We start from the raw sequence: 72,089 nt of genomic DNA on the forward strand, positions 1-72,089 counted from the left end.
TATAAAGCTTGCAGGACAACTTGGCATTGCCTTTACAGCGTGAGAAATACACGGTGTGGCGTGTGAGCATGTGAACTGGTTGAATTGCGTGTGTCTCACGGCCAATGCGTGAGACTTGAGAACCCTGCAATAGTAACTGGGCTGCACATTTACATTGTGAAACCATAGACAGTGTATAAACTGGACACAGCGACCCCATTGGATTCAACGGAGGCAAGTGAAGTCAATTAGAAGCACTAACTTCCTGATGGTCGAGCGTACTGCGCAGACTCAAACTGAGCTTGACGACGTAGATGTGACGTGAGCAACCCGTCTGTCTTCTAGTAGCTGTGCCAAGCGAAATCTGAATCATTCCCTTCCGAAACTTGCAGAGACGGAGAGTGTGAGTAGGAGGTGTCCATGAGCTAGGAGCAGGAGAAACTTTTGCTAGGTATTCTGATTAATTACTTTGCCATTTTGCCTCCACGTCCCCCCGATTGCGCGTGAGCTTCTCCTCCTGTCCATATGTTAATCTCTCTACTGTGCGACAGAGAGTCTCGTTGGTATGACGCAATCGTTAGCCTATTTTTACAAAAACTGCTTCTACGGAGCCATAACCTAAGATACAAGGTAATGGAGCCTTTTATACATTTTCGTGTTTCTTTAGAAATAAATAATGGACAAATGGAGTCTTTAAACACCTCAGATGTAAAGTTATTCACTGTCAAAGTGACGCCAAAATGAATGGGAGTCAATGGGATGCTAACAGCAGGTTGTAGCGACAATGGGTAGAAACCAACCACCAACTAATCTTCCAGAAAATTTTTTCAAACTCTCTACTTCCTGCCGAACAAAAGAGAAGATTTGTTCAGAACATCTCATGATCATCACCGGTCTGACTAATTACAAGAGCCCCCAGCACTAACACATAACTAGTCAATGCTAGCTTTGTTGCCAAATTACTGATTGGTTAAGAGAAAGACAGAGACCAAGGTCTGACACAAGAGTCCTCACATTCCAGATTCAAATCACCAATCCAGGGCCATAAAATCAGGCTCCAGCTAGTCTACGCTAACCAACGAAAACCCCCAACTAAGAACTTTTATGAGCCCAGCTAAAGGAAGAACTTGTCAATGTGAGATAGCTTGGAAAAGAATGATTGGTTCAGAGATGACACAACTCGAGCCCACAACATTCCAGACCCCCTCCTCCTTAAGGACCTCTGAACGAACAAACCAATTCTCTTCTTTTCAAACCAGAGAACTGAGATTTTACCTAACTATACATAAAATCATTCAAGAACAATTTTCAACGGACTTATAAATCAAACATCATGCAACTACAATGATTCGATTTTGTGTCTACAATAAATGTGTGTCTAATATGCTTAGATCCCATATAATTCATGTAATTGTTATAACTGTTAGATGTTTGAATGAAAGTGTGTTGTGTTTCATATCAATATGATCGTATGCTCATGATTCAGAAGATGGCTTGATTGAAATCTGTGCAAAATGTTTCGTATTCTTATAATACTGGCAATGTCTAAACTGTGGCCTCTGTTCTCTCTGTTAGTAAGGAGAGCACAGATAAGCATGATTTACGATCAGAACTGAAAAGAACGCCACCTCCTAAATTTAGCCAGTGTCTAATTGGCCAGAACTCATCCTGGAGGTTGGACAAACTTTGAGTTTAAAGTCTTAAGACCCAAACAAAGTTTTAGAAGAATAACTCTCTCAACAAAGGCAGAACAAAGATGGGCAGAAAAAGATGAAGATCTAAACCAGACTAGCAAACATGTAACAGACAGAGCAGAAATAACCCAAATCAAGATCTGAAGAACATGGGTTAAACAGCTTCATTCAAGCCATCATCTACTCCTCTCAATTTCCTTTCTTTTCTGAGTCATCATTTCTTTTCCGATTGAAAGTCTCGGTTTTAAGTAAAGTTTTGCGGCAAAGTTTCGGTCAACGATTCACGGCTGCAACGCACGCTTTCAACTTCAAAGACTTTTCATTCAGCAGCTCCAGCACACCACGTGACTGGCCGCCGCAGACATCAGGCACGAGGAGACCAGCCAATGAACGGACCGGGAAACCCCCTGTTACGCAACAAAAGGAATTCCCAAAAGGAAAAGCAAAGACGCAAGTACCTCCAGGCTAAAATCTTAACTGGTGCATTGATACATTTAATAGCCTGTCTTAAAACGATAGAAGGGTTAAATTAATGTTTGATGGTTCATTCAGGTTGTGTCTTATTAGTGCATAGAAACTTGGGATTTAATCATCTCATCTCTTAAAACTCTCTCTCTCTCTCTCTCTTTCTTTCTGCAACTCGTATGAATGTGTATGCGTGTGTTTGTGTTAGATATTAGCTTTATGTGTTAGTAGCCTATATAATCAATAAAGTATTGTTTGTATTTAAAAGAGATTACTCGTGTGTGCTTATCAGATTTATTGTCTTGAACTTCGATTTAAGTTACCTATGCTGTTACCCTTAATTTACTTCGTAATTTATTGTTAGCTGGGGATTAATTCTTTCTTGGCCAGGAAGATATTATATTTCCTAGAGTTAATACTTGTTTATGCTTTCTGTTCATTGGATGAACTGATAAAATGATCATACTATTGATTCTGCTACAGTAAATTCTGAAAATAATTAAAAATAATTAAAATATTAATTATTGATCATATTCCGTTATGAATAATAATAATATTTATACGTGGGCGTATAAACGCTACAATATCTAATTAATAAAAATGAGGCAACAGATTACAAGCAATATTATTAATTAAATTTAACAAATTAGAATTGAGTAATAATTAATCAAATGAATTCCTTAAAAGTTAACCATTTAAAATGAGTAAAATGTACAAAATATCTTTTATTGCCAACATTGAAGACACCTGGTGTTAACAAGCAGAATCACTGAAGGAGAAAACCATAATTAAAGTCACCATTGTGGAGATCAGTGTGTGTTTTAGTTAGGGATGTCCCGATCCGATCCACGGCATCGGTATCGTGCCGATACTGTCCCAAAATGCTAGATCGGATATCGGAGGGGAGAAAAAAATGTATCCGATACCTATGATCCGATACCCATTAGGGGTGGAACGGTACGTATTCGTACTGAACGTACGTTCGGTGCATGGATTTTAAAATAAATAAATCTCACGTGCACATTAATTAATGTAATACGGAACTAACGTTACTGTTAGATACGCGGATTACGCGCATATGCGGGTTCTTTAGGGACACCTAATCTGTAGCCCGCCTTAGCTCTGAACGCGCGTCTATATCGCTTCAAACGCTCACTTTATCATTATACGCACGCGGCGCGTCCTATTCGCTTTGGACGCGCGAATGGATTCAAACTGTTTAAGCATCGAACTAGACGCGATAGACGCAAATTTGACGCTCTATTCGCGTTTGGTGTGAACGCAGCAAAATGAACAGGCTGCGATGTCAAGATTGCAATGCTGGAGTGTGTGTGTGTGTGTGTGTGTGTGTGTGTCAGAGAGAGAGAGGCACGGGCGCGATCGAACAGTGGAAACGAAACATAAAAACATACTCCGTCATTTTCATACAGGACATCATTAAAACTGCAAAAAGTGTTTAGCCTACTTATATTTGTGTAAAACACAACATTGTGCTTTTGTCAAACTGTAAACTCTTGTCATACTGTAACTGTCACCCAACCAAAATCACACACACACACACACACACACACACACACACACACACACACACACACACACACACACGCTGTTTAAAAGCAAAAATGATCTCATCTTTTGGACATTCATCATTGCATTGGTTTTCATTTCTTGTCCTAAAACAGAGCACTAATCTGTTTATTTTTAAGTTACACATTCTACATTGAATAAAAAAGAAAATCAAATGTGTTTTTTAAAAAGTAGGCTAGTATTATTTTATACAGAAATAAATTATTTATAATTCAGATGAGAATAAAGTTAAAGTTACTTAAAATTTTAAGGAAACAAATATATTGATCTGAAATATAGCAAATTAATTTTAAATTCACTCAGGTTACCAAACATATCTCAAGGTCTTGAATAAAGGCTGGCAGTCTTTCATTATCAACTGTTGTTGTGGACTATATACTGGAGAAGTATTTGTTCTCCATTTGAGTGAGATGTTTTTATGTGGCTAATTGAGCAAAGTGCTTCCATTATATTTTATTATTATTAGTATTAGTTCAAGAATAAAATAAAAATATCGGATTGATATCGGTATCGGCAAATAGCCAAAGCTGCGGCATCGGTATCGGTATCGGAAGTGAAAAAGTGGTATCGGGACATCCCTAGTTTTAGTTGGGCTCTTGACCCTTAAATCATTTACTTTAAGTTTTGTTTGGCTGCTGTACATGAGTTATAACAGCCAGATGAACAAATAGAAAAGGTGATCTGATGGTGTTGGTTGTGATTTAACATAATCATTATTTCACAATCATTAGACCTGAATCACTGAACCTCATATAGAGTCCAATTTATGAGTTAAGTTAACTTTATTAATTACAGCAGTATAATATTTTTAGCCTTTTCAATGAAATCCAAATGATCAAATCAACAATAAAAAATAAATAAATATATGGTTTTTTTAGTTTTTTTTTAGGCACAAACACACATCAAGATTTTGCATATGAATCTCAGCAATGGTGATGAACAGATCACCTCTGAACATAAGCTTATTATTTATTCATGCAGCAATGCATGATGGGAGCCATGAATGAGTTTTGATTGGTGGAACCCAGAATGCACTGCAACATGCTTTATAAATGTCACCATTGTTGAGATTCACAGGCTGATTATTGATGTCTGTGTGTCTCCTTTTTATGTAAGAGAAACTTTTTAGAAATGATTTGCCTTACATTGTAAAAGTTAAAAAATATTATGCCGTACAAGGCCAGTGCTGCTATAATTAATATAGTTCACCTAACTCATAAATTGGACTCTATGAGTTCAGTGATTCAGGTCAAATGATTGTGAAATAATGATTATGTTAAAACACAACCAACGCCATTACATCACATTTTCTCTTTGTTCATCTGGCTGTTATAACTCATGTACAGCAGCCAAACAAAACTTAAAGTTAATAATTTAAGGTCAAGAGCCCAACTAAAACACACACTGATCTCCACAATGGTGACTTTAATTATGGTTTTCTCCTTCAGTGATTCTGCTTGTTAACACCAGGTGTCTTCAATGTTGGCAATAAAAGATATTTTGTACATTTTACTCATTTTAAATGGTTACCTTTAAAGGAATTAATTTGATTAATTATTACTCAATTCTAATTTGTTAAATTTAATTAATAATATTGCTTGTAATCTGTTGCCTCATTTTTATTAATTAGATATCAATAAAATCAATGTATTCTTTTTTACAGTGTAGAGTTGGTATTCCCCTGCAGGACATTAATGTGTAAACAGAAGAGTCTGACGGACAGCAGTTTAACATTCCATGTTCCATTAATTCATTAAATAATTTTTTTTTTAAAGTATGGTTAAGGGATTTAGCGGATGCTTTTGTACAAAGCGACATACAATATACAGTACATACATGCATGCATACAATGACATTATATATTTAAGAAAAACAATGTAAAAGCCAATGTAATTCTAAAAGTTGTGAACATTAAAAACATCAGAGTTATTTTCTTTTATGAGCAAGTAGGAATAGGTTACTGGGTTTTTTACACAGTATTTGTCATAATTTAAAAGATATGAAAACTTTAAAAAATTTTCCCTCTCTCTCTGTTTCAGAGCTTTTTGTGGAATCAACTCACAGACGGGCAGCAAAGCAGAGAAGAGGCACGGGCTTAACGCACCTGTTTGCACCTTGCTTAGAAAACTCCTGGACTTTGAGTTGATGGGCTAGTACCATGAACAACTTTCCCAGTTCAAGTCTGGCTGGACACCTTTGTTCCATATCACCATGTTCCCCCTGATGATAGGCTGTCTGGACATCTAGAAGTGAGCTTCAGTGAAACTTTATTTTTGTTTGTGTTTGAAAAAACAAATTGGATAGTTTTGTAATATGTGCTGATGCACAGTTTGTTAATAAAAACAGAAAAGATACCATTGTTGTGTTTTTTTTTATTTGCTAATACGGAAAATTACTGCATTTTTTTAAATATATATAAATATTCACAAATAACAGGATATATACAGTATATTGAATTGCAATATTAAATTGTAATTCTGTCCTGTGAAATTACAGGAAATTCCTGGCAACTGAGTTGCAGTAAATATACAGTAAATTGTAATAAATTACAGCATTTTACTGTAATAATGCTACTATAGCACAGTACAACTGCTGTATAAATACAGTACTTTATTGTAAAAGTAAACAGTAAAAATCCTGTATATTACTTGCTGTAAATTTACTGCAATTAGTTGCCAGGAATTTCCTGTAAAATTACAATAAATTTTTAACAGTGTTGTTAAAAATAGTAATATGTTGTTCACAGGGGAAAGACTAGTTGACACTTCAGGACTGCGTTGTTGTTGCTTCCAGGCACAGGTCCTCCAAATCTACAACAAAGGTACCTGTATTGTATTTTATTTTATAAACTAAGGGGTATTTAAAGTATTATTTGTCGGCTTATGAGGTTATTCTATTTGTTTGAAAACTTTTCTTTGTTTGATTTTATTGATTGTTGATTCAGATGTGAATGTTATTTGAAAGAGAAAAGGACACACTTTGTATCTTGACAGAAGCTTTATTGAAAAGAATAACACGGTATCAAAGATATTTTTGTATCGTTTTGTTTGCCCAGTATTGACAGAGAATTTATTGTAATTAATAAAATTTAAGTTGGAGTAAATTCTTTGTATTTTTTTTTTTATATCGCTAACATGTACATTTCAAAGGGATGTTTTCCATTGCTCCTATGGGACAGTAGGCTCGCCGGGATGGGGCAAAAAGGGGCTTGGGGGAGATAACGACAGCATGGGAAATCATCTGCCATTCTCATCGCCAATTGTATATCTGTAAATATAACTCATACTTAAGCTTATTTTACTTCTTTATTGTTCTCATCACCTCGTTTGCTGTGTGTCAAATATTCAAGATTTCCTGCCACTTCCTGTTCCCAACCCTTAAAGTAACCAGCATTCATTCTATCTTTAGTACATACGTGTGTGTTATTGCTAGCTACCGACAAAAAGCAAAGATTTAAGTTTAAGTCATGTTGTTGATTATTTCATTATTATACATAAAATGTTTCCATGTTTATTTTAGGTAATATTCCTTTTCAGTGGAATTAAATGAAAAAAGTTCACAGTACTAACACAAATACTTATTTTTAAACTCAAACTAAGCAATCAGTTTTCCAAATGAAATGAGTTTTTTTTCCCCATGGTAGTATTACAGTAAAGTACTGTAAAAAGGAGAGCAGTAAATTTACGGTAGAGGGCTGTAAATTAACAGTATTACAGGAAACCACAGCTGCCAGATAACCGTTATTTTATAACCCCTTTATTTTTACAGTGGTCTTTTTTTTATCTTCAGTTGATTTTATTTAAGCATATGGCTGGAAGTCAGTTGTATGTTTGGAGAACGTTCTTATAACAAACATCTGTTAGCTGGGTGTGCACTCATAATGTGAGCTCACCATGTGACAGTAGCGAGAGCGATTCGAGAGCAGCCGGAGAACTCAGCCGGAGCAGTTTCTCCAGAGTGGCTGCACGAGCTCTGATGACGACACAGCTGTTCCACGATTGGCCGGATTCACTGCATGACAGAGTTCACGTGTGTTTCGTGTTTATTCTCACGCCTTCAGTTCCATTCATACTAACAAATCTGTTTGTTTGTTTTATAACAGTAAAATGTATTTTAATGTAGTCGCAATGTTATATTGTGCCATGTTTCTCAAAATAAAACTGATGAAAAAACGTAGACCCCACTTCATTGATAGTATAGATTTATGTTAAGCTTTATTCTTAAACAGACGCTGTGTTAAGCAGTACTGTACATAAAGTATTGTATGAAAATGTTTCCTAAACGTCTATGTATTTGATAAATATTACATTTATTTCACTTCAGCTGTGGTAAAGTATGCAAACACCATGTGAGCAGTCACTGCGGGAAGCAGAAAGTGTCCGACTTCACGTTTCCATTTCCAGCTCCTCCCGCCTTCACGCGGCAACTCTCGCCGATCGGTTACATCCAGACACAGCCGATGTCCAACACACCTACAATCTTCTTTTATCCCTTCCTTGATCACTATCAGTACATCTGTGTCTTCGGGAATGCCAAATGCCACTTAAGGCCCGGTTTACACCAGGTATTAACCCTTGTGCATCAATTAAAAAAAGTTACACATAGGTCCAAAGAGGACAAAAATGTCCATGTCAAAAAACTGTCATAAAAAGTTGAAGCTTGGGAGCACAGACTTAACTTTGGTATAATTTTAAAGAATACCCTTGGCAGATTATTGCTGAAGTTAAATTTTTTTTATAAGTAAATCCAAAAAAAAGTTATATAGGTTTAAGTTTATGAAAATTATTTATGAATATTATTTTATATCAAATATATATTTTATGAAACAAGTTGAACTCTAAAACGGCTAGAAAATCAAAGCCATAAATCTAAATAAGTTGTGTTCCAAATTTGAGGTTGATGTCTCAAAAAATGAGCTTTCAGTAAGATTTTGTTTGGGCGCAGTACCAGACTTTCCCCATTGGATGCCAGCAAAACTCCACTGGTGAACACAGTGATTGGATTTTCGATTTGCAGTTGAGTTTTTCTCTCTCAAATATTACAAGCACACAAACAGCCTTTTTATTTTATTACACACATACAAACCACACTTAGACATCCATACCAACAAACCCACACAATTATCGTTGCATAATTTATCCAATTGGCTCTATAATATGCCAAAGCAGAAAACAGGAATAAAGCGAGTATTTGCTTTATAGGCCTAACCTGAAAAAATGGCACCATCTGATAATTTTTTAAAAAAATGTCAATTTTGAAGCCTTGCCAACAGAATGAAAGCCTATTAAAAAAGATTGCATAATTTTATAGTTAAACGGCACAGGGATTAAAAAAATGCCGTTTTAATGGGTTTCAATGGGGCCATTTTTGTCCAAAAGGTCCTGAGAGGAAGTATTTTGTGTAACTAGTGCAAAATAGATTTTTTAAAGGAAATGGTGATGAAATAGTAAAATTCCAATAAAAATACACACCCGTGCCAAATTTTATGCAGTTAGCATTAACACAGGCAAAGTGATCAAAAAAACAAAACTGAAAAGGACAAAAATGTCCTTAAGGATGCACAAGGGTTAAGATGCTTTTTGATCGATCGGATCGCTGGTGGACGACCCTAAATACAGGTGTAAATGGGGTCTAAAATGTTTGGAGCTTGTTCACTTCCGACCATTTCCAAAGTTAGTCAAAAAACGCATTTGCTTTCATAGTGTAAATGCTCATGTGGTCGAATGTGTTCAAACAGCCACAAAATACTGCCTACTCTCTGCTTACTGAAACAATAAACATTATGTAAAGCACGACAACCAGATGGGATTTAAACTGCTGGCTGAAGCATAAAATTGATTTGAAGACGAAAAACATACCAAGGACAATGTTCTCTAAACATTTTTGATTTCTAACACACACTCACCACGTCCGGCTGGTCTTGCGGCTGTCAGAGTAGAAACAAAAGCTGATAATCTCTGTGTGCTTTCCAGTCTTCTCCGATCATGTTCATGTGTAAATTGCATGCGCTCATTTCACCTATTAGATCAAAAGATCTAAAAAAAGCCACTACACTCGCTCATAGACCGACCCCTTGAAGAAATCAGGACAGAAGTGGATGAAAGTGTACAAAAGAGACAGATTTAAACACCAGGTATAAACGGGAATGTGTCTCCCTCGTCTACTCCCTCCCGGTCGACCAAAACACATTTTAATACCAGGAGTAAACAGGGCCTTAGTTACTGAAGATAGGTTTGAGACATGAAAACACAAGTCTTTGTTGATGTTCAATCCTACAAGTTTTTCTGTTCTCTATTTGGCCAGGTAAATCTAGAATTATGTCAGAAAAGGGACATCAATCTTTTTATTTTCTATTTAAGTAATAATAATACATTTCCTAGAGTTTTGCTAACAATCCGTTGTCTGTCTTTGTATTAACAACTTATATTTTTGAGTACAACTTGTTTGTTAAAAAAAAAAAACACCTAACCCTAAAAAAATTCTAACAAAAGGTTTCTCAGCTGTTTTTTTGTAGTATTAGGTGTCCTTAATAACATACTAAAAGTTTACCAAAGTTTGACCACTAGAAAGGTGTAATTTTCAAGATGGCGTCCAATATGGGCAGGAAGCCCATAAAATGTCCTAACTCCTTCATTATTTGCCTAACTCCATATTTTCTGGGTCTATGGATCCATTGGACTTGTCTAAAATGCACTGACATGATTACATACTTATGGAATGCATGATTTTGTGAGATTACTATAAGGTTTTATCTTTGTTTGGGGTTTAATTGAATGAATAAGGTAATACATATGTAATGCATCCTGCAGGATAAATTTGTGGCTGGAGCAGCTGCTACCACATTGAGAGATTATGTTGCGGCTATTGCTGTGGCGCATGGCGTCTCAGTTGATCGTATGCTTTGCAGGCTGGCTGTAGAGAGCTCGCCGCCTCTTAAGCACAGGATCTCTCTCTGGGTGAGAGATGCAATTTCCCTGGCTTATGAGGTGTAGAAGCTTCTTTGACCTCTGGGCGTTAAAACTCGCTCTACAAGGAGTATCGCATCCCAGGCTCTCCTTTAGAGGATATTTGTGTGGCGGCAAGTTGGTCCTCTCCGCACATTTTTATTAGGTTTTACAACTTGGATTTAGATGCGGCCCCTGGTTCCCGGGTTCTTTCTGTATGAACTAGTCACCTAGGTCCTAGTTGAGTCTGGTCTGGCAAAATAAAAAAAATAATTATAGGAAAGTTCCTTGTTGGGCCAGATCCGGCAGCGCTTAGCTTGGCGTGTGTCGTTCACATTGCGTCATCGCTACGCAGAGTCGATTGAACCTATGAAAGAGAACGTCTCAAGTTACTCGCGTAACCCATGTTCTCTGAAAAGGGAACGAGACGCTGCGTTCACTGCCAAGCTCCTCTTGCTGCCGAAGGAGCTTCTTCTTCATCGGTGAAAAATCTGAGGAGCAGATGGGGCATTCACTGTATAAGAGTGAGTGATGTAGCCCCGCTGAGGAGGCGCCCGCACCATCAGCCAATGAATTGGCGTGATTCTATACGGGTTCAGTATAGAATCCTTGTTTTGACTAATTTTACAGTACCACACATGTTCTAATGTATTTATTCTTTATTGGAATCAAAATAATGGTTATGAACCACAGAAACCACCAACAATAGGCAAAACGATATGAGAAAGATGATAGATGTAATTACTTAAGGGAAATTGTACTTATTATTTCCGCATAAATATGCTTGTAACCAATTGCTTTAATATATAATTGTACTTGTAATCACTTATCCATCATGCAAATATGCTAATTAGAATATCACATGGACAAAACATGTATCAGGCACCAGTATTCCTGGTCTAAGAGGAATACAAAGGATTAATGGTCATTTTAAGGAACTGACGGCCGCCATTTTGAAAATGGAGTCAAACTTTGGTAAACTTTTAGTAGGTTTTTAAGTACATCTGATACTGCTGTAAACCACTGAGAGACCTTTTCTGAGAAATGTTTTGGGGTCAAGCCATATTTGCAGCTGACTAACATGTTTTTCTAGTAATATGAATCAGCAGATTTGTAAGTAAACTGTTTTGTTGGCAGAACTTGTCAAATAGAGTTACCGATACTCAAATCGTATGGTAATCCTATAGAAATCCACAAGTTGCAGTAAGCTTTAACAACTTAATCAAAAATTGATGAACTGTGGCAATCAGTTTTCGTGTGTTTTTTACATAAGGTCAACCTATAACTTTTTAACTTTATCTACAATAACCTTTGCAGTTGTTCCTCCTGTTAGAGCTGCTCCTCCTGCTATTAAAGCTACAGGCAGTGCCACTCCACCAGTGGCAGCGACCAGTAATGCACCTCCAGCTACTGCTGCTCCTACACCCGCTACACTCGCTCCTACTAAAGCTGCGTCTTTAGCCTTCTTCATCATGATCTTTTTCTGGGCTTCCTTGTACATCTCATTTGTGTAATGCTCTCCTCCGTTCTCCTTCACCACTCTCTCTATCTTCTCCAGCAGTTTAGTGACCTGTGATCGACTGCCTTTATCTGTATTATTGAAAACATGATAACCGCCTTTACACTTTTTGACTAGCTCATTAGTCTGGTGGTTTTTTGTCAGATACTCTTCTATAGATGTTTTTAACTGATCTCCTCTAGTGAACAGAATGATGGTGTAACGTGCAGCTTCTTCTCCAAAGTTCTCCTGAATCCAGTTCATTGTGATTTTCTCCTCCTCTGTGAATCTCACGTCCAGTCTGATGACCAGCAGAAACGCATGTGGACCAGGAGCAGACATCTCTACGCACTTCACTAGTTCCACCTTCAGCTGTTCTTCACTAATTGATGTATCAAACAGTCCTGGAGTGTCGGTTACTGAGATGATTCGACCTTCCACCATCTGCTGATGTTCTTGGCATATTTTAGTCACAGAATGATCACACTGTTCTTCTTCAAACGCCTTCCGTCCCAGGATGGTGTTTCCTGTTGCACTTTTTCCAGCTCCAGTTTTGCCAACCATCACAATCCTGAGATCTGACATGATTGAAGATAAAACAAGAAGAGATGGAAAGTAATGCAAACATGCTAAATAAAGCTGTATACATTATAGTCTCCAGCTATAGCAGGCTTTCCATCCCTGCTCCTGGAAAGCTGCCGTCCTGCAGAGATCAGCTCCACGACCAATCACACACATAACACCACATCACTACCATTGTGCTTCTCTTTTTTCTGTTGTTTCTCTTTTCTTCAGTGAGTCTGCTTGTTAACAGCAGGTGTTCATCACTAATGATCAATCATCACTTAATTAATTATGTAATTGTTTCATCAACTTCAACATTACTTCAGTGTTACTTTAACACGGTGCTGGTGCTTTATAAAATATTGTAGACCCAAAATGATGTTTGCTCAAATATATATTTTCCTCAAGTGTGTTCTTCAACACTTCCACACATCTACAACACACACACACACACACACACACACACACACACACACACACACACACACACACAGACACACACATAAAATCACCCAAAGAAATCAATGGAAGACAATAAAAATGCTTTCTGCTACATAATTTGTCAAAAATGTCAATTACAAAGCAGAATCACTCAGAGAAGTCAGATGACACAAGTTGCTCTCTCTTACATTATTTATCACAAAAAAACAAACAAAAAAACAACAAAAAACAAAACATCTACACTGCAGAACACATACAGAAATGATGGGAGTGACAACACAACACATCCACGATGGACACCAAATGCAAACACACATATACAGTATAAAACCATGTAAAGGCTTGACAAGCACAAAAATGCTAAACTTTATCAGTCATTTTTATTGTTATAATAATGATTTTATAATGTCAATATCTAAATTTATTTAAAAAAAAACTTTTGAAAAGATCTTTACCTACACTACTGGTTAAAAGTTTTAGATCGGTAAGATTTTCTATGTTTTTAAAATAAGTCTCTTCTGCTTACCAAGGTTGTATTTATTTGATAAAAAAAAAAAAACAATACAAAAAAACAGTAATATTGTGAAATATTATGACAATTTAAAATGACTGTTTTCTATTTTAATATATATTTTAAAATGTAATTTATTCCTGTGATCAAAGCTGAATGTTCAGCATCATTACTCCAGTCTTCAGTGTCACATGATCCTTCAGAAATCACTCTAATATGCTGATTTTATGGTCAAAAAACATTATTATTATTTTCAATGTTGAAAACAGTTGTGTACAGTTTTTATTAAAAATTCTTTGATGAATAGGAAGTTCAAAAGAACAGCATTTGTTTAAAATAGAATATTTTCTAACATTATAAATGTCTTTACTGTAACTTTTGATCAGTTTAACTCATACTTGATGAATAAAAGTATTGATTTATTTTATTTCTTTCCCCCAAAAATAAAATTAAAATTCTTACTGACCCCAAACTTTTGAAGGGTAGTGTTTAATGTTACAAAAGCTTTAGATTTCAGATAAATGCTGTTCTTTTGAACTTTCTATTCATCACAGCATCAAGAAATATAAATGTAAATAACTGTTTTCAACATTGATAATAATCATAAATGTTTCTTGAGCATCAAATCATCATATTAGAGTGATTTCTGAAGGATCATGTGACACTGAAGACTGGAGTAATGATGCTGAAAATTCAGCTTTGATCACAGGAATAAATTACACTTAACTAGATATTCACATAGAAAACAGCTGTTTTAAATTGTAATAATATTTCACAATATGACTGTTTTTGTTTGTATTTTTAATCACATAAATGCAGCCTTGGTGAGCAGAAGATACTACTTTTAAAAACATTAAAAATCTTACCGATCTAAAACTTTTGACCGGTAGTGTAAGGCAAGGCAAGGCAAGGCAAGTTTATTTATATAGCACATTTCATACACAATGGCAATTCAAAGTGCTTTACATAGAAGAAATAAAAATAATAAAAATAATAGTAATTAAAACAGTTAAAAAAAATAAAATAAAATACAGTACAGTACAAATGTGGAAATAATGCTCTCTGCAGTCCTCTAGTGGCTAATTTTGCGTTATTTTAAATTTAAAAGTAAATGTCACTAAAGGAAATAATTCAGGAATTGTATTGAACTCAGACAAATTAGCTGCATGGTCAGAGGCTGAGCAGTTGCAATAGGTGAAATGTGTATATTTCACCTACAATTTGGCATACTGTTTTTTTTATATACTAGAATGCATATTTGCACACAGGGTACACTCACCAAGTTTCATGCATCTGATAAAATGTATTTTTCACTATATTTCATCTTGTAGAAGTAATTTATTAATTTATAAAACAATATGCTTGCTATGTATTGACGGTATATGATGTTGCAGATTTAAATTGTTGTGAATTCAATAGAGGTTGTTTTGAAAACCCTGTAGAAAAATAGTTTATTGAATTCATCACTGAATGTGTGAGACGCTCTTTATTTTGTGTTTAGAGGTTCTTTTTTTATGGAATGTGTTACTGTTTCAAGAAAATGTCATGACATTTGGGAAGTTTAATGAAATAGTTTTAGTATATTCTCACCTGCTTTGGTCAAATGTTGTTCCGTTGCTGTCTGTTGTTTCTTCCGGCCCCATACTCTGCTTGTTCTTCCAGCTTTTGGTATCTGGACTGTATTTTTTGTCTCCATTGTTTCAAAAAAGACTGCCAGTGATCTTACTGACGATGTACGAACCAAGTTCTCTTCAGACATTCTCAATTCTAATTCTCTGACATGAGAAATATAACTTTCCATTTTGATTCTCTCTGTCTTTACACTGTCCATTTCAAATGTTTCCTGCACTGTTTTTATTTGCTCTCGCCTCATCTCATTCTTTTGCTCTTTTCTTTTGACCTTTTCTTCCTCTTGTTTTCTTTTTTCTTTTCTGCTCTTTGTTCGAGAAACATTATTGTAATGTTGGACATCATTCTGTTTGACGATTTCATCAATCTTCTCCACAAGCTTTGTGATGTGAGTTGGAATAATTTCACTTTTACTGTTGATGGAATGATATTTACTTCTGCAGTGACTGACTATGTCTCGAAATTTACTACTATCAATAAAGGACATCCATTCTCTGGTTGACATTTTTTCTCTTCCAGTAAACAGAACCAGAGTGAACTTAAACACTTGAGCTCCAAAGTTCTCCTGAATTTGCTCCACAATGTTCCTCTGCTCCTCTTTAAAGTTCTCCAGGTTGATGACGAGCAGGAAGACGTGAGGACCAGGATCAGAGAGATCCAGACTCTTCATCATCTGCTTCTTCATCTCTTCATCAGTCAGTTGATTGTTGAAGAATCCTGGAGTGTCGATGATGGAGATGTTTCTGTCTTCTACTCTTCCTCTCTGTATCTCACTCTCTCTGGTTCTGCTCTCTTTAAATGCCTCTCGACCCAGTATTGCATTTCCTATTGAACTCTTTCCAGCTCCAGAGACTCCCAGTAACACAATCCTCAGGTCATGTGCATCACCTGTCAAACAGTTTAGAGCTCTTGATGATTTATAAATGTCTACCAATCTGTCTAAACAATCTTACAATTTTAAATTAACTCGTAACCTGTTCATTTGTTTGTTGAGATGTTGCTTTTGTATTTGTGTCTAACACACTCTGACAATGTGTAGTGCTCTATCACAAGCAAATTGTTCCTTAATCCAGAGCTCTGTAAACTGTTCTGGTGTTTAATGCCTCAAATAACACATATAAGAATATTGGAGACACAAATGTTTAAAGCTAATCAAACTATTCACATTTTAAAAAGCTATACACATAAAAGGGTAAAAAATAATTTGTTTTAGGCTAGCAAAGGTTATAGCCTACATTTGTGTTTGCTCTGCTGTATACAGATATATCCTTACATTACTTAAGCAAAAAGCATTCAGGTAAAAGCTCAGACGATTTGTTGTTTTGAAAATGTAAACAGTTTATGCATACTATTGAAACTCTATTACCTTTTTAAAATTATTAATTAAACAAGTACCAATTTGAGAGATACGCCCATAATAGCGGGAAATATTATAAATATTCCAATATTATGAATATGTAAGTGCCACCCAGTGGAACCAAATAGGCTATTTCAGGAACTGAATATTGTAACAGAGTGGGCGACAACAAATAGCTTTCAGCTAGTGATGTCTGTAATGAGCGTTTCTGCTTCATTATTTAGTGCTTAAATATTTTTTACACATTGGACTATATGGCTATGAATGTTAAATATTGCAGAGGTGATCATACTGGCTGGGTTTACAAAAGTTTACTAAGTTTACACTGTATCTTTACACTGTAAAACTCAATAAGATCAGAATACTCAACTTTTGTGGACATCAATTACCTCAAAACATTTAAGTAAACAACTTAAATTGTTTAAGTTAGCTAACACAAAGATTATTTACTTTGGGCACTCAGAAACAAAGCAAAGAAAATGCATTTTCCAACTGCATTCGTGTGCATTTATGATGATTCATTTCATCAATTCGATAAAACACACTAGCGACACACCCCAAAGCGGAGAAGTGGTAGCATGCAATATATATTTATGTATATATATATATATTACATAATACATTTCCATATGGGAAACTATAGTGCTTATATTTTTCAATATACTGCAATATTTGTATTGACCACATATGGCATATTGATGTAGCCTAGAAATCTAGACGCACCCTAGCGGCAGCAAAATGTATTTTGCAGCCAGGGTAATCTAGCAACTCTACATAGACCTTTTTGCTGCAAAAACCTAAATTGGGTCAGGCCAATCACGTCATGTATAGAGTCGGTGGGGCGGGCTTAACAAAATGACAACAGAGTTGCGACGGTTAGGGAACCTTGAAAACAAAGAATGGCGGCTGCTGCTGGAGAACAGCGGTCTTTTGAATCGGCTTTGGCCGCGACACTGGAGGACTTGCAGTTAAGTTTTTCTTTGAGAAAAGAGCAAAGAACGGCCCTTCAGTCATTTTTAAAAAAGGAAGATGTGTTCGGAGTTTTGCCGACTGGATACGGAAAAAGTTTAATGGTGCTTTTCCACTGCATGGTACGGCTCGGTTCGGCTCGGTACGGTTCGACTCGGTGCGGAACGGTTCGGCTCGCTTCGCTTTTCCACTGCATGGTACGACTCGACTCGGTACGGCACGGTTCGGCTCGCTTTAGCTCGTTTGCTTTTCCACTGCAGTTAGTCCCGCTTCAAAGTGGGTGGGACTGATCGTTATAGTTGCCGTCTCTACTACCATGACATCATCATATTAAATGCGAATTTTTCATTCCGTGTTTCCCCATCCACTCCTCGGCAACCAACGAGAGGAACGTCTGCACCTCGTCCACTGACCGCACGATTCAGTCATTTCTTTTTATGAAATTTATACTCTTTTTTTTTTGTTTGTTTTGAAGCAAATACTTTTAAAACAGGTGCTACAGCGTTGGCTGTTGTCTACTGGCTATTTAAATCTAGCGGGTTTAGTGTCTCGTGTTGTAAATACAATGACGCTGGTAGAGATGATTCTGTCTGACCAATCAGTGATCTGCAGTGTTTTCACATCACATTTTAGTATCGGTACGGTACGCTTGGAACCTCAACAGAGGTGGTACCATTTAAAGTGAGCCGAAGCGAGCCGTACCGTACCGTACCATGCAGTGGAAATGCGCCATAAGTGAGCCGTACTGAACCGAGCCGTACCATACCATGCAGTGGAAAAGCGCCATAATATACCGATCAGAGCCACAGAGAGATCCTCTATTCATTCTCTCTATGGCTCCGATACCGATTAGCTCCGCTTGTTGCTCTGATTGGTTGTAGTGCTGTCCTATTGCGACCAGAGGGATTTTGAGAGACAACCGTTTATCCCGCCCCCCAGATTGAGCCGTGTCTATAGAGAGTTGCCAGACCTAACATCTTGATGTAGGTTTGGCTTGCCAGGCTAATATTGATACATAAATACATGTAATATTCATAAAGGTTTATCCTTTACATATATTACGCATACATGTTCCCATTTAAATGAGAATTTATGTTCACATATACACACACATTCACATAATGAGTTACAGCAGATAAATATGTAAAATATAGATAAATTTAACCTGTTAACCCAACAGCTGGGTTTGTACATATTTTACCCAAATTTGGGTTAAAAAAAAAACAAAAAAAAACAGCATATTATTTTAACAGCATATATTTTGAGTGTATTTTAACATTAATCATATTCTGATTATTACTCTGTTTTGTTTTGTTTTTTTATTAGGATTTTTGGTCTGGTTTTTATACAATTAAAAAAGAACTTGTTAAAAAAAACAATGTCTTTACAAAAACTAATTATTAAAATAAAACACGATAAATAAAAATGCATTTGACAAATATTTTTAACGTTTTTAACTTTCCAAACGTTTTTTTTTTTTTTTTTTTTTTTGTGCTTGGAAATAAGTAACTATCCTTAATTAGGCTTATTATTTTGCATTTTAGGCTCATTTTAAAGGGTCATTAAACCCTAAACCAAATTTTCTGAGATTTTAACACAGGTATGTGTGTTGAACACCATTGAAGACAATGTTAGCATCTGTTAGATTTAATAGTAGGAGGAAAATGGTTAAATTTTAGGTTTTTTCCCTTATTTTCGTCTTCCGGGTTTCAAATCTTCATCGTGTTCACAGAGCACTATAGTACTTTGATGACTCATCGGTGTCTCATAATTATTCATGACTGAGTTTTCTTATCCAATGAGAAGACACTTTCTCTTAATTATTCATGACACCACGTGAACCTTTTCCAATGACAGACATGTCAAACTGTGATATCGCGTAGTAGATGAGAGAGCAATGATGGGACGCGCGTATGTTTTCGTGGTGCAAAAGTTCCAGCCCAGCAAACACAGAACGTTGGCACAACGTAGCCAACCTTCTAACAACGTTTTAACAACATGGCCAAAAAGTTGCTATAACTACGTTGTGTGGTGAAGTTGTTACAGCGTTGTCACAATGTTGACATTAAACCATCGGTCAGGGCCATTGCTTAAGGTTGTGCCAAGGGTGTCTTGACAACCACTGGACTACATAATGTACTCGTCACTGCCCTGAAGCGGGAAAATCAGCCTTTTAAATTCCAACCACCTGTTGTTGGGCACTTGGGCTCATTGTGTTCTCATTCATCATCGAGCAAGGATACGTGAGTATTGCGTTTAGCCTACCTCAGCTATCAAACACAATACAGCTTTAATTTCTAATGTGATTAATGAAGCATATCGCTCGCACTGTTTAGTTTTTCGTTTGATTTTTCCGCTATTTAGTCTCATTCGTTTCTTTGCTCCTCTGGATTTGTGGATATGTTTCCCCGGTGACACCTGCTCGGCTACTGTCTGCCATACAGACCCGGTTTTGTTCATTAAATGTTCTGATCTGCCTTTGCTTTTCATGTTTTATTTATTATACTTAAAATAAATGTGTATTCGTTTATTTCTTTTTTTTTCTTTTTTCACAAATGTATGACTTTTGGAAGTGCAATTTGATTATATGCAATTTTAATAAAGTTGAATTAACGAAACCTTCTGTCATTTTTACTCTTTAAAGTGTAGGCTACACTTGCAGGTGTTGATAGCCCCATTAAATAATATAGATAAACAATAAACGATAAAAAGTATATAATTATCTAACAAAATACACCATATAAAAATATTGCCAGAACGTCGTCTCTCAGTTGCTGAATGTCGCGCAACAACGTTGCTACAGCCCTGTCACGTCTTACAATTCTACAATGTTACAATGTTGCGAGCACGTATACAGCGACGTTGCCATAGCAGCAATGCAACGTGCCAGAGACGTTGCCACAACGTAAATGTGTTTGCTGGGAGTGCATCTTTCCCCGCGATGCTGCCTGGGCTAGACTGACTGCGGGCGGTTGGTTGGCCATCAACCACGGACACATCTAAACTATGTGTGTGTGTAGCAACCATTCAACTGGAGAATGGTGGACTAGGACTTCGGCCTTGTACACCAATGCAGGTTTCGTCTTGCGAGTGATGCGGTTCCGAGGACTTTTCTATCGCTTCAGAGGTGTGTGTGTGTGTGTGTGTCTAAAATGTAACCCTGACCGTTTTACATGCCTTTTGTTAAATAATCACTCGTTATTAAAATTTAGATATTTCGATAATACCTCAATTGTATGGAACGTATGCTTAATTTGTGCAAATTTCTATGTCACTGTCCATCTTTATTATGTGGGTTTAGGGGGCGCGTAGATCTGGGCTATGTACGGAACGTTTTTTTTTTTTAAGCGGAAAATTTATTATTTTCAAATATATGCATTTATAGTGTGTATATAAACAAATATATATATTTTATAATGACATAATTATACATATACATGTTATATGTTTTAAATACAATTATAATGTAGGCTAATATATGTAGCAGGGCATTCAGTTATTTTTGAAAGGACAAAAATAAGGTGTCAGTGTATTTCATTAGACTTTAACTTTACTATAAAAAAAATCTAGCATTTCCTCACGTTTTACCACTTATTTTTAGTGACAGTCTATATGCATGGGCCACACTGGCGATGACAGTCCCCCCTCCCCTCTCCTCTCCTCTCCTCTGCTCTGCCGTGCCATGCCACCCACTCCTCTCCCTTCTTCTCACAGCCACCACGCCCATTTAAGTTGCATTTTTCAAAAAGATTGTGAGCTAGACTTGAGCTGAAAGAGGGGGGTTTCATGACCCTTTAAGCACAAAGTATGTGGGTTCTGCTAATGCAATTGTTTCTTCTTCTTTTTGGTGTGTTTGAAATTGTGCAAAACAGTCCCGCACCTTGTTGAGGCCCTGTTACCAAGCACATAGCCTACAAACAGTAATCATTTAATTTAACATGAATAGTATGTTGTATGTCACTACCTTGAAAGCGATAACTATGTATCTTTTGATAATATCGCTCTGCACTCCTCTCGTGATTGTTATGTTCTTCATGAAGTTGCGCGCGTGACCATGTGTTGCTCGCAGCGTCCTCTGCTGGTAAAAATAGTCACTACACGATTGCCCTGATATAACCTGCAGGATGCTGTGCTGGTCTGGCTGTATTTGCAATGTATTTGCGGGTTGTTTTAAACGAGCTGAAAAAACATGGTTCATTTCCGTTAGTAAGTTGTGTGTGGTTCAGTCATGTCAACATATTATTTCCGGTTTCGACTTCGCGAGCGCGTTTGCAAGCTTGCGTGTCTGTGCATCTCTCTGTGTGTGTGTGTGTGTGTGTGTGTGTGTGTGTGTGTGCGTGTGTCTAGGGGTCGGCGAGAAAACGTAACGGAAAAGCGGATTCTGTCATCTTCTCAAAATAATAAATCTGAATAGACCCATTTTCAGTTAGTACCCTAAACATTGTCACGTCGACATTAAAATGTATTTAAGGGAACAATTGATTCGTAGGCTACGTGGCTGTTGAATTCTTGAAATAATATGCGAGTGAATAAGCACAGGAAATGTAAACACAGTCCACTTTGCGTCCTCACCGCAAATCATAATCAAGTTTAGTTTTTGCATGTAAGATTAATAAAGGAATATGAATAACTTTTAACTGACCTGATTTCTCATTTGCACATTTTCTATTAAATATGTCTTCCATGCTTGTCCTACCTCTGTACATCTTCTCTTCCTCCATATCTCACTTTTTTGGTCTTAAGCATGTGTTTTAGGAGTAGATGCAGTTTCAGAACAGAAGTGAGGGGCGGAGCTTCAACAATCATGTGCCCATACACGTAATTTTGATCAGATCAATGTGCGTCACTTTTTCTGTGATCATGCATAGATCTACACACATCAAATGGTTACCCATATAGGCTACTCCAACTACACACAGATGTAGAAAATGTAAAACACTTCTATCTGTCTTTTGCTTGTTCAGTGTTCAGAGTGCACAGGAGTTTGTTGAAATGAACCTTTTTACTCACCAGCCAATTTTTTTTAAGTTACCAGTCATTCAGAACTTCTACTAGCCAAAACAAAAATATCAGAAATAAACAAGATGATCAAAGTCACAACTTACATTTAAAGCTATTTATTTTTAAATCTGATTATGAATCATTGAATCACTTTCAGAGTTACTCAATCACAGCAGGTTATATTAAAATAAAATAGAAAACAAAATAAAAACAAAATTATCTGTGACTTCTCTCATAATTTTAACAGCATTTATTTTGTTATAAAATCTAAATATTGCTCACTCCAAAAGGAATGTTTAATAGACATACTGAAGATTAGTAAACAGGCTGTTAATTCATAAAGTGTCCACTGTTTCTTTAAAGGGGTCCGTTCTTCGTACGTAGCTAATTGATTTGGATTTGATTGTTGGCGATTTGGCATGATCTTGGATTGTTTGGTTCTTCGACGCTCATTCTGGACTTGCTGTCATAGCAGTTAACATATCCCGGCTTTATAAGCGGAGGTGATACGTGAAGTCTTTCGCAGCCATGTCTTGTCCGTTTTAATGACAAGAACCTGTTGCTGAAGGTGCCAGAATAATTCGAAGAGCTTTTCGAATTAATCGCGTTTTGCGAGATAGACAGGATCCTTTAGCGCAGCGCGATAATCTACTTATTGAGAGATATCGTTTTTTTCGTGAGGGTGTCATATACATTATTGATTTGTTGGAACCACACCTTAAATGTTCTACTCGTCGGAGTCGGGCTTTAACAACTTCACAAACAGTTTGTATTGCATTGAGATTCTTTGCGAGTGGCACTTTCCTTTACACTATTGGAGATGTGGAAAACTTGGGGAAAAGTGCTGTCTGTCGTGCCATTCGCAAAGTTTATCTGGCACTCAAACAGTTTTTAGGGGGCTTTGTGGAATTTCCAAGTCACTTAAGACCACAGGCTGTGAAGCAGAATTTTTTTTGCCATTGCAGGTACATTATAATTGTTAATGAAGATCATGCAACCATGATCATGCCAAAAAGTAGGACTTACAGTATTTGTTCCCTAGGCTTCCCTAACGTGATTGGTGCCATAGACTGCACACACGTCCCCATCAAGGCCCCACCTGGCCCCAATGAAGGGGATTTTGTGAACCGAAAGGGATTTCACAGTGTAAATATGCAGGTAAATTACTATTACGATTCTTAATATTCCAGATTAGTAATATATCAAATAATACAAAAAGTAATGTAATCAAAAAGTATGCAGTTGACTGATTAAAATTATCTTAGATGGTGTGTGACTCCATGTTCTACATCACAAATGTGGAAGCCAAATGACCAGGATCTGTGCATGACTCCAGGATTTTCAGAGAGTCACATTTATGCACATTATTTGAACGTGGTAAGGCAAAAATGCAGGGACGTGCACAGGAATTTTGAGGGGCAGTTGCTCTGACCCCCCCCCCCCCCCCCAAAAAAAAGGGCTATATGAAGGACTGAGAATTACAGGGTCTTTATTAAAATATATATACGCAAAGAAGTAAAACACTGAAATACAGCACTCAATCACCTTAACTACTACTAATAACACAGATTTGATCAATAATAATGCCACTGACGATTCTGATTATCGATCCGATTCTTTAACGATTCTTCTTGATAGTACTGTGTGGAAAAATGCAGTCATATGCTTTTTAAAAAAAACAAGTGGTTTTATTTATTTTAAAGCTTAAGCTTGAGTAAGCAAACTGTACTTTTAATTAATTAATTTATGTAATAAATATAACCTTATTGTAAAGTGTTACTGATTAGTTATACACCGATTCAGACGTCTCCTGAGTTCACTGTTGGAAAGAGCAGTTGTTTTAACCATTCATTAAAATGAATCGGTTCAAAGGAGTCATTAGTTCGCGAATTGGACGTGTCATGCGCGCTGTGTGATTATCCCAGCAGTTAGGACATGGACATCCAAGATTTGTGTCAACACAGAAAACATTTCATCACTGGATAGTTTTTTTCGTTTAATTAAAGTGTTGTTTTATGTCAGCTGAATGTCCGGAACGCTTTTCAGAGAAGATAAGGCAACTTATTTAGCACAATTCACACCCAGCGGTAATTCAGGAGAGAAAAAAAATCTCAGAATGCTCCACATGAAACTTTTGGTCTTCCGACCTTTTAACGCCGTATCGATTTATTTTGATTAATATGTGCGAGGGAGAGAGAGCAACACAGCGCCTAGTTTGGAGACGGTCTTGTTTACACTTTCGCCTGGCTCCGAAGAAAGAGAGAGCGCGCGCGCAATCGGGTCTCTCTCTCTCTCGCTCTCTCTCTCTCTCTCTCTCTGCTCGTTCTTTCAGTTAAACATGCGCTGTCACAAGCGCGGCAGTTCATCTACATTACTCACCGATCAAATAAGACTTTGGCGGGACAAAAATTCACTTTGGCGGGCGCTAAAACAAGTTCAATGCAGGAAAATTCATGCGTGAATTTAACTGAGTAGTACATGACTATGCACTCGCACAAATGCGACCACATAAAATTTTTAACTCGCACATTCTCAAAAAATGGTAGCAGTCTGGAACCCTGATGATGATTGTTCGTTTGTTATACATCACAAACTCACCTTTTCCGTCAACGTTGAGTCTCACCCGACAACCGCGATAATCTCCTTCTAGGGCCGCTCATGCAGGCTCAGCTCAGGTGCCGGTCGCGTGCAGCGCTGCAGCCACATAAACAGTTTGCCCTTCCCCTACTGACTTTCACTTTCGGTGCCCGAATGGAATTGAATGAGGCTTTGCGATTTATTTTATCTAGGCCTACGTGAAATTCTGCATCCATTGTACTTTTTATTTATTTATTTATTTCCCCCTCGGAAGGGCAACGTGAGTCGAGAAGGGCATATGGGCAGTTGCCCGGGCAACCTGAGCAACCCCCCTGTGCACGTCCCTGCAAAAATGTAATATCAAGCTCACTGTATTACATACATTTATTCTGCTTGGTGACAGGGGCTATGCCTGCAGGCAGTACTGCATGACGCCATTCCCTGACCCAAACCCCGGACCACAAACCCGTTACAATGCAGCTCTAACCAGGACAAGGGCACGCATTGAAATGACCTTTGGGCAACTAAAGGAAAGATTTCAGTGTCTGAAGGGTCTGAGGGTTGCACCTGACAGGGCCTGTGACATTATTGTTGCATGTGCCATACTCCACAATATTGCCACCATCAGAAAGGAGAGGACCCCTGTGGTGGGGGTGCAGCCTGATGATGACCTCCAGCCAGTGCACTTGGACCAACCTAGTGGCAGAGCTGCACGGGACAGAGCTGTGGAGCACCATTTTTTATTTGTTATTTTTTTTTACAAACAAAAACCTTCATTAAATGAATAGAAGACAAGACAACATGCTTAGTTCCTTGAGTTGTATTTCAATTATTTTTTGTCAAAAAAAGCCAGTGATGGTCATCTTTTGCCTGCAATAAGATATATTGTTATCCAAGGTCAGCAATAGTACTCTGTGTGAAATCGTGTTTTAGCACTTACTCTGAAGTTCCTTTTGAAGCAACTCAATCTCTAGAGCCAGTTTTTTTCTTCTTTAAGGCGTCAAGTTCTATTTCTCCCCTTAATTTATGTTTTGTTTTTTTCAGGTCAAAATATTCAATTTTCTGTTGTAGATTCCGTTTATATAGGGTACGGATATCACCCTGTGCCATGTTTGGATAAAAATAATAAATAAAAAAAAACTGTCAATGTTACACACGAGGTCCACACGTGCGTTTTATTAAGATTCAAGGTCAGGTTTTTATTTCAGGAACACTTGCAACACCCAGATACAGTCTCGGTAACCATCACAACAACAACAACGCTCTTCTTTTTCTTTAATCGTCTCGCGATACTCTCTCTTCTCTTCCATTCTCGCGACCTTTTCAGATCTGCCTTCTCCAAATCTCGTCTGCCAAGCTTTTAGCTTAAAAATCACAGACAAAACAATATACATACATCCTACTGTGCAGATAGAGCATGAAAAGAACATAAACATTAAATATAAATGAATATCAATAACAAGACATCAAGAAAATACAGCAAAATTAAACAACAACTGTGGAATAAAGATGACTTGTTTACACCATTACACTCATTACACCATTACACTCTCCTCTCCAAAAATGATGTCGTCCCGACATCCCCTGTATTCTACATGTCTACAACATAAGTCGTTGAGCTATAGGAGTCTGTTATAGTAAGTACTATTTAAGGATACAATGATGGCTTAAACCCAAAATCACATTAACAACTACCTCCCGTGTTATTGCAATGTTTCTGTAGTTGACATCATTGTGCACCATGAAAACAACTACACTCCCCATCTTTAATACGGACGCTGTATCCTTCTGCAGGTCTCCAGTATCACCGGCTTCTTTGGATTCTCGTTATCACAGTTCATAGTTCCTCATTCCCTTCTTTACCGTTCTGTCATTACCGTATCTGATTGAACAGGGTCAATGGAAAATACAAATTCTACATCACAACAATGTATCTCAACTCATCTTTAACTATCTTACACTGTGTTATCCACCCTATAAAGGTCAACCCCCCTTTTTTTCCCGTATATGTATTCTTATGTGTGTATCTTAATCTTTTGTATGTCTTATTCTAATGTGGGTTCTCCTAGGGTATGGTAAGTGAATGTCTGTTTGTGCTTTCGTTTTCTCAAAGGATATAATCTCTGTGGTAGTGCAGGTTCTGGCCCCCGGATTCCACTTCCCTCTTGCTCAGGAGTGGCTCCATCTTCTGGCTCTGTATCCAACTCTACTGGTCCGTTATCAAGTGTCGCCAGTCCTTCTGCTTCTGAAGCCTCCTCTTCCCCATTTCCACACCTCATCATCACTTCCTCCACATGCTGTGGAACCACTTCTTCCATGTCGCACTCCACCATCTCCTTGTATTGGCCGTCTTCTTTTACAGACTTCTGTGTCACTTGTGGATCGAATTCTTCAGCCTCCGACAGCAGCTGCTCTTCCCTCTGGCCTAGTTTGAAAGGTCTGCAAAATCCTGTCCATTCGCTCTCATCCTCGGAGCTACTTTCCATGGCTTGTTGCTCATACTTTGCTTTGCTGCGTTTTCCTTTCACTATCTTTCTCAGAGTTGTTGTGGTTTGCTCTACAGGCAAGAATTCACAAGGCAGAAGCATGTTACGCTGAAGGACCCTGACTCGCCCATGCCCAGTTTCAGGCTGCACCTCATAGACTGGACACTCCGATCTCTTTTCTGAACCACATAGACCTGCTCCTCCCAATATGATCGCAGTTTCCCTGGGCCTCCTCTTTCACTCATGTTCCTAATGAGAACTCTACAGCCTGGCTGTAACTCCACTCCATGGATCTTACTGTCGTACCTGTCCTTGGCCTTCCCACTTGCCATACTCGCAGATTCTGAAGCCAGCTTGTATGCCTGATCCATCCGCTTTCTCCAATTTTTTGCATACTCTTGATAAGATGATGATTGGTCTCTGGGGCTAAGGTTGAACATTATATCAATAGGCAGCCTCGGATGGCGTCCAAACAGCAGAAAGTAAGGAGCAAATCCTGTTGCCTCATTGCGTGTGCAATTATATGCGTGCACTACTTGTGCCAGGGAGTTCTTCCAATCCAACTTTTCCCTGTCAGTCAGATTCCGCAACATGGACAAGAGCGTCCTATTAAATCGCTCCACCTGACCGTTTCCCTGCGGATGGTAGGGAGTTGTTCTGGAGCCTTTAATACCGCTGTACTGCTGGAGTTGCGCAAACAACTGGTTGTCAAATTCCTTCCCCTGGTCATGGTGCAATCTTGTGGGGAAACCAAATTTCAACACAAAATCCCTGAAAATCTTTTGAGCTGCTGTCTTAGCTGAGTTATTGAGGCATGCATACGCTTGAGCAAAGCGAGTAAAATGGTCCATAATGACTAAGATATATTCATACCCGCCTTTGCATCTCTCCAAATGGAGAAAGTCAACTGAAACTAATTCAAAGGGGTGTGTTGTGTCAATATTGGTCAGTGGTGCTCGGTTTGGCTTGTTGGGGCGTTTTGTCTTGAGACAGCGACATACTCTTAACACCTGATGTTCAACGTCCCTTTGCATATGTGGCCAGTAGAACCTGTCTCTCATTAAGTGGAGCGTCCGCTCTACACCTAGATGACCCATATTTTCGTGCAACTCTTTGAAGGCTAAACCATGGAACTTCTTGGGCAGCACCAGCTGTGATCGAGTTGCTGTGGTCCTGTACAGGACTCCATGCTCATCCAGGAACAATCTTTTTCTCTCCCACATCAGTACAGCACGGCCATCATGACCACTCCAATCCCTGTCTCTAGGCCATCGATTTGTTCTTACGCAGTTCATCACCGTGCTGATCACTGGTTCCTTTTCCTGGGCTTCCCTTAGCACTCTTTTGTCAAAGTTCAACACTGTATTCTCGTCTTCAGCTAGTGCGGTCTCGATGGTCACAGGACACATCCACGGAGTGTGTTCTTTCGACTGAATACTGAGAGCTTGGGTCACACAGCTGATGACATTTGGACTCACTTCCATCGAACACTTCTGCAGATACTCCTCTATCCCCAATGGCATGCGCGACAAGCCATCTGCATCAGCGTTGGTTTTTCCTGGACGATACTTAATAGTGAAATTAAAATCAGCCAGCTCTGCAACCCAGCGGTGTGTAGTGGCATTTAATTTGGCTGTCGTGAGCACATATGTCAATGGGTTGTTGTCTGTGTAGACAACAAAAGAAGGAGTATAGTAGAGGTAATCTCTGAAGCGCTCGCAGATGGCCCACTTCATGGCCAGGAACTCAAGTTTTCCTGAATGCAGATGATAGTTCTTTTCTGCAGCAGATAAAGTTCTGGATCCGTAAGCAATGACCCGGAGCTTGCCTTCCTGTCTTTGATATAACACGGATCCCAGCCCTTCCTGGGATGCGTCGCAGTGGAGGATGAACGACTCTTAAAAATTTGGGTAACCTAATACAGGGGGTTGTGAAAGAAAATCACTCAACTGACAGAGCACCTCCTGGTGCTTCGGCATCCAGACGATGGGATGGTTTGAGGGGAGTTGTCCCTGGCTGTTTCCTTTCGTAGCCGATTTTTTCCCTCTTTTAGGAGCTGTCATACTTGCATTCTTTTCCAGGCTCAGAAGGTCATAGAGAGGAGTAGCTATCCTGGAGAAATTTGGTATGTATGAGCGAAAATATGAAATAAACCCCAATAACTTCCGAAGGTCTCCTACTGTTGCTACTTTACGCTCCCGCAAGGCCTGGACAGGTGCTAGGTCAGCAGGGTCCATCGTATGGCCATCTTTGGACACAAGCTTTCCCAGAAATCTCACCTTATTCTTAAAGACTTCACATTTCCGTGCTGTCAGCTTAATCCCATGTTGTTGATAGCGCTGCAAGATTTTCCGCAGGTCTCTGAGGTGGTCTTCAAAGGTTTTGCTGTGAACTAGATTGTCATCCAAGTATGGCTGACATATCTCATCCCTCAGCCCTATCAGACACTCCTCCATGCAGCGTTGAAACTCTGCGGGTACTGAAGACAGGCCGAACGGAATGCGGACCCATTCATAGAGCCCCCAAGGTGTAATAAAAGCTGTCAGGGGTCGGCTATTCTCCTCTAAAAATCCTTGGTGGTAAGCTTTTCCTTGGTCTAAGATGGAAAACCAAGCACTTCCACTGAGACTGTCCAGCATGTCTTGAATGCGGGGAATTGGATGACGGTCTGGGATAGATTTCTGGTTCAGTTCACGATAGTCACAGCACAATCGCAGACTCCCATCTTTCTTCCGCACACATACAATAGGCGAGGAATAAGCGGACCTTGATTTTGTAATCCAACCACGATTCAGGAGGTCTTCTAGATATTCTTTGACTTCTTTATGAAGTGGTTTTGGTACCGACATGTATGTTCGCCTTACTGGTGTTGTGTCTTTCAGTCTGATTTTCAACTCCAGCGATGGGATACAACCAATCTCTTCATCATTTCTGGAGAAAGCAGCACATTCCTCCCTCAGTAACTTTCTTACATCCTCCTGCTGTTTAGGTAGCAAATGACTCACAGGAACAGGTGGATCCCATCGGTCTCCATCAGGTTGTACCATGTACTCCGAGTTCACTTCTGTTATCGTTTCAGCTTGGTCTCCTCCTGGTGTTTTACCTTTGTGACTCATTACCTCTTCAATATCCACAGGTTTTGCAGCAGCAGGGTAGACAGCTTTTACACTCTGTACCTGGCCTAACACTGTGCGTGGCTGAAGTGTAATATCATGGCAGGTGTCATTACTTACTGGAATGAAGACTTTTGATCGAGAACCCTTCTGGAGCTTGACCACATTCTCAGTGACTGTCAGTCCCTCAGGCCAGTCAGGAGTCTCACTTGGAACAAACAGCATTTCCTGGTTACATATCAGATGATTAGTCCGCACTGAACACTTAACTACTTTTGTCTCACCAGGTAATAATTTGGTTCGTTGCCTGCTCCCTTTCACGGTTCCCTCACTAGAGTTTGAATCTCCCTGTTGGACCAATCGCATGAGTCCCTCTGCTCTCTTACAATCTACTGAGAAGGCTGCAGTGAGGGTTTTAACCATTGCTTCAGATGGTTGTTCTTTCTCCTGGTGTATCAGGTATTCAATCACATTATATCCAATTATTGGCTCTTCCGCCACACCAGACGTTTCCACTACCAGCAATGGCACAATAAGCTCTGTGCTGGATATGCCAGAGGGCTCAAGTTGGAATTTTACTTCGATCCATCCTCTGAAGGGGATGTCTGTCTGATTTACAGCCTTTCCAGTTAATGTCCCTGGTCCTAGAATCTCCTCTGTGTCCCTTACTTTTGTATGAGGTAGGTGTTCTTTGCGCCACTTGTCATTGATCAAGCAGACCTGTGAGCCCGTATCCCATAATGCTTGCGTGGGGACACCATCCAGGAAGCAATTGACAGTGCATTTCTTCCCTATCAAAGTCAGCAGTTGAGCTTTATGCTTAAGGGAAAGGTGGGCAGCATACATGGACCCCTCCAGTTTGTCTGAATTTGCAGAGTGCTGCTGTACCATGTCTTGCGGTATCATATGATTTATAGTTTGGCAGAACAACTCGCTGGTGTTGCCACATGGTCCACTTTCTCTCTGACTCTGGGTGTGAAGTGCTGTTGGATCCATTGTCATCACTTGATCCACATTCACTGTATGCCGAGGTGCCCTACAGCCCTTAGAAAAGTGTCTCAGCTGACCACATTTAAAACAGTGATTACATTGCTCACCATTACCACTGTCTTGACATGTTTTACATATCTTCTTGGCAGGTGGGCGGCTATGACGGAAAGATGGTTGTGATTCCCGGATGCTGTTTTTGATTTACGTTATTTCCTCTTTCAACTGTTTGACCAATTCAAGCAACTCAGCCTCACGTTTGGATGTGTAGCTCTGGACCCTCGGCTCTTTCCCTCTGGCTGTTGCACCCTCCGTGTGTTTTTGTCCATCTGCTGCTTCTCCCAGTCTTTGAAGTACCTGGACATCGGCATGGAGCTCATTTACTTTAGTCACTTTTGTATATGTATTTTTCTTTTGTTTCTGTTGTCTCTCATTTTCAATACCTGCAGCCTCATTCAATTTCTCAATGAGCTCTTCATCAGCAATGAACTGATTTTCCAGATCAGCTTTTAACTGGAATTTTATGTGATCACTTGTAAGTCCGGTACTGACAGATCGCAAGAATTTCTTTTGGATGAGCTCAGCACTGTACTGTTCCTCAGCCTCTCCATCTCTGGAAGCGATTAGTAGCCTCTCTTTTAGTTCTATGGCTCTGAACAAGAAATTTTGGGGTGATTCACGACTGTCTTGTGTGATGTTCACCAGCTTGTGATACAAATCTGTGGGGCTATCCTCTTTAAAATGGCCCTTGAGTATGGTTTTTAATTGGAGAAGGGTCAGATGACTTTTAATTTCTAGCATATCCCGGAGGCTAAGACCTGGACTGATGGCCCTCACCACTGCATCCACAATTTCTGTCTCCGTATGGCCTTTCTGCACTCCACTTTCAATCTGATGCATTAAATTTGTGTAAGAAAGACGATCTTTCTGACCTCTCTCTCCAATTTGTCCCCAAATTTTGAAATCACGCCTGATTGTCACCTCTGGCACTCGTGATGGCTGTGCCGGAGCATCCATTAATACAGCTGGAGCTTCTCTGTTCTCCTTGGTCCGTACTTGATCACTTAACCTCAAAATTTCACTCTCTAATGCTTTTGTAGAATCCTGGAAACTCAGTCGGAGGTCTGCATATTGTTTTTTTAACTTTTCCAGCTCATCTTCATCCTCCCTTAAGCTCATCGCGGCAGAACGAACACCCTGCCCTTTCATTTCTTTCATCAATTCAAACACACTGACAAGAAACTGACGTGCTACATCCTCATCCTCTTTTTCAATTGCTCCATCAATCTCTTCATTAATTCGATGTATCAAAACATGTTTTTTTGTTACCTCCTCGTCTGGAACTTTTGCAAATGCTGCCAATTCCCTCAGCTGATCGAACGTCAGATGATGTAGGTCCGCGCCGAGTTTATCTTGCAACTCCTGAAGATCCATTTTAGCTTTCGCGCTGCCCTCTCACTCATGCGCTCACTGCTGCACGCACACCCTCACTGTTGCACGCGCTCCGTGTATATCTCTCTGTCGCTCGCGCTGCTGTTCGCATTCCTTGAAATATCCCTGTACGGGCCACCAATTTGCTCGTAATGGTACTCATTACACCATTACATCAACACAAGCCTCATGCAACAAAAATAAAAAGTAAAAGTAGGCTACTACACTGCCCACCTCTGTATCACTTTGTGCAGTAGGCCTTTATGTAGGTCTTTCCTCCTGCAACTCATATTGCAGTCAGAAATAATGTACACAACTATAAATTAAGTAAAGTTATTTATGCACTTACTTACTCCAAAGGACAGTCTTCTGAGAAGGTTTCTTCACTGTCCTGTGCAATGGAAACAAATGGGCATTACAAAGTGTTGCACTTTCTTCCCTTTTGATGTAAAGTTAGAAAAAGTCCACTTACTGCACATATTTCAGCCACCACTTTCTTGGGAACAGGTAAAAGTGTTGGTGCATTGTGTAAAACTGCACAAAAGAGGAAACACAATGGCATTACAATGAACTACACTATATGAACAAATGTGATCAATAACTCATGGCAAAATATTCTTACATTAATTTCAGCAGTTTTCACCTTCACAAGTCAAAGCAATTGATCACTACTCAATATTTAACAGTTGAAATTACTGTACCAGCCATTTGGATTATAGGCCTACTTAATTTAATGCTGCAAAAAAAAATATTTTACAGTGTAGCAAGATGATTTAAAACTCATTTACCAGTAATGAAGGTGTTGCTGTTACTGGTCCCTGGCTGTTGGTCTGAGGAAGAGCTGCCCCCAGGGATGATCTCCACAACGGGTCGGTTCACCTTTAACCCAAGGGCCAGCTCTTCTGTAATGTGGGGGAGCAGGATCACCACCGGTTTTTTTCAGCTCAGCCTTTTTCTTGGTTGCTGTTATAAACAGACAAACACATCATTTAATGGTGTTGTTCTTTTGTAAAATAGACAAAGAACAGTAGAAGTAGAAAAGATTACCATTTTGAAGAATATTCTTGTATTTCACTTTTACTTGTTCCCATGTTCTAGTGGGTCCTGAGGTGGCTCTGACATTAACCCTCTGGGGACCAAAAACGCGCCTGCGCGTTTTGCTCGTTTTTTTTTTTAGCAATGAAAAATAAACACAAAATGCTCTGTTCATTTTGATCTTTAATTTTCGTGTTATACATCAATCGATCCTGTTCAGTTTCTATTTTTTTTCTGTATACTCACAATAAAAATAAAGTGTTTTGCTTTTTGACAAATAAAGAAACTTTAACATGATGCGATTTCTGCCTTCTCTCTGTCAGTAAACTCCCATTTGAAACGCGTTCGAAAATGATCTATAACTCCGCGAAAATTCAGTCAAACAGGCAAACAGACCCACGGGCATAAAGCTTGAGATCGCATCTTTTAAATGAAGTCATTTATATAAAAAACAAATATTATCAGCTTCTGTAATCTGTATAAAAAGAGAGCGATTCCAGTCGAGCTCATTACGAGCTCATTGACTTTAATTCGTTCACGCCTACTCACGGAGCGCGCTATTCACAAGATAATGTGTTAAGCCATCTATGCAAAACAGGTAAACGCCCCCAAGCAAATGCATTAAACGCTTCAAGTTTCATCATTCAGTCACCTGCGCGTTGGGAAGATGACACGGTACACCGGTGCGGAAGCCCTTCAGTTCGTCCTGGATACTAGCGACGAAGAGTCCAGATTTTCATCAGAAGAGGAGCGCGACTACTCTGATGACGACCGTTTGTATTTTGAAGAGCAATTGATCCAGCCGTGGATAGAATGTTCTAAACAATTGTTGTAGAAGTACATTCGAACATACCCACATCATTTGCCAAATTACTGATTAATCTTTATGTATAACACATGCTATATGTAACGAAGTTCAGATGTTATGGGAAGAAGGAGGCGGGAACCGGTGAACATTCATGACACATTTTAACCCTCTGGGGACCAAAAACGCGCCCGCGCGTTTTGCTCGTTTTTTTTTTTAGCAATGAAAAATAAACACTAAATGCTCTGTTAATTTTGATCTTTCGTGTAATACATCAATCGATCCTGTTCAGTTTCTATTTTTTTTCTGTATACTCACAATAAAAATAAAGTGTTTTGCTTTTTGACAAATAAAGAAAAATTAACACGATGCGATTTCTGCCTTCTCTCTGTCAGTAAACTCCAATTTGAAACGCGTTCGAAAATGATCTATAACTCCGCGAAAATTCAGTCAAACAGGCAAACAGACCCACAGGCATAAAGCTTGCGATCGCATCTTTTAAATGAAGTAATTTATATAAAAAACAAATATTCTCAGTTTCTGTAATCTGTATAAAAAGAGAGCGACTCCAGTCGAGCTCATTACGAGCCATTCAAAAGTAATGTGACCACTCCCCGGAGAGCGCGTGCTATTCAAACGCAAATTCTGAGAACCATTTCAGAGCTGTGAAACGCCCACATTAGCTGTAAACAAAGCGCCGCGAGTGAGGCATAATATAGCCTACCTTATGGAGAAAAGTTTCCTCAGAACAGTGCTGATATGAGGAGCAATATCTCCTGATATGAGGAGCAGATCCCGCTGAGGAGTGAGGTAGGCTGTTTTCTTTTCTCAAGTGTTGATGTGGAATAACGTTATGGAATAACGTTAGTGTAGGCCTATGTAAACCGCAAAAAGATGAATCGCATTTCTATAATATGACTCGCCTTTCTGTGAGATGAATGAAGGGTACATATTTGTAAAGACTGTTTAGCCTAAATATGAATCACGCGTCTGTGTGTGAAAGAATAAACTGCTTTGCTATAGCCTACTGAGATGAGTAAAAATCGACTGAAATATGTTGAAATAAAATGTATTTGTATAAGCAACGTATTAAACAGTTTTTAGGCTACTGTAGAATATACTGCCACATCAAATAAGCTTTTGTTTAGCAATTTCTGCTCATATCTAACGTTATATATATATATATAAAATACTATTTTTGTCAAAAATAAAGTCATAGACTAAGATGTTAGATGTTCCAATGTTGGCTATATTCAAACTAATGAATACATATGATAAAATGTAGGCCTATAATCTTTTTTTTTTTTTTTTTACAAAGAAAGAGTACACTTGAAATATTGTTGAAATTGTAATTATTGTTGTAATTGTAACATTTTTAATAAAATAGCAAAACATATTTACAAGAGAGATGTAAGCGAAATCTTAAATGGTCAATATAAGTCTAAATACATCTTTTGTCCTTGCATTGTGGCTCAGTCAGTGTCACACCTGAATGAATGGCTCATTGGGCAGAGTCATTATGCAGAGTGGGTGGGACATTGTAATCTAAGGTGTAAACTACTCCTCCTTCACGCCCCCTCGCATATTGGCTTTCCAAGCAAAACCTGTTTTACACCATTTAAATCAATGTATTTTTTTTTTTTGTGAACGATAAAGCAAGACTATTTTCACATCATTTTGAAGCTAGAACTCAAAGGGACAACATCCATTAGTCAAAAGTCTTGTGGACACATATTTAATATGTGTTTTGTGGTCTTAATTCAGCAACTTTCATTTTTATTTTTTCCAATAACCACACATAAACATTATTCTCTTAAAAATACAAACATCTACATACACGTTGCTCGCATATTATGGTAGCCCTGTTTGTGCTATATAGAGTGAATTTACACCTTAGCCATTAACATGTTTATAAATAACTGAAAAAAGCACAAATGTCAGAGCATGTCAGAACATCTCAAGGACCCCAAAAACAGCTTGGTCCCCAGAGGGTTAATGATAAAAATAAAACAAATACAAAACGAAAGTAAAAGACAGCAGCCCCTCACGGACGACTGCTGTCACAATAAAACAAAACACAACACAAGTTCAGGCCTGTCCTCTCTCGCTCTTCACTGTCGTCGCTCCTCCTTTATGCTTCCGCTCCTCCGTGAGAGATACGAGATCGGTGCATCGCTCATCAGTAATCACGACCCTCGGCCTTGTCCTGCCCCCCACACTATATTTATTTACATGGCCATAAACACCATAGGGCTGTACTCAACCAAAGAAAATCTTGGTCGACTGAAGTCCTGAAGTTTTCGACTAAAAATCGACTAAAATCGACTAAAAATTATGTTAGACAAAAAAAATGTTAAATTAATTAGCTGCGCACTGTGCGCAGTATTTGGTAGCCTTGTTGTCCACCTAAATGAATTATAAATAAACATTAAAAAACTAGTAGGCTATTTGCAGAATATTAAACCGTTTTTGACCTAATTATTTTGCACTGAAATGAGTCTGACACACTAGTCTGTCGGCTCTGACAGCGCTGCATCACGTGCACCTGCGCAATATCATAGCTTATGATTTCCGAAAATAGTAGGCCTACTATGTTGTCATGTGATATCATCACAAGAACTGTTGAGGAATATGCAACATAATTTAGACAATTCTTTTTGTCATATGTTATAATAAGAAGTTATAACTGTCAGACACTATCATTTTTCAGAGACACGAATAGACTATTAACTTAAAGCTTTTACTCTTAATAAACACAAAAGGCACATCCACTTTAATAAAAAAAGAATATTTATTAAACAAACCAGATCAAGAGCAGAAACGAAATAAAGTGCATAACTGAAAAATAAAGCATCTTAGGCTCAAAACTAACACAAAGTGGGCACAGCGCAATTGCGCATTAGGCTCCAAATTTTAAAAAAAGAATAATAATAAAGTGCCCAAATCCAATAAATAATACTAGAAATAAATTTGCAGTTTGCACAATAATAAAAGGGAACCATAAAAGTAAAGTAGGCTACAACATGTTATTCAGCCAAATTTTAAACGAAACAAAATAAAGTGCATACAGCAACCAGGTAGGTGAACTCAGAACAAAAAACAAAAATAAATAAATCAAATGCCCAAATCCACAAGTATTTCAAATAAATGTGCAAAATTATAAAATGTTATTAATGTCCAAAACTAAATAAAGTGCATAACTGAAAAATAAAGCATAGGCTCAAAACTAAAACAAACAGTGGGCACAGCGCAATTGCGCGTTAGGCTAAAAAAATAAATAAGTGCCCAAATCCAACAATACTTTAATTAAATGTGCAAAATAAAAAAATGTATTAATGTTCAAAACGAAATAATGTAAAAACAATGAAATAAAACAAATGGCTACTCACTCACAGAGAGTACACTTCAATCAGAGTCCACTCCACACTTTTTTGTGTTGTGTGCGAGAAACACAAGCATATCCACGTTCTTTGGAAGGAGACAGCTTCTTGCTTTATTGACAATAAATCCTGCCTTGGAGAAAATACGTTCAGACGGCGTGGATGTTGCAGGGATACAGAGCAGTCGCTTTGCAACTCGGGCCAGGCTCGGGTATCTGTCTTGGTTTTTTTTCCACCACCCCAATGGTCCGGAGTCGATTTTGGTTCTGTCCTGAAGATAGGTTTTCATTTCTTCTGTCACTGTGCTTCTCCCACCTGATTCTCTAGAAACCTTGTCGTCCTCATCTTCGCACAACAGCATAGCAATCTCCTTCTCTTTGTCGTTTTTCTGCTTTTTTGACACATGTTGCTCCTCCTCACCTCCAGGTTCACCTGTGCCTGTGACTGCGCAAGCACTCAGTCGTTCTGCCAGCTGTGCAACTACTGTATAGGCCTCGTCTCGTTTGGCATCATCCAGAAAAGACAGCTGCTTAAAACGAGGGTCTACTACTGCAGCTGTAATGTATACACTGTTAGTCATCATCATTCGTTTTTTAAACTGCCACCTACTGTGAATTTCTTCGACCAGCCTGCTTTTCATTTTTTTGGTAATGGGGCTGTCATGATCCGCGATGGCCAGGTGACGTTTCTTCAAGTTTGCCAGCATGGGTACTGTTGCAGACAGGGACGCGTTGTCCTCTTCAGACAGCAGCTCGGTCAGGGTTGTCATCGGTTTCAGCACATTTTTAATGTCCTCTACCGCATTCCAGTATGCTGTGGTAAGGTCCAGTGTACTGCTGTCGCTCTTCTTCGTAAAGTTTGGGTCAGACAGCACTGCGGTAATGGGCCAGCGTTGCTCCAGCAGTCGCTCCAACATCGAAAATGTTGAGTTCCAACGTGTAGACACATCCTGAATTAGTCCGTGCTGAGGGACATTTTGCTGCTCCTGCTTTTGTTTTAGCCCAGTTTTTGCTTTGTGCGACTTTTTGAAATGTCCCACCAGATGACCTGATGCAGCCACGGCACGACAAATTGGATCTTGTTTGAGTGCAGCGTTAATACAGAGCTGCAAAGTGTGCCCGGCGCACCTGACGCCCTGCATCTCTGGCCATTTATGTGATTCCTTTAGTGTTTCCACACAGAGTGCCATATTAGCCGCGTTGTCACATGCAACAGAAATTCTCTTTGCTTCTTGAATTCCAAAGGTATCAGCAACTTCAGATAGTCGCGCAGCAATGTTTATTCCTGTGTGCGCCTCTTCTATTTGTTTTGTCTCAAGCACAAGACTCTGTGCTTTCCAATCTCCATCAATGAAATGGGCAGTCACTGTCATATAGGACTCCATTCTAAGAGATGTCCACATATCTGTGGTCAAGCTCAGTGCCTCGCTGTGTTGTATTAACTCTGAAACTTTCTCTTTGAGTCCCTCATATTTTGCGGTTAGTGCATGCATGATTGTGTGGCGTGGTGGCAGTGTATATCCAGGTTCCAAAACTTTTAACAGGTTCTTAAAACCTTGGCCCTCCACAACAGCAATGGGCCTCATATCCTGAGCAATAAAGTTAACAATTCCTTCCGTGATTTTATTTTTCCGTTTGGATGATAAAGGAGGCTTAAAATCCAGCGTGGTCTGGGTGTGGGTGGGGGATGCTACCGTCATTGCGGATGGGTGCGCCTGCAGTTATAAAACGATTATTAAACTAAAACATTGAAATATACCAATTCTGATATTTTCATATAGCCTATTCAAAACAGACAGGGCAACCTAACGCAGACAAGTTATCTTACCGCTTTTAGATGATAGATGATGTTTCTTGCAAATTTTGCATTCTACCTTTTTCCCGTCAATTTTGACAAAATGCTGCCACACTGTCGACATGTTGGACGAGGACTGACTAATATAATACAATAAATAATATTCCGCGGCGCATATATAGCCTATCTACTTCTCTTCTTCAGTGGGTTGGGCTAATCCAAAAAAAGTTGAAACAGGGGTACTCTGAAAACACCCCCATTAGCAATTAGTGCTTTCCACCTGATGAAATGAGTGTGGCAAAACTGATGCAATGAGCGCGCGCGGCAAACCTGATGAAATGAACGCGGCAAAACTGATGAAATGAACGCGGCAAAAAATCGACCAATCAGAATTTTGGTCGAACCGGAACGTATCGACCAAATAATCGACTAATCGACTAGGACAGTACAGCCCTAAAAAAGCTATCGTTTGTTGCTAGATAGACGCTACAACTACTTGCGCATTTGTCCAGGACTCCACGCAGTACGAGCGGAAACCGAGGGTAACGCGGATATGACGCAATTGACTGGCGACTCCAAGCTCACACGCCCCGTTTTCGTGGTTAAAATCGCAATTTTCTCACAATTTAAAAATAGTTGGACACATTTGGGATATTGTAAGTAATCAACTTAACAAAATATATAACACTGGCCTTGTGATTTTGGGATATTTTAATGCAAAAATCTTACGTATTGTACCTTTAAGCATCAGACTATCCCATCATTATTTGATACACTGAGTTTCTGCACGCTGCTCTTTCTGTAGCGCCGCCACAAATGGGAAGCACACAAAGGTACACAGGGCTACAATATGGTGTAGTCTTTACAGATCCTGAGCACATGTTAAATTAGCGAATCAACATGTTAGCTTGTGCATAGATCATACGACACAGTCTATAAATGTCCCAATCATCAGAAAGGTCATTAGTTATACAATGTCCTAAGTATTTATCCTCATCACATACTTTAATACATTCATCAAGTGACTGCACTTCTGACTCCTGGGGCCCTATCTTGCACCCAGCGCAATTGACTTTGTACACCGACGCATGTTTCATTCCTATTTTGCACCCGCGCAAAGCGGACTTTTCCCTCCACAGACGCACGTCGGTTAACTAGCAAAAACACTTGCGCTCCCCGGGGCGGTTCAGCGCAAAGAGGAGGCGTGTTCCGGCGCAAACGTTCCCTCATGCTTTTTTGCAGGTTTAGAAAACAATTCCGCCAGTGACCAGGAAAAACCTAGTCTAAAGTCAGTGGCGTGTTGCGCATGTTATTCATGCTATTTTAAGGGCACATGCTTGGCCATAATCAATGTAGCGTGTGCGCATACACTTTGATGCTCTCATCTACACAGAAGCAGCAGTTTTCATTTTTGCAAATCATACATTATTACTAGGAAAAATATTAGGTCTTGTAGGTCTTGATAAGCCTAGGGCTTCTACATCCCTTTTCGAACAGTGTGATTATTATGCAAAAAAAAAAAAAAAAGGTTTTGTTTTTCTTGATTTTGTTTTATTTTTATTGATGGATATTTCATGTGTTGCTGTCTTTGGTTTAATTTATTTTTTAATTGTTCGAAATAAAGATTTCATTCATTTATTCATAATAATACACGAGGGAAATCATTGTTGTGTCCATGAAGATGTGAAAAAAAAAATAGGCATAAACACATTTACCCAAATTATCATACGCCTGTTTAACCGAAGCTAATTTGGGTGTGTTTGTTTCTCCATCCCCAATGTCACTTCTCTGTGTTTTACGGCCGTGACGAGGACGTTGGCCTCCTCGGCTGTGATCCGCTCCTGGCGCGCGCCTGGCAAATCCACCGTTATAATAGGAATCCGCTTTAGAACAAGCGCACCTGCTCTTAAAGGGAATGTGAGATGTCGCTCTGATTGGTTTATTTCACGTTACGCCCAAACCACACCTATGAATAATGAAGCTACTTCAGACCAACCCCTTTTAGATTTGCGTCGGGCGCAAGAGTCATTTATCCCGCCGGGAAAATAGCAACAGCGCCGAGACCCGCCCACAAAGTTACTTGCGCTTTGCGCTTTGACACTTGCGTTTCAGATCGTTAAAATAGGGCCCCATATGTGATATATAGATATTCTTAGTGAACTTTTGGTGACTTGACTCGCGAGAAGAGGAGGGGGGGAGAGAGAGGGGGTAGCAGAGATAAGGTAGGAGATAAGTTTGGACAGGACACTCCTATCCTGTGCTCTGTCTTTGCTATCTTCTGTGGGTGCATTTTATGGCTTTATTGCAGGGTGAGTTTTTGTCTTAGCAGGAAAATTGCTAAGACACTGTATATATATATATATATATATATATATATATATATATATATATATATATTAGAGCTGTAGCGGTGCGTCGATGACGTCGATGTCAAAATTACGTCGACGTCATATTTTTTGCGTCGACGCTTCTTTATTTTTTTATTTTTATTTTTTTTGCACCATTCCCGGAGGTACAGCTCGCCACACACACACCGCCCGCCGTGTTATTCTGCCATGTTTTCTCCCTTTCTTTCCAAACCGAGACAAACGCCAGTCTCCTTTCTCTGCAGAATGCCATAAATCCGCTCAACCAATCACAGCGCACCATTCCACGCATTGTAAACAGTAACGGTGGTGCTCTGACACCCGGCATCCTAGTTTTCCTTATCTACTTTGCACTTTTTGATCAACAAACAAACAAAAAAAGTAATACATTTGACGGCATTGATGAACCTGTGGTGGATTCTGCCGTAGGGAAGAAACGTAAGCCATCGAAATCTAATCATTTACGTGAGGAGATTAAGAAGATGAGGCACGCAGGAGGAAGAGAAATGCCGACTGTTGCTTGTTCTCACACGACAGCGTCAAACTTCTGTCGAATGCTGACACGTTAACCCCAGAGGATCTTTTAAAAAACTTTCAATTCTTGTACTCAAAGTCAACGAAAACCGAGCAGGACCTAAGCCATTTTACAGCTGATCGCCGTCAAAAAAGAAGGTCGACGTCGTTCAGAAGGTATTTCTTAGCGATGGCTGATTGAATGTAGCCTATGTTTAGTCCAGATTAGACCGAGTTCAGAGGCTGTCATATGTGGATCAACTTACTTTGTTGTGTATTTTCAACAGTTTCAATGTGAAAAATAACTTTTATATTGATTCAATGGATTAATTGCATAAAAAAAAGGATTTATCACATTTATACTATATTATTCAGAAGTAAACATTGTAGCTGACAGTGTGTTTATGTCAGAATGTTTATTTTTAAACCACAACCTTCTAAGTGCTTCTTTTACCGATATATTTAACATATCTTTTGCATTTCTCATCCAAACAACATCAAACTTGGCACTGCACTTACTCGTGCCCAGACAGCTGTCGAGTTTGAAATCCATCGGAGTAACGGTTCGACAGAGATATGCGAATAACAGACAGGATAAATAATTCCAATTAGTCGTTAGATTAGTCGACTAATCGATAAAATAATCGCCCGACTAATCGTTTAATTAATAATCGTTTACCCCAGCCCTAATATATATATATATATATATATATATATATATATATATATATACAGGGTGAGATTTGCCGGGGGGGATGCGTGGGATTTCCCCCTTTCTGGTCAATGTATCCCTGCCTCTGCTTAATTATTTTTATCCCCCCCTCAAAGTGATCAGTGCTACTACACTAGTGGCGAGACGGATCACAAAAACTTATCACGGATCCGTGGTTTGATTAAACTTGCGTTTCAGATCGTTAAAATAGGGCCCCTGGTCTTCATTCATCATATCTGGTCCTGGTCTTTAACTGTAAATTCCTCTCTTTCAACAAGACAACAATAAGACTAAAACTAACAAAAAATTATGATATTTTTCTTTGTTGAAGAATGAAGATGAATGATAGTGATTTACAGGTGAGGCTCATCGAGGTTGATGTCAGACGCAGGAGATGTGACCTCTGGTGGCAGTTTGAGGGATTGTTAGGGATGGGCGATTACAAACTTTTTTATTTTGATCCGATACCAATACTTTTTCTTACAGTTTTAACAATGCCAATGTCAAAACCAGTTATTTCTTAAATTGCTATGAGATTTTAGAAAAGAAATTACTCCAAATCTTTTTATTGGTTTTCAATGACAATGCAGAATAAAACATCATAAACAGTAAACAATAAGATATTGTCCATTATTAACCCCTTACATGGTCCCCCCCACCACCATCCAATATCTCAAAAAAAAAAAAAAAAAGGGTAAATCCCCTACAAAGATCCTCCTAATAAGCAAAAATTATGTACCATTGCCGGTTACAGGTGCACAGGATAAACCCTTAATGTAATTTAAAAAGGGATCCCAAGTCTTATAAAAGGATGTAAGTGAACCAGAGAGTGAATATCTTAACTTTTCAAGTCCAATACAGTGAAAAATGTCCTGTATCCACCTGTCATGTGTTGGAGGGGAAGCATGCCTCCACTTAAGAAGGATGGCCCGTCTGGCCAAAATTGTAGTAAAAGCAATGACTTTACGATCTCAGGCAACTAAAACAGGCATAGGAGAAACCCCAAATAGGGCTATAATTGGATCAGGGCCAATATTAGTGTTGATAGCTTTTTTAAGCGTCTGAAATACATTAGACCAAAAGGTCACCAGCTGCGGACAAGTCCAAAACATGTGTAGATGGTCGGCAGGAGAGAGTTTACAACGGTTGCAGGCAGCACTCTTGTCTGGAAAGATTTTTGCCAATTTGGCATTGGTTAAGTGCGCTCGGAATAGTATTTTACATTGAATTAAGCCATGCCTCGCACATATAGAAGAGGTATGTACCTGGTTCAAGATGTTATGCCATAGATCCTCTGTAATAGTAACACCAAGGTCTTGCTCCCAGGTATCTTTAAGAGTGGCATTAGTGTCAGAATTAATCGAATTTATTAAATTATAAATGACTGAAATTAAATGTCTGTGGTTGGCATTTAAGCAAGAAAGTGATCAATTTTTGTTTCAGGGGGACGATTGGGAAAGTAGGGGAACTGCTTCTGTACGAAATGTCTGATTTGAAAGAACCGGAATAAGTGATGACTGGGTAGGTTATACTTTTTAGATAAGGAAGAAAAAGAGACAAATACTCCCTCATCATAGAGGTCACTAATCTTGAGAAGGCCATTAGATGACCAGAGACGAAATGCAGGGTCTGAAATAGACGGGGGAAAAAAGTAGTTATTGAGGATGGGCATATAAATGGAGCCTCTATGTAAACCATAATGTTTCCTAAATTGGACCCAAATTTTAAGAGAGTTAGTTACTACTGGATTATCTGAAACTTTGTTCACAACTAAGGGAAGCTGAGAGCAGACAACCGAATAGAGAGTGCTTTTCATTGATGCCGTTTCTGTATGCACCCAAGGAGGGCTGTCAGAGTACATATCTTTGTTCCAAAAAAGAAGCTTGTTGATGTTACAGGCCCAGTAATACTGCTGAAAGTTGGGAAGTGCAAGGCCTCCTTTAGCTTTAGGAAGTTGGAGAATTGATTTCTTAAGGCGAGCGGGTTTGTTCCCCCATAGAAATGACCGCAAAAGACTGTCAAAACCAGTAAAGAAAGATTTCCTAATACAGATAGGTAAGTGTTGAAAGAGGTACATAAATTTGGGTAGAATAACCATTTTGACCAAGTTAATTCGACCTACAAGGGATAAAGGTAGAGAGGCCCACCTACACATATCTAGTTTTGATTTGTCCACAAGCGGTTGAACATTTTTTGCAAATAGATTATTATATGATTTCGTAAAGAGGACCCCCAGGTATTTGAAACCATCAGGTGCAATCTTGAAGGGTAAGAGTGATCGTGGAAGTTTTTTAGCTTCAGAGTTAACCAAAAAAACTTCACTTTTTTGTAAATTTATCTTGTAGCCAGATAGCTGACTAAATTTGTCTAGAATATCCAAAACTGGGGGTAGGGAGGCAGCAGGGTTTGAGACATATAAGAAAAGAAATTAATGACTTAAAGGCATATCACACCAACAAACTCCAGCTAAATGTCAGGGGTGTTTTGGAGCAAAACTTATTGAATACAAATAAAAGTGATGCAGAAACCCATGTTTTGTCATTCAAATTTTAATATAGATTTTTTTTAATGGAATCAATACCAAATAAGTAGTTTGCGAGAATCGATATATATCAATACTGCAGGATCTATGAGCCCTTAAGGTTTGTACAAGCAAATATGAAACAATCACAAATACAACTTAAAAACTTAAAAACCTTTAAAGCGAGAGTTACAGGAACACAAAAGACAGAATAACAGAAGCCGATAATATTGAGCACAAAAAAAGAGACATTTTCCATTGTGAATGCCATTATCAGAATAAAATGATCAATTTATGAATCAATTATGATTTAAAAGCAGGAAAATGCTGTAAAATGAGAAAGCATAGATTGTTTGCCACAACTGAACATCACTTTAGGTGTTTTGACTTAATTTTAACATATATTTAGACAATAACAATTCTCCAGCTTTTAACTTTCATTTAATTCCACTGTTACATCATGTTTCTTAAACTATACAGAAATTAATCTCTTGTGACTCATCACTGAGGATCCCTGTCAATCATCAGTGGCTCCGCCCACAGAGCTCAGGATTGGTTCATTTGTGCTCCGCCTCTCACTGCAGAATCTTCCTGTTGATCTGAACATAAGATGAAGAAAGACTGACTGAAGTTTATCAACAACATTATAAATCCTTTCACAAGATACATAAAACAATCACACTCTACTGAAGAGAGTTTTATTGATTATATTGAGAAGAGCTGCAGGTTCTGACACTTACTGATGGATTCTCATGTTTAGAAAAGCTCTGAGGATCAAGAGTCTTCAGGAGGTCTGCGATCAACGGTCTGTGTGAAAGAGAGCGAGAGATCGGTCATGTGATCATCAGTGATGGAGTATCTGACTTTGACGTCTCACTTACTGTGAGTGTGTCGTACAGGTCAGAGGTCGTGGACTTGAGCTCAAGAGCTGTATATGTGTCTTCATTGGGATCAGAGATCTACAGGAGAGACAGAAGGACACACACATTGTGAGTTCATGTTTTAAATGCTGACTGTAATGTTTAGAGGATCTTGATGGAAATCAGTTTTACTGGATCTAGAACTGAAGAATCGGGTGTTTGGTCACAAGACTCGTGTGTCTTATACTCTTAATATCTGTGTACGGCTCATAGCGGCTGTAGGAAACATCTCTGCATGCAGGAAAACACTGTGAATAATTGAGATCATCTCACCTCCTTCATAGCAGATCTTCTGTTCATCCTTTTAGTAAGACTGTCAGAAGAAAGATGAATAAACACATTTAATGCCTCAAATAACTGCAATTTCAGGATTCAAACAGAGATGGCGACAAAGAGGCAAAGCTTACGCACTACCGCTTTAAATGTAACACTTAACCTAAATGTAATACAGTAATTCTTCATATATACTTATTCTATATATACATATTCTTTTCCTCCGTCCTCCAGCCTGTGACCCAGAAACTGATCAAACTCAGCATCTTGAAGGACATCTCAATTCTCTCCATTCCCTTCACGTCACAATCATTTTTATTTATGCTTTACCTTTGCAGTTTAAATTAATTATATATCAAACATATATCAACAGGGCATATCGCTTTATCTTTATTATGTATGAATTTCTTAAATAACCAAACTTTAACAGCATAAGGGCAGATCTCTTGATCGCAGCTGTTGACGCTTTGAAGTGACGCTCCAGTGATCAAGAATATACAAATAGGGCGCTTCTCATTTCTTATTTGTGTATCCTCGTTTCCTTTCCTCGTGTCTCAGTTCCACCCCCTGTAGTGGTGCTCGTTGCTCAGCGGTGAACACAGGGATTGTGGCAAAGGGACGTCACTTCTCCCTTCCCTCCTTCAGGGAACAGGAGTTACATTAGTAACCTAGACGTTCCCATTCAGTCATCACTATGAGTTACGTCAGTGACTGATGAATTGGGATTCCTAAGAAATACGCCACAAACACTGTCTTCCAGCGCCTCGTGTAAACCGCCTGATCCCCCGCACCCTTGGCGAAGGAGAGGGCTTTACACAGAGAAGTCAATCACTGCTGTTCCTACTTGTTCCCACACAGCGAGGATATTGGATAACACTGGGAAAGCGTGCCTACTCGTTGTTGTGGGTTCAAGTCATCTCGTAAAGATCGTATTTTCGTATCCCGAACGAGTGGGAAGCTCGGGATTTTCTTTAAGGCCCGTGAGGCTCTATTGGGGCGTGTCGGTGAGAAACACAGTGGAATACCACAATACTTACAGGCATTTAGCAGTCTTTGCTAGACTTTTCTATTTACAGTGAAGTAAGCTAATTGCCTGCCCAGAATATGATGGCATTAGAATATAACAATGTAATATGTAACGATAAAGTTTGCAGTGGCTTCATAAATTAATTAAAAACATAAAAGTACACCTGATGCACATTTCTTTGTTCTTCATTTTCTACAACTAGAGTTTAAGAACCTTGCTGTATTCTTGTGTAATTAGTTAAAGGTGGGGTATGTAATTCTCTTTTTTGGCCATTTTTTCAAAATCACTTAAAATCCTATTCCTAACCCACTTACAGCCACTGAGTTAGAAGCACTGAAATGAAAATTAAGTAATTTAATCATCTGTGGAACGAGCAGGACTCGAAAAACTCCAGCCAATCATTTCCAAGACCACCTAGAATCATTGGACAGTAAGTGCGTCAATCAAACGGTCGTACCATCCCCCCTCCCCCCATCCATGTCCATGTTTTTCGAATGGGTGGAGTCAAAGGAAAGAAGGTAGGACCATTTGAGTTGTGTATTTTCAAAATCTGCCGGCCGTTTTGCAAATCACATACCCCACCTTTAAGAGAAAGTACACCGGCGTCTTACTCTGATGAAAGTGACTTGAACGCACATGACGTCTTAAACACGACTTCCCACTTCGTAAATACGAACTTCCCAGGAGGACTTGAACGCACCATAGGATCATAGGATATGCCCTCAGCGACCTTCGGAAAAACCCATGGTGACAGGGACAGTCCGAAGGGACTTGACTTGAACGCACATATGGGACGGTATGAAAATTTCATATCACAATAATAGTGACTAAAATTATCATGATTATCAATATTATCACGGTTTTGTTAAAACGTGATGAAAGTGTTAAAAAATAACATGATGCTCACACTGAAAATATTTTATATAAATATAAAACAAATTTTATATTTGAAAATTAACAAACAACAAATAAAACAAGCAGCTCTATGCCATTTTTTAAGCAAGATTATATTCTGTGGCATTTCCTTCCTTAAAATTACCGTCGTCAATAACAACGCATTATAACACAGCGCACATGTATCACAACGGACGCGCACGCGCTCTCTCGTTTCATTCAAATACAACTTGCCGTCTTGCGTCTCCGTTTTCTATTGTATTGAAAATGAAATCAGAGTTGATTTATTGTTTACTGAGTTTGATAATATTTTTGTGATCATGTAAGATTTAAAACATTAATCTGCCTTCCGCCATTCCTACTCGAAAAAAAAAAAAAAACATTGCGCGCTGCGCCTGCGTCAGACTGTTGCTGGCTGGACAGGATTTACAGTGAGTTATTAAAATCGTGATAAACACGGTTTTAATGATAATTCAATTTTAAAAGATAATACTAACCGTCTTTTATCGTGGTTTAGAGTGAAGCCGATAATCGTCCCATCCCTAAACGCACATGACGTCGTGAACGCACCATAGGATCACCACATATGGGCACCAGTCCAGCACAGGGGCTGACCACTGACCAGAGTCGCTTCTGACTCCAGAGGAGGAGATGGTGGGCGAGTTGCGACATGTGATGGGAGTGTAGATCACCTTGATGGTTTATGTACGCATATCAATGTGTCATCCGTTCGGACCAGTATATGCTTGTCTTGCAGCAACAGCAGAAACCGGCGGAGAGTAAGGAATACTGTGAGCAACTTGAGGCAATTGATCTGCCACTGGAGTCGAGTTTGCTCTTTCCCAGTTGACCTGAAGCCCCAGATGGCTGAGGTGTCTGAGCACCAGGTCCCTGTGTTCACACAACTGATCTCGTGAGTGGGCCAAGATGAGCCAGTCGCTGAGATAGTTGAGGATGTGAACACCCACCTCCCGTAACAGGGAAAGGGCGGCCTCCGCGACCTTCGTAAAGACGCCGGGCGACACGGAGGACTTTGTACTGGTATGCCCGTCCCTCAAACTCAAAGCGTTGGAACGGTCTGTGTCGAGGGAGAATTGAGACATTAACCCCCTGAGGTCGACAATCGCGCCGGTGCGATAGGCTCGTTTTTGTTCATATCAGTTCAAACGAGAGTCCAAATACTCTGTTGACTTTGATATTACAAACCAGTTTCATACATCAATCGATCCTGTTAAATGTTTATTATTTTTGTGTATACTCACAATAAAAACAAAGTGTTGTGCTTTTTGCCAAATAAAGAAAAATAAACATGATGTGAGTTCTGCTTTCTCTCTGTCAGTGAAGTCCATTCTGAAACGCGTCCGAAAATGAACAATAACTCCGCGAATACTCAGTCAAACAGACATTTAAGGGGCAGTCAAGGACTAGTGGTTAGGGAGTTGGACTGGTAACCCAAAGGTTGCTGGTTCGATTCCAGAACCGGTGGGAAATGACTGAGGTGCCCTTGAGCAAGGCACCTAACCCCTAATCGCTCCCCGGGCGCCACACAAAGGCTGCCCGCTGCTCTGGGTGTGTGTATCCACGTTTGCAGTGTGTGTGTGTTAACTACTCACTACTCTGCTCCTAATGTGTGTGCATTAACTTGGATGGGTTAAATGCAGAGGTCAAATTCCAAGTATGGGTTACCATACTTGGCCGTCACGTGTCACTTTCACTTTTTTTTCACTTTCATACAGACACACAGGCATGAAGCTTGAATTCTCTTCTTTTAAATGAAGTAATTTATATAAAAAACAAATATTCTCAGTTCATGTAATCTGTAAGAAAAGAGCGAGATGTCAGTCGTTCTCATCTCATCTAATTATTTTTAATTTGACCACGCCTACGGAGAGCACGCGCTATTCAAACGCAAATGACTGAGGCAATCGATGCAAACTGTGAACGCCCCCATATCAGCTCGAGAAAACACAAGTTTATTCAGATCATTACTTGTTTACACCGTCTCGCAGCGCTGTGAGGAATAATAATAATGGAGTACCTGAGAAGTGCGGGTATTTCGAGGAGAAAGGATCCGACTGAGCTGAGGAATGCTGTAGTAAGTTTTTTTTCCTTCTCAAGTGAATCGCGTTTCTGTGTGAATGAATGAACGGCAGAGATGCGCGCTGTTTACCACAGCTCGCAAAAAGACAGTTTAAATTTAAATCGCTTTCTGTGTGAATGAATGATGATGTTTTAGCAAACTTTATTGCTATACTGAGATGAGTAAAAATCGACTGAAATATGTTGAAATAAAATGTAGGCTATTTGTATAAGCAACGTATTAAACTGCAAATTAACATTTATATGCCCTAATATTTCATAAAAACAACGTTACAGTCAGGCGAAATATGAAAGACAACATTTTGTTGACTAGATTTGGGTACAGTTTTTACTGTAGAATATACTGCCACATCAAATAAGCTTTTGTTTAGCAATTTCTGCTCATATGTTTTATATATATATATATATATATATATATATACACTGTATATATATAAAATACTATTTTTGTTAAAAATAAAGTCATCAACTAAGATGTTAGCTGTTCCAATGTTGGCTATATTCAAACTAATGAATACATATGATAAAATGTAGGCCTATAATCATTTTTTTTACAAAGAAAGAGTACACTTGAAATATTGTTGAAATTGTAATTATTGTTGTAACCTTTTTAATAAAATAGCAAAACATATTTACAAGATAGATGTAAGCAAAATCTTAAATGGTCAATATACTGTAAGTATTCTTCTAAATATATCTTTTGTCCTTGCATTGTGGCTCAGTGTCACACCTGAATGAATGGCTCATTACGCATAATGGGTGGGACATTGTATTCTCAGGTGTAAACTACTCCTCCTTCACGCCCCCCTTGCATATTGGCTTTCCAAGCAAAACCTGTTTTACACAATTTAAATGAATGTATTGTTTTATGTGAACGATAAAGCAAGACTATTTTCACATAATTTTGAAGCCAGAACTTGAAGCGACAACATCCATTAGTCAAAAGTCTTATTGACACATATTTAGTATGAGTTTTGTGGTCTTATTTCAGCAACTTTAATTTTTATTTTTTCCAATAACCACGCATAAACATTATTCTCTTAAAAATACAAACATCTACATTCTTGTTGCTCACATATCATGGTAGTCCTGTTTGTGCTATATAGAGTGAATTTACACCTTTGCCATTAACATGTTTATAAATAACTGAAAAAAGCACAAATCTCAGGGCATGTCAAAACATCCCAAGGGCCCCAAAAACACCTTAGACCCCAGAGGGTTAAAGTACACCTCCTTCAGGTCGATCGCTGCAAACCAATCTTAGGGGCGAACACATTTGAAAAGGTGTTTCTGTGTGAGCATTTTGATCAGAAGCTTGTGAAGGGCCGATTCAAAACCACCACTCTTCGTGGGAACAGTGAAGTAGGAGCTGTTAAACCCTGACCTCACATCGGCTGGAGGGACCGGCTCGATCACGTCCTTCGCCAGGATGACTACAAGGGGCCTCTACATCCACTGAGGTTAAAGGGATACTCCAGTTTTTTCGGAAATATGCTCATTTTACAACTCCCCCAGAGTTAAACAGATGAGTTTTACCGTTTTAGAATCCATTCAGCCGAACTCCGGGTCTGACGGTACCACTTTTAGCATAGCTTAGCATAGATCATTGATTCAGACGAGTCCAGTAGCATTTCTTTCAAAATGACCAAAGAGTTTCAATATTTTTCCTATTTAAAACTTGACTCTTCTGTAGTTAAACCGTGTACTAAGATCGACGGAAAATGAAAAGTTGCGATTTTCTAAGCCTATATGGCTAGGAACTACTCTCATTCCGGCGTAATAATCAAGGAACTGTGCGGCCGTAACATGGGTGCAGCAGGCGTAGTGATATGACGCAGCGCCTGAAAATAGGTCTAATAGGTTAGACAAACTTAGTCCCGGTCACGTTGGAAGAAGTTACCGAGCTGGGGACTATTTTTAGGCGCTGCGTCATATCACTACGCCTGCTGCACCCATGTTACGGCAAGTTTTAAATAGGAAAAATATTGAAACTCTTTGGTCATTTTGAAAGAAATGCTACTGGACTCGTCTGAATCAATGATCTATGCTAAGCTATGCTAAAAGTGGTACCGTCAGACCCGGAGTTCGGCTGAATGGATTCTAAAACGGTAAAACTCATCTGTTTAACTCTGGGGGAGTTGTAAAATGAGCATATTTCCGAAAAAACTGGAGTATCCCTTTAAACGGATGCACTGGCCGAAAATTCTGTGACAAATTTTAGGTTGATATTGATAGGATGATATTAGGTTGATACGATTTTTTGAGCGCAGTACCAAACTTTTCCACTAGATGACATCCAGACTCCTCTGGTGACCATATAAGGACTGTTCGATTTCCATATATGGATTGAGTGATCTTAACCATATATTTCCATACTTTTAAAAAATATTTATGGAGTAGACATCCTATTCAGAAGTAGTTTGGGTAGTAATGTTAATATTTGATTTGAATTCAATCTCTAAAACATATAAAAACATACGTAACGAATGAGAGCATGTGCTATAATTCAGCACCACATCTTTTAAAAATCAGTCGCCAAATATGAAAACTACAGTCTGAACGCTTTCAAATGCTATATAGTTGGTCAAGATTACTTTAGTTAGACTAAGATATTATTGTTATAAATGTATAATGGCAAGTGACCCACAGGTGTTGGGGAGGGGCAGTCTTAGTGGTTAAAAACATATTTAGTCTTTGCAATGTGTGAAAAGTATTGATATTACAAGTTCATTATTTGTACCTGATTGTAATTATTATTATTTTTTCATAGTGTGATTTTTGGGGAATTGAATACAATTATGGTCAATTTGACCTGGACCAGAAATCTAAAGTGCATGAGGGTTAAAGAGAGAAAGTCAGTCTGTACTCACACATGACATTGAGCTGAACAGCAGGAGAGATGTGAGTGTGTCCGTCTACAGCACAGCTATATCTGCCTGAATCCTCTCTTCTGACTGACTGCAGCAGGAGTTCATTGTTTCTGTCTCTTCTCTCAGTTAATGGCTGTGAGTTTCTGTACCAGATGAATGTTGCTCTGTCAGTCAGAGCGCAGCTGCTTTTACATCTCAGATTGACTGAATCTCCCTCTGTCACTCTCTCAGGAGACTCCACCTGAAGATCTGAACACAACACACACATTATATCTAGTGCTGCTGTTATACACGGATTATTATTCAACATAATGCGCAGAAGAAGAGATAAATCTCATCAAAGTCACCTGTGACAGTAAGAGTCACTCCTGGATCACCAATATATTTTCCATCAGGTTTATCAGTGATGAATCTGAAATAGTACATGCGTGAATCCTTCAGTGTCACATGACTCAGTCTGATGGTGCAGTTCTGCTGTTTATCTCCCAGATACTGAAGCCTCTGACTGTATTCAGGGTCCTCAGACAGATCTGGAAACACATCACCCCACCACCTTTGAATTGGGCCTTTGGTCCAGAACACTTCCTTGATCTGATGTCCAGTAGGGTATGTATAAGTGCAGCTCATTATCACTGTTGAGTCCTTTAGTGCACAGATGTGTGAAGGACTGTAACTCACACCCCAACCTTTATCATCACTAGAAACCCCTAAAACACAGAATTCATCAAACTGTAAATGTTGTTTTATCTGTTATATTGGGCCATGAAAACATGACAATACTTTATTACTATTTGAAAACAGCGACTCATTCCAGGAAATATAAGATAAATGTAAATAAATAATCTCAGTGTGAATTACTTTAAGACAGAGGAGTGAAGAGAGAACCAAGAAATCAGCCAAAAACAACAAGCTGCACAATTACAGTTTTTCTGAATTGCTAAAACACATTTCTTGAAACCATCACTCACTTTCTCAAAACCTTAAACACAAAAGCAAATGTTCAAAACTCATTCAGAGAATCTCTGACTCTTCTGGCAAAATCAAACAATGCTTTCAGATCTTACACACATCAGTCAATATTAGAAACACTACAGATCATTCGTTAGACACTACATGACAAATGGAGAACACAGAATCCAAAGCATGCAGTTACAGGAGAAATATTTATTTATATATTGTAACAAAGTAAACAAATTTTGCAATTATGTAATAAAGTAGTACTGACACCTGACAGTGGTGAGTGAATAAATACTGTATGCACTGCATAATGATCTGCAACAAATGATATTATGTATTGCATTGTTACCTTAAATATGCTATACACAAATCAAGTGGAAGAGAAAGACACGATCGCTACTGAGCAGGAGAAAAATTCTAAACTGATATTATTGACGTAAGTAGCCTAGTTTATGATGTCAGGGTATAATCTAACCATCAGCAGAATTTAGATAAATTTAGAAGATAGACCCATAGATATGAGATCCTTTATTTGAAACATTTAAAAATGCTGTAGTGTGTTGGCTTTTTAACTTTGAATACAAACGTCTTGTCTTTTACTTTTGTAGCTTTTTTACCAGTCAGCTCCCGACGCGATGTTATTCATTGTACGCGCAAATTCAAAGCGTCGCGTCTGGGCACGTTAATGACGCTCGCGCTCTTTTAAACTCGTAGGCTAACAAAGCAGTGAATGATTTTTCCAGAAATGACGCTGGTCTATAGTACAAGTTTATATTTAGAATCCATTGCAATCACTCCAAAATAGATGACGCCAACTCACACACCTGCATTACCAGCTGTGCCTATAGCCTTTTGCTTCGCAGCACCTGATGGATGCGTTCGTTACACAAACGTTCAGAAGCCGGCACCCGCTTTGAAACGGAAACATTAATTGGTTTAACTGCAGATGAGTGACAATTCAACAATATCCAATGAACAATGAGGCTAGTATTTCTGCCCGTCTTGACTGGTGGACTATATATAAAGGGGATGATACGGTTATGGAGGCCCCTCCTCAAAGCCCGAGGCCCTAGGCAATCGCCTGCTCTGCCTATAGCTAGCGCCGGCCCTGCGTAGGCTAATGACGTATGACACCCGGAACGAGCTGTTCTTCCTGTTGAAGTGTCATATTAATAAGTTTCCCGTCATTCTAAAATTCTCATTTCACTCGCGCGTCTGTGAAGTGAAGCAGGACAATGTCCCACCAGTCTTTGTTTTGGATTCTCATCCACAGACGTCTGGTTTTGGCCGCGGGGAGGGGCATTTTTACTGCGTGATCAATAAGAAGCACGGCAAAACGGTTAACCCTTTAGGCGCCCGAGGTTTTTTCCTAAAACGTTCGATTGACATCTTAATTTCAAAAGGCTATATCTTAAAAGTGATAAAAGATAGAGACTTTCTGTAAATTAGAATTATTAAGGACGACCCAAAGTTTATGTAGGGATTACATTTTCCCATCTAATTTGCATATTATGACGTCATATGGTGGCGGTCATCTTGGATTATAGAATTTTCATGAAAAGTCACATGTTTAAATGATAAAATGCAGCACTTCTTTTTCATATACTCAAAAACTTGCTCAGATTAATATTTGATGATTATGTAATCATCAATATACATCTGATCATATTTTCTCCTGCCATAACAAACATATTTTATACAAATACAGTTACAACAGCCAGAGAAAAGTCTACAGAAAAGTAAAGGGTTCAAGAGTAAATGTGCCACTAATTATTCAATGAAACATAATCATCTAAACCTCTGTTGAACGATCCGAGTTGTCTATCTACACATTAGTGTGTAAAAGGTTTCAACACACTTCTGTGTAAAGAGGAATAACACATTAGTATAATAACACATGTAGTCCTTATATAAACACACAGATGTGTTAAGAAATTACACAGGTTGTGTGTTAGATTCTACACAACATGTGTCATTTTTAACGCATTTCTTTTTACAGGTTGTGTTGTTTTCGGCACATAATTTTATAAGAGCGCGCCGACATTAATTATCAATGTGCATCATATGCAGTGTTTGCTGTGTTCTCAAACAAACTGGCCTGTGTAAATAAAAGTTAGTTATATATAATATTTTGTCACATTTTAATTGAATTTAAAGTGCAAACTCAGTGAACTGTTATCTCTTCATGAACTTTTGTCAAAAGCAGCATTATCAGTTAGGGGTTGAAGCGTGAATAACTGAATAATGTCCAGTACAGTGAGTATGTCCAGTCATTGAGCTTGAGACATTGTGTTGTACTTTGTGTGCACATGCATTCTGTTCTCGACTATTGATTAAATGGTTCATATTTTTCACTTTATTTTTTTAAAATTGTATGTAGTATGTAGTAACCTGACATAATTTGTGTGTTAAAATGGCTTGCACAGCTATTGTGTTACATTTGACAACATGTGTTGTGCCTGAGCTCACACATACGTGTGTTAAAACTGACACAACATGTGTCATTATTAACACAATTTTAATGTTTCATTTTTAACACAACTCTTTTTAGAGTGTACTTATGAAAATATTGTTTTATCAGTTAAACTGGACCATGAAAATATGACAATACTTTATTTATTATAAATAATCTCAGTGTGAATTACTTCTTCAGCTTTGATGGACGGTGTTGCAGAAAAGCAGAAGTAAACGTACAGAGACAGAGGAGTGAAGAGAGAACCAAGAAATCAGCCACAAACAACATGACGCACTCTCAAATAAGGAAATATATGAAAAATAAGACAAAGAAAATCAAAGTTGATTTATTAAAAACCCAATGACATCAAAATATTAGTTTTGTGGCTTTTAGTTCTTATCTATCAGCTCAGAGCTCATTTATGCTTGTGAACTCCTTTGACATGATACATATTTAACATGAACACATTCACTTCCGAGAACTTGAGCCAAGAAAAAGCTGAAGTAAATGTACAGACAGAGTGAAGAGAGTTTTGTCCAATCAAATGCTCTGAACTTTGAGAAAATCCCTCCCCCTAAACCATGTGACACTGACTAGCAAGTAGCAAAAGACTACTGGACATTTCTAAAAGGGACGAGCGTTTGACATGTTCAACACAAACTTCCTGTTTCAGAGAGAAATATGTGAGAACAGGACAGAAGAAAGTGCAGATCAGCCGCTCATGAGGCCTTAAATAAAACATCAGAGTGTTTCTAATGTGAATGTAAGAGAGACTCACCGTGAATCATGAGCAGAAAGAAGATCAGAGGAAGAGGAGGAGCCATTCTGACCCACATCAGCATAACATATATCTATAATACAGCATTAATATATTCATCACTTAAACAAGTATATGTAAATGACCCTATTCTTAACATTTCTCATGTAAAGACACGTATGTTATATGAGCAATAATCATCAGTTTCATTTAAGTAAGAGTGTGTTTGTCTTACCGTGTTGAAGCTTATCAGATCAACAGCAACCAAATGACAGACTGTTTTAACACAAGCACTTTAGCTTTACAGTGAAGGACTTTGTGTGGATAACACTGTTTATTAATGAGCAGCGATGGAAACATCACAGTCCCTCCCTCAACAAGAGAACAACATTACTGAACTAAACCTATACTTAAACAGAAATGATGATCTTTTCTGTAAGTTAAAGATGAATAGGGCCCTGTCCCAAAACGTGTGTCTTGATAACAAATCACATTACAGCCTTGACGTCATTGAGGCTGTGTCTTAAATTGCCCCCTATACCCTCAATAGGGCATTATTTGAGGGAACAGCCATTTGTAGTGGTGTCTGAAACCATAGTGGACCATAGTGGACGTTATCGAGTTCACTCATTCAATCCCACAATGCACCGCAATAACAAGTGCACAACAGATATTGGCCCTGTCCCAAATGGCACACTTCCTCAGAGTCCACACTTTGGTGACGTCATGTAGTGCAGACCTATAGGGCCCTTGGCGCGAGTCCACGAGGGCGCATTGAGAGGTATTTTTGGGACAGACTCGATCGTCACAGGAGAATCGTTGGACAGGAGAAATCACATTTTTGCGCTCTGACGTCTTATCTCCATATCAACTACACAGCTTAATTTTACAGTTCTATATTTTGATATTGTGTATGCCTCCTGGGCATTAGACAATAGATACATCATGCTTATTTAAATGATGTATACAGTTGTACATAATAATACATAATGTTCCATTTGAACTAATTACAATTTTAACACATAATGAAAATGTGCATGAGTTTTTAGATGAATTTGCAGGTTTCAATTTTCATACTATGTTTTAGTGATGGGGACGAGACCGCCTATGCCGAGTCCGAGTCAAGACCGAGTCTTTGAAGAGTCGAGACCGAGTCCGTTGGTTTTCAAATACAGTCGAGTCCGAGTCAAGACCGAGTCTTTGAGGAAGCAAGTCCGAGTCGAGACCGAGTCTTTAGGAGTCGAGACCAAGACCATAAAAACATCCGTTTTCATATTCATGATTTAATATCACTCCAGTTAATAATCAACAGTTAGGCCTACAAACTAAGCTAGATTGGGAATTGTTTAGAGGAGCAGTCTTAACGTCTTAATATGGACTATGCTTTTACTATCATTAAAAAATCCCTACCACATACAGTATATCATCTTCTGCCTATTTTTCTAAACAGTGCTGCTCTGTCATCAACATGTTAAGCCCACCCTGACATTTTTAATCATAGTTTGGGCAAATTAAAATCTTCTAGTGGTATGTATTCTAGTGGACTAGTGCAGTGGTTCCCAATCTTGGTCCTGGGGACCCACAGCTCTGCACATTTTATATGTCTTCTTTATCAGACACACCCAGTTCAGTTCATTAGAGCTCTTTCCTAACGAACTGATGATCTGAATCAGGTGTGTTAAATGAGGGAGACACACAAACTGTGCAGAGCTGTGGGTCCCCAGGACCAGGATTTGGAACCACTGGACTAGTGCACAGCAAAATCCCCAGTGTTAAATTAACACTCTCAGAGTTTATATGAGTCCACACTCAGAGTGTTATAATTAACACTGAAGCAGTGTCAAAGTTAATGAGATAATTAAGTGATTAATTGAGTGATGATTGAGCATTATTGAAGACACCTGATGTTAACAAGCAGAATCACTGAAGGAGAAAATTAATTTTAAAATGATCACCATTATGGTGATTGGTGTTTAGTTTAGTTGGACTCTTGACCCTTACTTTTTTAACTTTAGATTTTGTTTGGCTGCTGTAATTCAGTTATAATAGTCAGATGAACAAAGAGCAAAGGTGATCTGATGATGTTGGTTGTGTTTTAACATAATCATTAGTTGGTCTGAATTATAGAACTCATTAAGACTATAATTTCTGAGTTAAGTTTACCTTATGGACTATAGCAGCACTGTCCTTGTAGAGCATGCCATTTTTAGCCTTTTCAATGAAATCCAAATGATCAAATCAATTACGAAAAAAAAGAAAATCTTAAAAAGTGTTCTTTTCAGGCACACACAGACATCAAGAATTAGCATATGAATCTCAACAATGGTGACAAACAGATCAACTCTGAACATAAGCTCATTATTTATTCATGCAGCAATGCATGATGGGAGCCATGAATGAGTTTTTATTGGTGGTACCCAGAATGCACTGCAACATGCTTTATTATTGTCACCATTGTTGAGATTCACAGGCTGATTCTTGATGTCTGTGTCAAAAAAAAAAAAAAAAAAAATGTGTATGTGAACAACTTTTCGGAAATTATTTGGATTACATTGTACAAGTTAAAAAATATTATGCTTTTCAATGACAGTGCTGCTATAATTAATAAAGTATATCTAACTCAGAAACTAGGCTCTATATGAGTTCAGTGATTCAGGTTATATGATTGTGAAATAATGATTATATTAAATACAACCAACACCATCAGATCACTGTTTCGCTTTCATCTGGCTGTTATAACTGAAGTACAGCAGCCAAACAAAATCTAAAGTTAACGATTTAAGGGTCAAGAGCCCAACTAAAACAAACACTGATCACCATAATGGTAACATACCAATTACGTTTTTTCTCCTTCAGTGATTCTGCTTGTTAACATCAGATGTCTTCAATAATGCTCAATCATCACTCAATTATTCACTTAATTATTTCATTTACTTTAACACTGCTTCAGTGTTACTTATAACACTCTGAGTGTGAACTCATATAACACTGAGAGTGTTCATTTAACACTGGGGATTTTGCTGTGTGATGGGGATGAGACCGCCTATGCCGAGTCCGAGTCAAGACCGAGTCTTTGAAGGGTCGAGTCCGAGTCAAGACCGAGTCTTTGAAGGAACAAGTCTGAGACGAGTCCGAGTCTTTGAAGGAACAAGTCCGAGACGAGTCAGAGAAAGCAGAAATCGGTCTCGAGACCGGACTCGAGTACTACATCACTACTATGTTTACATATGACTCAGTAAAGCCCTGACATTCGGTTCTATTTATTTAATGAATCATAATGTGATCGTATTATTCAACGCACTATTATTATGTTTGAGACATCAACCATTGGTCGATGACCATAATGTTTGTATAAACTGAAGGTAACAACTGGTAAAATGTACATCTAGGTCATAAAAATCTTAATGTTTTCTTCTCAGCCATGTCAACATTATCCGTGAGCGAAATCTCCTCCTATCCGTTGTCTGATTGGCCTTTCGCAAGGATTCCTGGGTAGTTAAAGTGTGTGGAGCCTGCATCTATGCAGGATTCGTGGAAGACCGCTTCAAGGGTACAAAGGGGGCGCTGCTGAGCACACTTCAGAGCGTTAAAATGCTGAATGGGACGGCCTACGGACTCGTAGATTCGGCGAGCACGCGCAATTTAAGTCCACAAGACCGAAAGTCCTCATGAAGTGCGCCATTTGGGACAGGGCCTATTTGGGAAGAAGAATGAAGATGAATGATAGTGATTTACAGGTGAGGCTCATCGAGGTTGATGTCAGTTGCAGGAGATGGTGACCTCTGGTGGCAGTTTGAGGGATTGAACGAGCACATATGAGACGAGATGTGTCTGACTGCAGAACTATATACGTGACAGCAGCTTCAGATATGGAAGACATTTTCTGCCAAAATTAAATAAATCAATTAAATTATAAAAATGAAAACTAAAACCAGATTAACCACTTCATTACAGAAACCTATGCAAAATATGAGACAAAATTGAGAATCGAATGAAACGATTTAATTTTCACGGTGACATTTTCCATATTAAAATGAAAAGGCAAACGTGAAAAAGAAACTGCAAATACAGTTTTTACAAAGCTTTTTATTACAGTTTTTCTCGATTGCTTAAACACTATAACCAGGCTTTTGAACTAAAATTTCAAAACCATAATGCAATTTATCAAAAAGCACACCCATTTCCCTAAACTATAAACACTATTCCCTGTTTTGACACATGAGTCAGATTTGTTGAACTGTCACTGCAAAACTCTACACACAAATCCCTTCATTTCTCATTGCCTAGACCATGTTGTCATTTAGAAAGCACTAGCATTCAATATTGTTCACTCAAGTCAGCACAGCTTCAGCTCAGTTAGCACACAATTACCCAGGTGGAAACACTAAGAGTCAAAATTCAACACACATCAATCAGATCCTTCAATAGATAGATAAAAGGGCCCAAATCAGTTTATTGAGTTTTGGAACAATGGATCCAGAAAGACATGAAGGAAGAGATCGAGGAGGGATAAGAAGGAGGATGAGGAAGGGCAAGAAGACAAGCAGTCTCAGATGAAATTCAAGTCACTCTAGTTGCCCATGTCTTAGTCAATGGTTTGACTATGAGGGAGGCTGGGCTACGAGTAAGGCCAAATTTGAGTCGCTTTACCGTCGCCTCGACAACCTTCAGGGAGGAGTGGTGGCAAACAAAATTCTATCACTGAATAAGAGACAAACATTTCCAATAGTCTTTGAGGTTTATTTTCTTGCAAGAAAAGGCCAGCAGTCATACAGTCACACAGAGTGGCTGCAGACTGTGACAGTGAAGGGAGGGCATCCTTCATCCTTTGTACTCTTGACTCCCAGAATGTTATCTTTCTAGGCAAATGATGGTATTTCAACCATATTTGGAACATTCTTAGACTTGTTCATCATATTGTCTCCTTGAGTGGAGGCCCTCCTGTCACGACCAACACTCTTTACCATTCCAATACAATTCCATATTAGAATATGGTTTGTGTGTGCTCTTTTACTGTCATATGATGGTCAAACACATCTTACTGTAAGTAAATATAAAAAAATGTTTAGAAAAAAGTTTTTTTTGTGTGTGTGTGTGTGTGTTGTACATGAACAGTGTTTGGAATAACGGCGTTTAAAAGAACGGCGTTAGGTAACGACGTTATTTTTCCAGTAACGGGGTAATCTAACTAATTACTTTTCACGTAGTTACAACGCCGTTAACATTACTGGGCGTTAAATGCGGTGCGTTACTATGCATTGATTGAATAAACTGTGTAATCCGAACGCACCACTGGCTCGCACATGCACAGCTAGTGAGGAGGTGGGTTAATAACGAGGTAAGCGATTATGATTGGCTAAGGCCATGTGTTTCATGGTAGCCAATCAGAGCCAGTGTTTTTACACACATGCCAGCACACGCGCCACACACACACAACAGAGATTCAATGAAGCAGCAGAGATGGCGAGTCAGGAGCAATCCGATGAAAAGGTGGCATTTTCAAGGTGGAGATATAAGCACTACTTCAAATTCATTGAGGTCAAAGGTTTGGAATGCTGGAATGTGTGGGTGTGGGTGTGGGTGTGTATGTGAGAGAGAGAGAGAGAGGCGCGAGCGCGATCGAAAAGTGTTTACATTTGGTTTGGAATGCTGGAATGTGTCGGTGTGGGTGTGGGTGTGTGCGTGCGTGTGTGTGTGTGTGTGTGTGAGGCGCGGACGCGATCGAACAGTGGAAACATAAAAGCATACTCCGTAATTTTGTTTATACAGGACATTCAAACTGCAAAGTGTTTAAGTTACTGCTAATTAAAATTTTAAGGAAAACAAATAGCCTTTATTAATCTGAAATGTAGCAAATTAATTTTCAATTCATTTAGGTACAATTACCGAACATATCTCAAGGTCTTTTTTGTCTTTTTATTAATTTAATTAATAAACTAATTATATACAACTATTGTCAGTGCACTACAAATAAACTGGTCCTATGCCTTTACTTTATTAATAAAACTTTTAATAAAAAGTTGAGAGAGGTTGATTTAATTTGCTAGAGTTAAATGCACTTTATATGGTGTAACTGTTTACTTTTCTTACAAAGATAATGCTTGAAGTGCAGGATAAACCTCTTGCTGTCTGTCGACGTGCAATAAATATTGAAAGTTATGTACAAACGTATGTTCTACTCATTTTAACTTGTTTTTAACAAATTCTTTGACATATAGCAACTTTTTTTTTTTTTTTTTGAGTAACGCAAATAGTTACTTTCCCTGGTAACGAGTTACTTTTATTATAGAGTAATTCAGTTACTAACTCAGTTACTTTTTGGAACAAGTAGTGAGTAACTATAACTAATTACTTTTTTAAAGTAACGTTCCCAACACTGTACATGAATGAATAAAAATGTGCCAATGTATCCATTGGTTGTGTCTTTTGTATTCATCATGTTACTGTAAAAGGTTTGTGACTGGGGAACCACAAGCAACATAACTTAACAGTTTTGGAAATGTTGTTTTGAATTTACTGCACCAGTGTGTTAGACTATGTTGCAGTGTGTGTGATTTTGAGGGCTTGTGTGTCCTGTCTGAGGGCAAAGTTTGGTTTTTCAGCAAGAGTGAATGGTTTTGAGTCTAGAGCTTCATTTTGACTTGAAAATAGGATGTTTGGGAAATTGGGTGAGACGTTATGGATTTGTGTTTACAGTTTTGAGAATACGAGGCATAGTTTCAAGAAATGTGTTTAAGCAATCGAGAAAAACTGTAACGCTCACACAATAATAGTGACACAATTCAAATTCAAATGTAAAGTTTAGTTGTCATTTTATTTCCTCTTTTATTTCACACTTTTAGTTTTCATTTTCATTTTCAAGGACAACCTGAATGCAAATTCTATGTTAATGAGTGGGTGGGGCTTATTCAAGAGCAACGGTGCTACAGACACGCCTTCCGTAAAGCGACGTCGTCGATGCCCCGTGTGAATGAGGGGGATTGAGTGAGTGTGAATGGCTAAATGTGTGATACGAAGTTATTGAAATGTGATCATGTTGTAATCGAGACGAGTCATGGTGGAATCTGTAAGTCAGCTTTTGTCACAGGGCCAATGTTTCGGAAAACATTGAAGCTTTCCCGGGCACCGCCATTGATTAGCGGACCATCACCTGCTGTTAGCATTACATTGACTCCCATTCATTTTGGCGTCACTTTGACAGCGAATAACTTTATATCTGAGGCGTTTAAAGACTCCATTTGTCCATTATTTATTTCTAAAGAAACACAAAAATGTATAAAAGGCTCCATTACCTTGTATCTTACATTACGGCCCCGTAGAAGCAATTTTTTTAAAAATAGGCTAACGATTGCGTCATAACCACGCGACTCTCTGTCGCACAGTAGAGATATTACCGTATGGACAGGAAGAGAAGCTCACGGACAATCGGGGGGACGTGGAGGAAAAATGACAAAATAATTAATCAGAATACTTAGCAAAAGTTTCTCCTGCTCCTAGCTCATGGACAGCTCCTACTCACACTCTCCGTCTCTGCAAGTTTAGGAAGGGAATGATTCAGATTTCTCTTGGCACAGCTACTAGAAGACAGACGGGTTGCTCACGTCACATCTACGTCGTTAAGCTCAGTTTGAGTCTGCGCAGTACGCTCAGCTGTCAGGAACTGAGTGCTTTTAATTGACTTCACTTTTCTCCAATGAAACCTATGGCTTTTGCGGGAAGCTGCCGCAACATTGGAACGAGAGGAGAACAACACAAACCAGACTGTCCAGCAAGCGTCAAACCCTCGGCCCACTGCGGTTCCTCAGCCTGAGTCGCGGGCATCTTCAGTTGCCAGAGAAACTGTTCAGCGTAAGTAGGCCATGTTATGATGTTAGACTAGACCATAATCGATGAGGTTCATTCATGTATTAGCCCAGCCATTCCCAAACTGTGGTCCGCGGACCACTAGTGGTCCGTGAGGGTACTGCAGGTGGTCCGTGGAAAGGCAAAATAAAATATAAAATAATATTTTTTTTACCTTCATTTTACCAGGAAATTACCATAAAATAAAAAAAAGTAAAAAGAATATGTAGGCCTATAATTGATATAACATTTTAACTAAATTGTCAAGTTATTGTGTGATTACTAAAATAGCCTAGTGGTGTTCGGCCGTGACATTCAAGTTCAGTGCCGTTAGAACCACAACATTGGTTCGGTGGATAGCAACAGGTTCTCTGAAGAGAAAAGGGCAGAGGCAAATATGTTCTCATTATCACATCACTCGCATAGCCTTTAATGGTGCACACCGGACGAAATTTCGCTTCAAACATTTGTTTTTACGCGCGTCAATTTCGCTCTTGACGCGCGAATTGATACAAAGTGGTCAAGCGTATCACTATATGCGGCAGGCGCGAATTTGACATATGATACCTTTTTGAATTTGATGCGCTATTCGCGTCCGGTGTGAACGCACAGTTAGGCATAGGCAGTTTATATGAAACGAAATGTTTATAAATGGAATGAATAAGGCCTGTTATTATTTTAATTTCCAGTTAGTTTCTTGATCTCGCGTTTCTTAAATGTTTTGCAGATGTGCTGTTAAGTGAACAAACTCAAGCCTAGGTACTTTTTGAGGACTTGTAAAACTCTGAAGATTAATAATCCCCTAAAATCGCCAAAGGTTTTGAAATGTTGACTATATTCCAGTGTTCTTATTACTGTATAGATTTCATACTCCATTGCTATGGAAATAAGCCTGTTGTTCAAATGAACCTGATTATGCCCTCGGGCGCTTGAGTAAATAAATAAATTAAATATGTGGCAGCCGTTGTGTGCAGTAAACTTTCTTTTAACAAGCCTGTTGTACTGATGTGATGACCAATGATAGTTTTAGAGCTAGTAAGCCTATTTAGAGGTGCAGATTAATTCAGGACTCTGTGTAGACATATTTTATTGTGTGTATTATGAGGTGGTCCGCGAAAATTCTTGATTACAAATAGTGGTCCACACACACAAAAAGTTTGAAAACCCCTGTATTAGCCTATTTTGTGATGTCAACCCCTTGGGTGTACTAAAATCTTATTAACACAATTCTACAGCAGTTATAGCCAGACATTATCACCCGCTATGGCTATGCCGATCGATGGCGTATCTGTCACAGAGGACCGGACCTCTGCAAATGTTTCATATTTAAAAACATATATATATATTTGAAGCTATATAAAACTGAATAAAAAAATCAGCTGTGGAAAATTCTGCTTGAGTGTCTGCGTGTATAATTCAGTTTAGACAGTTGTCTAGATCGTTAAATGTCCGCTGTGAGTGTGTCTGTACTGTAAATGTAAATGAATTCTGCTGCTATACTGTCACCAATTGCATTTTATTTTTCAATTTCACAGATATGATGCACTGTCACCGTGAAAATTAAATCATTTAATTTCATTCTGAATTTTGTCACATATTTTGCATACAGGTTTCTGTAATGAAATGGTTAATCTGGTTTTAGTTTTAATTTTTTATCATTTAATTGATTTATTTAATTTTGGCAGAAAATGCCTTCCATACCGACCAAACGTTAGGAGCTGACGATCACCTAAAGCTTGCTTTATACCAGAGATGGTCTCATTACTGGGAGATACCAGGATCCGTGGCTCTAGTGGTACACCATAGTGGACATTATCGAGTGCACTCATTCAATCCCACAATGCACCGCAATAAAGCAAATTGAAAAAATGAATTCCTGCTTCTGAACAGAAGATGGCGCCGCAGCCGAATCATCCATCCATTAATTTTCCAAACCGCTGCTCCAATGTCGCTACAGCATAATATAAAACAGGTATAAATTCCTTTTTTATTGATTATTTAATTGTAAAATTAAGGTTTATACATGCTAGTTTCCATGACAGAGTTCAAGGTCTTTTCATTACTACTGGAGCTGCCAGTTTGCTAAGTTTCATGAAGCCTATAATATGTGGCAACAGTGTAATATCATACAGGTATTACTCTAAAAATAGATCAGTCCTAAACTTATGTTTTAGAGCAAACATTGAAGATTAGCCGATGGGCTGTCGATTCATTAAAACCTTTTTCGTCACAAAAGCAGTTTATTCAGTGTTATGAAGCCTCTCCTCCATTGACAACCATTAAGAAAATGGCCTCTGGTCTCCCAGCGTAGCACAGCATTAGCTAGCGTTACACTTTTTTCGGCTAAGGTTGCAGGTTTGCCAAAACCACTAACCCTAACTTCACAATAACTATAAGCTCCAGCATAACGAATACCCAACCCCACCACTAAACCTGACCTTAACCCTCTGAGGTCTGGGGTGTTTTTGGGGTCCTTGAGATGTTCTGACATGCCCTGACATTTGTGCTTTTTTCAGTTGCTTATAAACATATCAATGGCAAAAAAAAAAATACACTCTATTTAGCACAAACAGGACTACCATAATATGTGAGCCAAATGTATGTACATGTTTTCATTTTTGAGAGAATAATGTTTATGCATGGTTATTGAAAAAACTAAAAATGAAAGTTTCTGAAATAAGGCCACAAAACACATACTAAATATGTGTCAATAAGACTTTTGACTAATGGATGTCGTCGCCTAGAGTTTCTTCAAAATGATGTGAAAATCATCCTGCCTAATCATTCAACGATACATTGATTTTAGTTTTGTGAAACACTTTTAGTTTGGAAAGGCAATATGCGGATGGGGCGTAAACGATCATGCATATTTAGTGGTTCACACCTGATGAGACAATGCCCCTGCATACTTAATGAGCCATTCATTCAGGTGTGTCACCTATAGCTAACTTAAATATACGAGCTTGATAAAAATGATCATTCTAGAAGAAAATTTCAGATGGCATTTAGAGGCTTTTGCATCTGAACTCTTCATATATACACACACACACATATATATATATATATATATATATACATACATACATACATACACACACACACACACATATATATATATATATGCATACACACACACACACACACACACATATATACATATACAGTGAGGAAAATAAGTATTTGAACACCCTGCTATTTTGCAAGTTCTCCCACTTGGAAATCATGGAGGGGTCTGAAATTGTCATCGTAGGTGCATGTCCACTGTGAGAGACATAATCAAAAAAAAAAATAATCCAGAAATCACAATGTATGATTTTTTAACTATTTATTTGTATGATACAGCTGCAAATAAGTATTTGAACACCTGTCTATCAGCTAGAATTCTGAACCTCAAAGACCTGTTAGTCTGCCTTTAAAATGTCCACCTCCACTCCATTTATTATCCTAAATTAGATGCACCTGTTTGAGGTCGTTAGCTGCATAAAGACACCTGTCCACCCCATACAATCAGTAAGAATCCAACTACTAACATGGCCAAGACCAAAGACCTGTCCAAAGACACTAGAGACAAAATTGTACACCTCCACAAGGCTGGAAAGAGCTACGGGGAAATTGCCAAGCAGCTTGGTGAAAAAAGGTCCACTGTTAGAGCAATCATTAGAAAATGGAAGAAGCTAAACATGACTGTCAATCTCCCTCGGACTGGGGCTCCATGCAAGATCTCACCTCGTGGGGTCTCAATGATCCTAAGAAAGGTGAGAAATCAGCCCAGAACTACACGGGAGGAGCTGGTCAATGACCTGAAAAGAGCTGGGACCACCGTTTCCAAGGTTACTGTTGGTAATACACTAAGACGTCATGGTTTGAAATCATGCATGGCACGGAAGGTTCCCCTGCTGAAACCAGCACATGTCAAGGCCCGTCTTAAGTTTGCCAATGACCATTTGGATGATCCAGAGGAGTCATGGGAGAAAGTCATGTGGTCAGATGAGACCAAAATAGAACTTTTTGGTCATAATTCCACTAAACGTGTTTGGAGGAAGAAGAATGATGAGTACCATCCCAAGAACACCATCCCTACTGTGAAGCATGGGGGTGGTAGCATCATGCTTTGGGGGTGTTTTTCTGCACATGGGACAGGGCGACTGCACTGTATTAAGGAGAGGATGACCGGGGCCATGTATTGCGAGATTTTGGGGAACAACCTCCTTCCATCAGTTAGAGCATTGAAGATGGGTCGAGGCTGGGTCTTCCAACATAACAATGACCCGAAGCACACAGCCAGGATAACCAAGGAGTGGCTCTGTAAGAAGCATATCAAGGTTCTGGCGTGGCCTAGCCAGTCTCCAGACCTAAACCCAATAGAGAATCTTTGGAGGGAGCTCAAACTCCGTGTTTCTCAGCGACAGCCCAGAAACCTGACTGATCTAGAGAAGATCTGTGTGGAGGAGTGGGCCAAAATCCTTCCTGCAGTGTGTGCAAACCTGGTGAAAAACTACAGGAAACGTTTGACTTCTGTAATTGCAAACAAAGGCTACTGTACCAAATATTAACATTGATTTTCTCAGGTGTTCAAATACTTATTTGCAGCTGTATCATACAAATAAATAGTTAAAAAATCATACATTGTGATTTCTGGATTTTTTTTTGGATTATGTCTCTCACAGTGGGCATGCACCTACGATGACAATTTCAGACCCCTCCATGATTTCTAAGTGGGAGAACTTGCAAAATAGCAGGGTGTTCAAATACTTATTTTCCTCACTGTATATATATATATATATATATATATATATATATATATATATATATATATATATATATACATACATTACCAAATTGGTTCACATTTGGAAGCATCACAATTAATTATTTTTTTTTTTCACAAATTGTGCATGCAAATTGTATAATATCCAAGGTAAACATGTCTAGTAATTGTGCAGTTAATTCTCATACTGTATTTTCAGTTTTGGAATATTTATCCTCTCCCCAAATTTGTCACTAATAAAACACAATACAAATTATTTAAAGAAAAAAATTATATTTACCTTTTAATTTTTTTATTAAAAAGGTTACAATTACAACAACAATTCAAGTGTAATCTTACAGTATATTCTACAGTAAAAACTGTACCCAAATCTAGTCAACAAAATGTTGTCTTTCATATGTTGTCTTTCATATTTCGACTGTAACGTTGTTTTTATGAAATATTAGGGCATATAAATGTTAATTTGCAGTTTAATACGTTGCTTATACAAATAGCCTACATTTTATTTCAACATATTTCAGTCGATTTTTACTCATTTCAGTATAGCAATACAGTTTGCTAAAACATCATCATTCATTTACACGCGCAATTTAAATTTAAACTGTCTTTTTGCGAGTTGTGGTAAACAGCGCGCATCTCTGCCGTTCATTCATTCATAAACAGAAACCCGATTCACGTGAGAAGGAAAAAAAACTTACTACAGCATTCCTCAGCTCGCTCCTCGATATACCCGCACTTCTGAGGTACATTTCCATTATTATTATTCCTCACAATGCTGCGATGCGAGACAGTGTAAACAAGTAATGATCTGAATGTGTTTTCTCGAGCTGATATGGGGGCGTTCACAGAGGATTGCCTCAGCCATTT

At 38.7% G+C, this 72,089-nt stretch overlaps 2 protein-coding genes across 2 annotated transcripts; both read right to left on the minus strand.

Moving 5' to 3' along the window:
• Positions 1 to 7,905: 7,905 nt before the first annotated feature.
• On the minus strand, positions 7,906 to 22,406 carry LOC311077769 (GTPase IMAP family member 8-like). Its single transcript, XM_084106385.1, has 3 exons — positions 22,281 to 22,406; positions 15,274 to 16,200; positions 7,906 to 12,745 (listed from the first exon to the last, which is right to left on the minus strand). Exons 1-3 carry the CDS (start codon positions 22,357 to 22,359, stop codon positions 11,949 to 11,951), a joined length of 1,803 nt encoding a protein of 600 aa, XP_083962511.1. The 5' UTR covers positions 22,360 to 22,406; the 3' UTR covers positions 7,906 to 11,948.
• A 16,072-nt stretch (positions 22,407 to 38,478) lies between these two features.
• Positions 38,479 to 40,152, minus strand: LOC311077947 (E3 SUMO-protein ligase ZBED1-like; the record flags this gene model as incomplete). Its single annotated transcript, XM_084106593.1, has 1 exon — positions 38,479 to 40,152. One exon carries the CDS (start codon positions 40,150 to 40,152, stop codon positions 38,479 to 38,481), a length of 1,674 nt encoding a protein of 557 aa, XP_083962719.1.
• Positions 40,153 to 72,089: the final 31,937 nt, after the last annotated feature.

This window comes from Abramis brama (genome assembly GCF_963993115.1).
Source record: "Abramis brama genome assembly, chromosome: 2".
In the NCBI taxonomy this organism is placed as follows: domain Eukaryota; kingdom Metazoa; phylum Chordata; class Actinopteri; order Cypriniformes; family Leuciscidae; genus Abramis; species Abramis brama.

Bases quoted from the DNA above. Each gene is read 5' to 3' on its own strand.
- LOC311077769 (XM_084106385.1), bottom strand. From the start codon at position 22,359: ATGGAGGAAGAGAAGATGTACAGAGGTAGGACAAGCATGGAAGACATA. The intron at 16,201-22,280 runs GTCAGTTAAAAG...ACTGTTTGACAG, and splicing joins ATGTGCAAATGAGAAATCAG to GTGATGCACATGACCTGAGG. The intron at 12,746-15,273 runs GTGAGAATATAC...CAATCATGTCAG, and splicing joins ACAACATTTGACCAAAGCAG to ATCTCAGGATTGTGATGGTT.